At 41.8% G+C, this 71493-nt stretch overlaps 1 long non-coding RNA gene across 1 annotated transcript; it reads left to right on the top strand.

The window, feature by feature from the left end:
* The first annotated feature begins 23599 nt into the window (after positions 1 to 23599).
* Positions 23600 to 66424, top strand: LOC117520545. Its single transcript, XR_004563682.1, has 6 exons — positions 23600 to 23611; positions 35567 to 35573; positions 42272 to 42406; positions 49575 to 49577; positions 50240 to 50244; positions 66410 to 66424. It is a non-coding gene; the product is annotated as an uncharacterized LOC117520545 (long non-coding RNA).
* The last annotated feature ends 5069 nt before the right edge of the window (positions 66425 to 71493 follow it).

The raw sequence follows: 71493 nt of genomic DNA, 5'->3' as shown, positions 1-71493 counted from the left end.
AAAAAAGCCTGAAAAGACCACAAAAAACTTTGATTGAAGTGCATGAACTAAATATGTACTTCTTGCATTTGATCACATCTAATGTAGCTTATGAAAGATCACTTCTAACAAGACTTTGACCTTGAAATTTTTTTCCAAGGTAAAATTTTGTGGAATTGGAAACTAATGTTGGCAGAGGTTTGCATTTTGTATCACCAGTCATGATGAAGTGGTTTAGACGAGGATTTTCTTGAAAAGAAGACCTTAAAGTTTAGCTACAAATTGCCGGAGCAGATATGTGGATGTATTGTGACGTTGATGATAAAAGGATGAAATTTAGCATAATGTTCGAGCATACCCTAAAGATAATTTTTGGCAATAGGGGCATCACAGATGCAGCCATTTTCCAAGCTGCCATGCATTGTTGTTTTATTGGCAGCTTAGTCTATAGACCACCAAGGGTCTTGATTCTGGTGCCTAATCCTACATTTTTAAGGATGGGGAATGCAGTGGTAGTTAGTTCCCCTCCGGCAGATCCTGAGCAGCCGGGAAAGCAGGCCGACTGGGTGACTGTGAGGAGGAAGCGTAGTCCTAAACAGAAGCCCAGTGTACACCGCCAACCCGTTCACATCTCTAACCATTTTTCCCCACTCGGCGACACACCCGCTGAAGAACAAACTCTGGTTATTGGCGACTCTGTTTTGAGAAATGTGAAGTTAGCGACACCAGCAACCATAGTCAATTGTCTTCCGGGGGCCAGAGCAGGCAACATTGAAGGAAATTTGAAACTGCTGGCTAAGGCTAAGCGTAAATTTGGTAAGATTGTAATTCACGTCGGCAGTAATGACACCCGGTTACGTCAGTCGGTCACTAAAATTAACATTGAATCGGTGTGTAACTTTGCAAAAACAATGTCGGACTCTGTAGTTTTCTCTGGGCCCCTCCCCAATCGGACCGGGAGTGATATGTTTAGCCGCATGTTCTCCTTGAATTGCTGGCTGTCTGAGTGGTGTCCAAAAAATGAGGTGGGCTTCATAGATAATTGGCAAAGCTTCTGGGGAAAACCTGGTCTTGTTAGGAGAGACGGCATCCATCCCACTTTGGATGGAGCAGCTCTCATTTCTAGAAATCTGGCCAATTTTATTAAACCCTCCACACTGTGACTATCTAGGGTTGGGACCAGGAAGCAGAGCTGTAGGCTTACACACCTCTCTGCAGCTTCTCTCTCTCTGCCATCCCCTCATTACCCCATCCCCGTAGAGACGGTGCCTGCTTCCAGACCACCAATAACCAGCAAAAATCTATTTAAGCATAAAAATTCAAAAAGAAAAAATAATATAGCACCTTCAACTGCACCACAGACTAAAACAGTTAAATGTGGTCTATTAAACATTAGATCTCTCTCTTCTAAGTCCCTGTTAGTAAATGATATAATAACTGATCAACATATTGATTTATTCTGCCTTACAGAAACCTGGTTACAGCAGGATGAATATGTTAGTTTAAATGAGTCAACACCCCCAAGTCACACTAACTGCCAGAACGCTCGTAGCACGGGCCGAGGCGGAGGATTAGCAGCAATCTTCCACTCCAGCTTATTAATTAATCAAAAACCCAGACAGAGCTTTAATTCATTTGAAAGCTTGTCTCTTAGTCTTGTCAATCCAAATTGGAAGTCCCAAAAACCAGTTTTATTTGTTATTATCTATCGTCCACCTGGTCGTTACTGTGAGTTTCTCTGTGAATTTTCGGACCTTTTATCTGACTTAGTGCTTAGCTCAGATAAGATAATTATAGTGGACGATTTTAACATCCACACAGATGCTGAGAATGACAGCCTCAACACTGCATTTAATCTATTGTTAGACTCGATTGGCTTTGCTCAAAATGTAAATGAGTCCACCCACCACTTTAATCATACCTTAGATCAGGGGTAGGCAACCTGTTCCAGAAAGAGCCATGAGGGTGCAGGTTTTCTTTGCAGCCACTGACTCCACCAGGTGATTTTACTGATTAATATCACTTTGAGCAGATGGAATCAGTTAATCAGTGAAATCACCTGGTGGAGTCAGTGGCTGCAAAGAAAACCTGCACCCTCATGGCTCTTTCTGGAACAGGTTGCCTACCCCTGCCTTAGATCTTGTTCTGACTTATGGTATGGAAATTAAAGACTTAACAGTATTCCCTGAAAACCCCCTTCTGTCTCATCATTTCTTAATAACATTTACATTTACTCTGATGGACTACCCAGCAGTGGGGAATAAGTTTCATTACAGTAGAAGTCTTTCAGAAAGCGCTGTAACTAGGTTTAAGGATATGATTCCTTCTTTATGTTCTCCAATGCCATATACCAACACAGGGCAGAGTAGCTACCTAAACTCTGTGAGTGAGATAGATTATCTCATCAATAGTTTTATATCCTCATTGAGGATAACTTTGGATGCTGTAGCTCCTCTGAAAAAGAGAGCCTTAAATCAGATGTGCCTGACTCCGTGGTATAACTCACAAACTCGCAGCTTAAAGCAGATAACCCGTAAGTTGGAGAGGAAATGGCATCTCACTAATTTAGAAGATCTTCACTTAGCCTGGAAAAAGAGTCTGTTGCTCTATAAAAAAGCCCTCCATAAAGCTAGGACATCTTACTACTCATCACTAATTGAAGAAAATAAGAACAACCCCAGGTTTCTTTTCAGCACTGTAGCCAGGCTGACAAAGAGTCAGAGCTCTATTGAGCCGAGTATTCCTTTAACTTTAACTAGTAATGACTTCATGACTTTCTTTGCTAATAAAATTTTAACTATTAGAGAAAAAATTACTCATAACATCCCAAAGACATATCATTCTCTTTGGCTGCTTTCAGTGATGCCAGTATTTGGTTAGACTCTTTCTCTCCAATTGTTCTGTCTGAGTTATTTTCATTAGTTACTTCCTCCAAACCATCAACATGTCTATTAGACCCCATTCCTACCAAGCTGCTCAAGGAAGCCCTACCATTAATTAATGCTTCGATCTTAAATATGATCAATCTGTCTTTATTAGTTGGCTATGTACCACAGGCTTTTAAGGTGGCAGTAATTAAACCATTACTTAAAAAGGCCACCACTTGACCCAGCTATCTTAGCTAATTATAGGCCAATCTCAAACCTTCCTTTTCTCTCAAAAATTCTTAAAAGGGTAGTTGTAAAACAACTAACTGATCATCTGCAGAGGAATGGTCTATTTGAAGAGTTTCAGTCAGGGTTTAGAATTCATCATAGTACAGAAACAGCATTAGTGAAGGTTAAAAATGATCTTCTTATGGCCTCAGACAGTGGACTCATCTCTGTGCTTGTTCTGTTAGACCTCAGTGCTGCTTTTGATACTGTTGACCATAAAAATGTATTACAGAGATTAGAGCATGCCATAGGTATTCAAGGCACTGCGCTGCGGTGGTTTGAATCATATTTATCTAATAGATTACAATTTGTTCATGTAAATGGGGAATCTTCTTCACAGACTAAGGTTAATTATGGAGTTCCACAAGGTTCTGTGCTAGGACCAATTTTATTCACTTTATACATGCTTCCCTTAGGCAGTATTATTAGACAGCGTTGCTTAAATTTGCATTGTTACGCAGATGATCCTCAGCTTTATCTATCCATGAAGCCAGAGTACACACACCAATTAGCTAAACTGCAGGATTGTCTTACAGACATAAAGACATGGATGACCTCTAATTTCCTGCTTTTAAACTCAGATAAAACTGAAGTTATTGTACTTGGCCCCACAAATCTTAGAAACATGGTGTCTAACCAGATCCTTACTCTGGATGGCATTACCCTGACCTCTAGTAATACTGTGAGAAATCTTGGAGTCATTTTTGATCAGGATATGTCATTCAATGCGCATATTAAACAAATATGTAGGACTGCTTTTTTGCATTTGCGCAATATCTCTAAAATTAGAAAGGTCTTGTCTCAGAGTGATGTTGAAAAACTAATTCATGCATTTATTTCCTCTAGGCTGGACTATTGTAATTCATTATTATCAGGCTGTCCTAAAAGTTCCCTGAAAAGCCTTCAGTTAATTCAAAATGCTGCAGCTAGAGTACTGACAGGGACTAGAAGGAGAGAGCATATCTCACCCATATTGGCCTCTCTTCATTGGCTTCCTGTTAATTCTAGAATAGAATTTAAAATTCTTATTCTTACTTATTTTGAATAATCAGGTCCCATCTTATCTTAGGGACCTCATAGTACCATATCACCCCAATAGAGCGCTTCGCTCTCAGACTGCAGGCTTACTATTAGTTCCTAGGGTTTGTAAGAGTAGAATGGGGGGCAGAGCCTTCAGCTTTCAGGCTCCTCTCCTGTGGAACCAGCTCCCAATTCGGATCAGGGAGACAGACACCCTCTCTACTTTTAAGATTAGGCTTAAAACTTTCCTTTTTGCTAAAGCTTATAGTTAGGGCTGGATCAGGTGACCCTGAACCATCCCTTAGTTATGCTGCTATAGACTTAGACTGCTGGGGGGTTCCCATGATGCACTGAGTGTTTCTTTCTCTTTTTTGCTCTGTATGCACCACTCTGCATTTAATCATTAGTGATTGATCTCTGCTCTCCTCCACAGCATGTCTTTTTCCTGGTTCTCTCCCTCAGCCCCAACCAGTCCCAGCAGAAGACTGCCCCTCCCTGAGCCTGGTTCTGCTGGAGGTTTCTTCCTGTTAAAAGGGAGTTTTTCCTTCCCACTGTCACCAAGTGCTTGCTCACAGGGGGTCGTTTTGACCGTTGGGGTTTTTCCGTAATTATTGTATGGCTTTGCCTTACAATATAAAGCACCTTGGGGCAACTGTTTGTTGTGATTTGGCGCTATATAAATAAAATTGATTTGATTTGATTTGATTTGGTACTATTTATATCCCAAAACAATTAGTAAGGGTGGGATATTATGGTTTTCCGTGGACCGCCACCGTGTCTGCCACTGCAGAGTTTTCACATTAGTGCATTAACTCCAAAAGCTGTCATCTGATTCTTTTCAAATTATCTGGAACCATTCACTGATTAACTGATTCCATCTGCTCAAAGTGATAGTAATCAGTGAAATCCCCTGGTGGAGTCAACGGCTGCAAAGAAAACCTCCACCCTCTTGGCCCTTTCTGGAACAAGTTGCCCACCCTTGTCCTAGGACCAGGCAGGTCTTTGTTTTGTTTGTTTTTAATTATGACAACTAAAGAGGTCACACAGTTACAGTGAATGCTGAAATGCAATGCTAGCTCTGAAAACACAACTGCAATGGCATAGTAACAACAAAAAAGAGGTCACAGTTATTGTTAAATGCAACATTAGTTCTGAAAATGCAAGCCACCATAGTGGCAAAGTGCAGTGCACTTGAGCTCTGCCTTGAAACATTTGCACTTTTAATCCCTTCTTGCTTCCACAGCCGAGGAGTTCAGGACAGGCTCTGGTAGCTTCTGGTGATACAAGATGTTCAGCTATGGTCTTGTATCCTGCTCCATCTCTGCCACGTGTTGAATTAGCTGGACATTTCAGTATATCACCTCTGTCTTTCTGACACAGAACACATTTATTCCAGTCTGTGGTCAGGCACTGTGTATCTGACATTCCTGCCTCAGCAGGGTTCACTAACTTGAATAGTTTGGCCATTGTCTCACAATTCACTATGCTACTTAAAGAACAGTATGTAGTAGCTCTAGCACCACCAATCCAACATCAGCTGAAACCACCAGGAAGGTATGTCAGCTGTCAACACAGTCACATGGAAGAGTACAGTAAAGGCCACCTCACACTTGCGTGACTCTGATCCGCACACTTGCACACACTCTGCGTGCAAGAGAGTAAACTCATCTCACACTCATTGTAAATAGTTGTAAACTGTGTGCGGCTTCATGCAAGTGTGCAAAGAAAATTTTGAAATGTTCAAAATCATCATCACACATTAATAACATGAACTTCACATGAACATTGCGCAAACAATTAAAAAACTCGTGTGAGTGCGAGTGACTGCTTCAGCGCACGCAGCGCAGCTCATCTGAACAATTATAATGAGATGTTAAATCTATCATAAACAGAATTTTACAGCTACTCATGAGAAGGAAATAACATGCAAATGTTTTACTAAGTCATTACAATATAAATATTACCTTTTATTACCTTTTACACAATTCTGATATGTTCTCCACCTCATGGAGCAGATGAGAGTGAGAGAGAGAAAAAGGTCCAGCTGCAACAGTCCAATATGATTCCGGAAGTGATTAGAGGCATTTTCAACAGCCAACTCTAACAGAAAATGATTAATCCACCACAAAATAATTATTTTATATAAGCAGCGTCAAGCCTACTAAAGCACAGTGCCCAGCGGAACAAAGCATGGTATCCAGTTGGGACCACAGCAGGTGGGATTTTCATGAAGAAGTGTGTGCAAGTGCATGGATCCAAGTTTTGAAAGTGTCAGGACACTTTTAGCTGCAACAGGCCAATCAAGGTCATGCACATTAGTCCCAAAAAGTGAGATAGGCATCGGACCCAAACGAACTAAATACCGATCTTTTGACCAATGAAATAACATTTTCAAATCAGTTTGAAATATGCTGCGTGTGTACTTACAGTCCCTTCATAAATGCTTGCTACTCAGCTCGATTGCTGATGTTAGCCAAATATGTTATCTAGGTAGCTTCTTAATAAGGATTAATTAACATAGTGCTCGTATAAATGCATTTAATTAAAAACTTTCACATGTTCATTGTTGAGTAAAAACTGCTCATACATTTCTTGCAGCAATCAAATCTGCACCAACAAGTCTTACTGCAGAGAATAGTGTATGACAAAAAGATGCTGCAGGTAAGACTATTTTTAGAGCCCCTTCTACTGGATAATTCTTGTAAACATCAATTAATGAAACATTGGGAAGTACTGTGTTGCACTCTCATTCGTCACATTTCGAAAACATGTATAATATTGCCAATATTACATATATTAATGGTTTTACAATTATTTAATTACTTGAATGCTAGCCATATAATGTTTGCTAGCATGATGTAAATAGTACTATTGCATTCCTCATCCTTGAATATGTAGGATTAGCCAAATAAATCAAGACCCGTGATCATCTAGAGCCTGAGCAACTGATAAAATCAATCAATCAATCAATCAATTTTATTTATATAGCGCCAAATCACAACAAACAGTTGCCCCAAGGCGCTTTATATTGTAAGGCAAGGCCATACAATAATTACGTAAAAACCCCAATGGTCAAAACGACCCCCTGTGAGCAAGCACTTGGCGACAGTAGGAAGGAAAAACTCCCTTTTAACATGAAGAAACCTTCAGCAGAACCAGGCTCAGGGAGGGGCAGTCTTCTGCTGGGACTGGTTGGGGCTGAGCATAAAACAACAAACTGTGGCAGCCATCTTGGAAAATGGCTGCCTCTGCGTTGCCCCTATAGCCAAAAATGATCTGTTTGGCATGCTCTAACTGTGTGCCAAATTTCATGCTTTTTTCGTCAAAGTCACGATTCACCTGAAATATTGTGCATATTTGCTCCACTAGAAGGCCCATCTGACATGTTTTGGTGAAAGAATATCATTCTCCACTCTACTCCACTATGACGCTAAGAGTGGTGATGCAAAATGCAAAATTTGCACTGTGCACAATTTGTCCAATCACACCCATATAAGCATATAAATTCCTCTGGGTTGTCTGAGTGTCCTGGTGGCTTTCTCTTCTCTTCTTCTTTTTTGCACAGTCACTCAGGTTTTGAGAACTGTCTCCTCCATACAGATTTACCATAGAGTGCTATACTATTTGTATTTCTTCATAATTGTTGTAAATATAGTTCAATACATATTCAACAGCAGCTTTACCATCAGAGAGCTTCATCCACAACTACCACAAACTTTGCTCAGAGTCATTTGAGTAGATTCTGTTGTCATATTTTAAAAGCGTAAACATTGTTGTTTGACAATAAATGCTTCACCAAACCACTAACCATGAGTGAAAGAAAAAAAATTGTGTTATCATTCATATTTTCTGAGTTATGTCAAACAAATCAAGAATTCTGCCAGGGTATGTAAACCTTTGAGTACAACTGTATATTTGGAGACCAATTTCCACACTGACCAATAAGGACCTGGTAGCTCAGTGTTCTAACATCAATAGAAGAAAGCTACTATCAAACTGGAGATCCAGAGGCTTCAGCAGCACAGTACAGAGCAGTATGAACAAAAAGAGAATAGCCTGGTAGGAGACAGTAGTGTTAAGGAAGTGGATGATACCCAAATACCTCTGATGACAGGTGCATCTATAGAGCTGACAATGAAGATTTGTGGCCAGACTAATGTAATAGGATACGACTCACCCGGCTCACTGAAAAAGTCCTGTCATGAGACATGCTTGCAAACATTTAACACAGCTCTACTCACCATCTCACCACCTCCATTATCAGCATTTCAGAAGCCATAGCTCATATATGCCACTGCCACAGTAATCCTAGACACATGGGTATGCTTATTTAGACATACTTATTTACACATGCTTATTTAGGGTATGTTCTTTTATTTGCCACTGACCAAGGCAGCTTCTACATCTGGAGTTGGTCCCCAGTTGCCAAACTGTTGCTGCCCACTGCTCCTAGTGTTTGGATTGCATCTAACTGCAATTAGGATGGGTTAAATGCAGAGGTCAAATTTCGTTGAATGTATGCATATACAGTAGTGTTCAGAATAATAGTAGTGCTATGTGACTAAAAAGATTAATCCAGGTTTTGAGTATATTTCTTATTGTTACATGGGAAACAAGGTACCAGTAGATTCAGTAGATTCTCACAAATTCAACAAGACCAAGCATTCATGATATGTACACTCTTAAGGCTATGAAATTGGGCTGTTAGTAAAAAAAAAGTAGAAAAGGGGGTGTTCACAATAATAGTAGCATCATTCACATCTGTGAGGCATTCATTTTGTTGGTTTGGAACCAAGATTTTGCTCATTTACTAGTGTGATTGGGGTCATTGTCTTGTTGAAACACTCATTTCAAGGGCATGTCCTCTTCAGCATAAGGCAACATGACCTCTTCAAGTATTTTGACATATCCAAACTGATCCATGATACCTGGTATGCGATATATAGGCCCAACACCATAGTAGGAGAAACATGCCCATTTCATGATGCAAGCATCATGATATGAACACCATACTAGGAGAAACATGCCCATATCATGATGATATGGGCATGTTTCTCCTACTATGGTGTTCTCCTACTATGGTCACAGAATTTTCCTCCATTTCTCTTTAGGCCAGTTGATGTGTTCTTTGGCAAATTGTAACCTCTTCTGCACATGTCTTTTATTTAACAGAGGGACTTTGCGGGGGATTCTTGCAAATAAATTAGCTTCACACAGGCGTCTTCTAACTGTCACAGCACTTACAGGTAAATCCAGACTGTCTTTGATCATCCTGGAGCTGATCAATGGGTGAGCCTTTGCCATTCTGGTTATTCTTCTATCCATTTCAATGGTTGTTTTCCGTCTTCTTCCATGGGTCTCTGTTTTTTTTTTTTTGTCCATTTTAAAGCATTAGAGATCATTGTAGATGAACAGCCTATAATTTTTTGCACCTGCGTATAAGTTTCCCCTCTCCAATCAACGTTTTAATGAAACTACGCTGTTCTTCTGAACAATGTCTTGAACATTCCATTTTCCTCAGGCTTTCAAAGAGAAAACCATGTTCAACAGGTGCTGGCTTCATCCGTAAATAGGGGACACCTGATTCACACCTGTTTGTTCCAAAAAATTGACGAACTCACTGACCAAATGCCACACTACTAGTATTATTGTGAACACCCCTTTTTCTACTTTTTTTTTTTACTAATAGCCCAATTTCATAGCCTTAAGAGTGTGCATATCATGAATGCTTGGTCTTGTTGAATTTATGAGAATCTACTGAATCTACTGGTACCTTGTTTCCCATGTAACAATTAGAAATATACTCAAAACCTGGATTAATCTTTTTAGTCACATAGCACTACTACTATTCTGAACACTACTGTATGTGCAATGACAATAATGTTTCTCTTCTCTTCTCTTCTATTCTATTCTATTCTATTCTATTCTACAACCCCTGGCAAAAATTATGGAATCACCGGCCTCGGAGGATGTTCATTCAGTTGTTTAATTTTGTAGAAAAAAAGCAGATCACAGACATGACACAAAACTAAAGTCATTTCAAATGGCAACTTTCTGGCTTTAAGAAACACTATAAGAAATCAAGAAAAAAAGATTGTGGCAGTCAGTAACGGTTACTTTTTTAGACCAAGCAGAGGAAAAAAATATGGAATCACTCAATTCTGAGGAAAAAATTATGGAATCACCCTGTAAATTTTCAACCCCAAAACTAACACCTGCATCATATCAGATCTGCTCGTTAGTCTGCATCTAAAAGGAGTGAACACACCTTGGAGAGCTGTTGCACCAAGTGGACTGACATGAATCATGGCTCCAACACGAGAGATGTCAACTGAAACAAAGGAGAGGATTATCAAACTCTTAAAAGAGAGTAAATCATCATGCAATGTTGCAAAAGATGTTGGTTGTTCACAGTCAGCTGTGTCTAAACTCTGGACCAAATACAAACAACATGGGAAGGTTGTTAAAGGCAAACATACTGGTAGACCAAGGAAGACATCAAAGCGTCAAGACAGAAAACTTAAAGCAATATGTCTCAAAAATCGAAAAATGTACAACAAAACAAATGAGGAACGAATGGGAGGAAACTGGAGTCAACGTCTGTGACCGAACTGTAAGAAACCGCCTAAAGGAAATGGGATTTACATACAGAAAAGCTAAACGAAAGGCATCATTAACACCTAAACAGAAAAAAACAATGTTACAATGGGCTAAGGAAAAGCAATTGTGGACTGTGGATGACTGGATGAAAGTCATATTCAGTGATGAATCTCGAATCTGCATTGGGCAAGGTGATGATGCTGGAACTTTTCTTTGGTGCCTTTCCAATGAGATTTATAAAGATGACTGCCTGAAGAGAACATGTAAATTTCCACAGTCATTGATGATATGGGGCTGCATGTCAGGTAAAGGCACTGGGGAGATGGCTGTCATTACATCATCAATAAATGCACAAGTTTATGTTGATATTTTGGACAATTGAAAGGATGTTTGGGGATGATGAAATCATTTTTCAAGATGATAATGCATCTTGCCATAGAGCAAAAACTGCAAAAACATTCCTTGCAAAAAGACACATAGGGTCAATGTCATGGCATAGGGTCAATGTCAATGAGCAGATCTGATTTGATGCAGGTGTTAATTTGGAGGATGAAAATTTACAGGGTGATTCCATAATTTTTTCCTCAGAATTGAGTGATTCCATATTTTTTTCCTCTGCTTGGTCTAAAAAAGTAACCGTTACTGACTGCCACAATCTTTTTTTCTTGATTTCTTATAGTGTTTCTTAAAGCCAGAAAGTTGCCATTTGAAATGACTTTAGTTTTGTGTCATGTCTGTGATCTGCTTTTTTTCTACAAAATTAAACAACTGAATGAACATCCTCTGAGGCCGGTGATTCCATAATTTTTGCCAGGGGTTGTATAAGATCAAGAAAATGACCAAAAGAGAGAATCCTCTAAGGAGAAGCATATGGGAGGCTCAAATCCAGAAAGCTCAGAAGGATGTTAGCCAACTAACAGAGATCCAAAATAGTGCAGTAGATAACTGAAACAATCATGCAAATGGTGATAAAAGCATAAAATTCAGCAGAAATACTTCTTAGACACTCCTCTTTTGAAAAAAAAAAAAATGACTGACCACTTGACTTTTCAATCAGTGGTCAGGTAGGGGTCAATTGAAGAATTACACAGAGGTCAAAATTAAAAGATTCTCCAATCATATTGAAAAATATTCCACATTATTTGCCTGATCGTAAATATTCCAAAAAGGTATAGTTTGGACTATCTATGACTGAATTCGATGGAGTTACGGGATAAAAACAGCAAGAATGGTGACAAAGGTCAGTTTCATTTTGTACAGGGGTCAAAAGTTAAAGTTGCTCCAATTTTGGTAAAAAAAAGTGATGCAAATTATTGGTTGAGCTAATAGGAATATATATATATAATAAATGGAATAGTTTTGACAGTGTTGAATGCTTGGTCTCCAAAGTAAAGGTTGAACAAGGTCTACGTCTGTTGGATTCTATGACATGTGACATATGTTACCCCGTAACGTGATAAGTAAGGATGATGCATGGGCCAAACTATTCCTTTTAAAACCGTGTTAACTCAACTAGTAATTTGAATCACTTTTTAACAAAATTGGAGCAACTTTAACTTTAGACCCCTGTACAAACCGACACTGACCTTTGTCACCATTCTTGCTGTTTTTATCCCATAACTCCATAGAATTCAATTACAGACCATCCAAACCGTACCTTTTTGGAATCTTTATGATCAGGCAACTAATGTGGCATAGGTTCCAATATGATTGGAGCATCTTTTAATTTTGTCTCCTATGTAATTCTTCAATTGACCTCTACCTGATCGTCAACTGAAAATTCAAGTGGCCAATTGTTTTTTTTTCAAAAGAGGATTGTCTGAGGAGTATTTCTGCCCAATTTGAAGCTTTTATCACCATTTGCAGAATTCCGCTCTAAATTCCGCTCTGATGATTTGATTTCATCACGAGACGCAGGTCATGGATAGATAAGAATTACAACATGCCAAACAAAACTGCCAAACAAAAGCTTACAGGTTTGGCTCCTCAGTTGAAGAGATTCATCAGAGAAGCAGAGGCCAAGAAAATTAATGGCCTGTTCTCCAGTGACCCATTCAGGGTGTGCTTCCAACTGGTAAGGAGAAAAACAGTAACATGTCTATCTCGGCTTTCAATGCTTACCAGTCCAGTAAGTATCAGTGAAATTGTGGAGAGCTGGACATGTCCAAACTTGTCCTCTGACACGCCGAAACGGAGGTGTTCCTTTGTCTCACTTCCAAAGCGAATCGGTCGTGACGCGCGAAGCCTCTGCGCGGCTTTCCATGACAAAATCTCTTGTTAAAAGTGAAATCTGCCGGAAAATGGCTGATGTCCAGCTCTTGTGATAACTAGAGAAAGAGCACACGACGGTCTCGTATCCACAGAGCCATCCGTTTAGAAATGGTCCGGTGGCTTGTGCCACGTCGTCGCAGCTCGGAGCGTGGTGCGCCGAGCGTCCTTAAAGGGGTCTTTAAAGCTGTACTAACAGACTTTACTCTCTGTGAAGCCCGTAAAATTTTCACCGAAAGCCAGATAAATTTTTCGAATGGTTTCCAGGTGCCAGTCTCTAACAGCTTCTGAAAAAATTCTGATGGAAAAAAAAGTCCTTTTCATTCCGCCATTTCCAGACAATGAAAATCCGATGAGGGGGCGGGACCACTCCTTCCCAAGGCTTGCTCACAGGCGAATGATGTCACCGACAGGCGTGGAAAAACTCACGCATGCGCACGAGGGTTCAAGCATGTCTGACGTAAAAACATATGAATGAAATCCATATAGTTTAAAAAAAAATTAAAAGGTACGATACTTTATTGACAGACCTCGTATATATATATATATATATATATATATATATATATATATATATATATATATATATATATATATATATATGGATGATATTAAGCTGTATGCCACGAGTGAGAGAGACATTGACTCACTGATACACCTCACCAGGATCTATGGTGAGGATATTGGATGACATTTGGATAGGATATGTGTGGCCACATGGTGGCAAAGAGAGGGAAGGTGAGCCAGACTGAGGAGGTGGAGTTGCCAGAAGGCAGGAAAGCGGAAATACAGGACAAGTACATACATACAGCATATGGGAATCCCACAAGCCAATGGGCGCCATGATGAGATGCAAGAAGGTCAGCCACAGCAACATACCTCCAGAAGGTAAGATAGGTGCTGAGAAGCAAGCTAAATGGTAGAAATAAGATCCACGCCATCAATACATACACCATACCCATCATTCGATACTTGGTGGAGAAAAAAGTTGGCCACAGGAGGAGACAGGTGTCACTGTTGTCAATACGTGAAACGTCCTCACAGTACACAGAGGTTTTCACTCAAAGTTCAGTAACCTGAGGCTCTATTAGCAATGAAAGGAGAGAGAGCGAGGGTTAGTGAGTGTCAGAGCCACAGTCCAGGATGAGATGAAGAGCGTCCATGAATACATCACAAAGATTGCTCACTAAGATCAGCTGCTAGAAGAATGCATCAGGTAGCTGAAGACAGATGATGATAAGTAAGAGGAAGAGGAGCTATCATGGCAGACCAAGCCCCTCCATGTGATGTACCATCAATAGATAGAGGAAGGCGCTGACATCAAGAAGCCCTGCCAGTACCGATGAGGAAAATGATAGTTTTTTGTCCAGCAAGACATCTGCATCAGTTTTATGAGCTAATGCTTAACCTATGCTTATCTATCATACATCACACTGACAAAGTAAGGAACTTTGGAGTGATTTTTGATCCCACACTGTCCTTTGACCTACACATTAGAGATATTATGAGGACTACTGTTTTCCAGCTGTGAAACATAATGAAGATTCGTCCCATCATGTTTATGGCAGATGCAGAGACCCTGATCCATGCATTTGTCTCTTCTAGACTGGGGCTACTGAATGCTCTCTTTTCTGGTTTACTGCAGTCCAGCATAAGGGGTCTCCATTTGGTTCAACATGCTACTGGCAGAATCTTGACAGGAAGCAGAAAGTCTGACCATATAACACTCATTTTGGTGTATCTTCACTGGCTTCCTGTCTCTTTGAGGTCAGATTTTAAGGTTCTGTGATTAACCTATAAAATTATTCACGGACTAGTACCTCCCTACTTAGCTGAGCTAATTAAACCCTATGTACCGGCCCGGGCCCTGCTTTCTCAGAGTGGAGGACTACTTTGTGTCCCAAGGGTGAAAAAAAGTCTGTGGGCCACAGAGCATTCCATATTTTGTGGAATGATCTCACTACAGAGATAAAACAGTGAGATTCTCTATAGATATTGGAGTCCAGACTTAAGATGCATTTATTCTCCCTCTTATATGGTTGTATGGTACTAACATACTTTGGGCCTATGCTTCCTATCCTTTTAAATTCATTTTATTGGTAATGAAACAGGTTCCAGCCTCACTTCATCTAAATTCTGGGTCTGTTAGTGAAGCTTAGGGTAAGTGGCCAGTGACCACCTTAGCATTCTCTCTGCCATCCTGTGGATTTACTGCTGGTGAACTGTACCTTGGGTGTAGTTTTTCCAGCCAAATGATTCTGCTCTTTTTTCTCTGTCAAAGGAATTGATGATGTCACTCAAGACTGACAACTGCACACCACAGGGCACTGGACTGACCAGAAGATGCTGTTGGAGGTGGCGTCCATCTGGTTGTTTCGAGCTGAAAACATCCTAATTTAAGGCTCTGTTCACCCAGGTCATCGTCATAGAACAGAGAAGTTTCAGAAGAAGTCGGCATGAGGAGTTTATGCGGACATTCCACTGTTAAAGGAGATTTTGTAATGAAAGAACATGCGGGCAAATTCGCCAAGTCGGTTCCGTGACGACAACGCAAATCCGTCTGAGCCGCGACAGGAAAAACACCTCCGTGTTGAAAACCATTTGTAAAATTCAGGCGGCTTTTGATGGCTTTCAACAAGTGAGTATCTGTGAAATTGTTTAACAGCTGGGCGTGTTCCAACTTGTCCGTTAAGGTTTCCAATGGAGGTGTTTTTCCTGTCGCGACCCCCCGCGGTCGGGTCCGGCCCGACATGCGAATCTGCCCGCAAATTCTTTCATTACAAAATCTCCTTTAACAGTGGAATGTCCAAATAAACTCCTCATGCCGACCTCTTCTGAAACTTCTCTGTTCTCTCACGATGACCTGGGTGAACAGAGCCTGAAATGTGGAAGTTTTCAGCTTGAAACAGCGAGACGACGCCGCCTCGGAGCGCAGATTGCCATCAGGCGCCGTGGGCCGTCCTTAAAGCGACACTTAAAGACCAAAATCTCTCATCAGTCGTTAAAATTTTTACCGAAAACCAGCTGAATTTATCGAATGCTGTCCACTCAGTTGTGCCTTACAGTTTTTGAAAAAAAATTTTATCAACCTGAGCCATTCCTAAACAATGAAAAAAACGATGAGAGGGTGGGCCACTCCTCACTCAAAGACTGCCCACAGGCGAATGACGTAACCAACAGGCGTGAAAAAACTCTTGCATTCACGTGATTCAAATCCATATGGTTTTTGAAAAAAATAATAGGGTCAGATACTTTTCTAACAGACCTCGTATATATATATATATATATATAGAGAGAGAGAGAGAGAGAGACATATATATTAAAATACAAATGCAGAGGGTACAATATATATATGAAAATACAAACGCAGGGGGTACAATACCTTGTTATGCATTGCTGAATCCTGCGAAGATCAAAGGAAACCCTTCATGTGACTGACAAGTGGTTCATGAAATGCAGTGTGGTGCAAAATGTCATGTAGCGGAGGGAATAAACTAAACTGCAGGCCAGTGACCTGCGAGTCTGCAGGTCACGCTCTGAACAAAAGTGTTGTAATCAGCAAAATCGCTGTACCTGCATACTGAGGAACATACTGATAGGACAAGGGTGCAAAATAACTGTTTTACATTTTAAATGCTGTAAAATAATGCAATAGTATAATATGCAATTAAAACAAATCAGAAATAGGACATTGTTTGTACTCGTTCATGCCTAGAGGTTTACATTTTCACATTTTCTTGCAAGTGATAGTGGCATTAAACCTTTCTTAATTAGCCATCTGGGGGTCAGTGGAAAAACAACATTCAGACTGTAATCATGATTCCCCTCCATTATTTGCCAAATCCTCACTAACTGCCTGTGCGCTCTAGTTCCCTGCTTTCAAACATCCTTATGTGCTTGACAATTACGCTCCAGAAATGTCCACAAATCTGTCCATGCAAATGTATCACAGTTAATCTTCGATTATGAATGACGGCCCATGTGTCGTTGTGAGGTTCGGTCTCATCTGCCGTGCAGTTGATGATCGCCAAATGAAAACATTTAGATTGCCTGTTTCTTGGTGCCAGTCTGGATTAGGCTGCTGATGAGGCCATTCCACTTTGATTATGGTTTTGGCATTTAACAAGCACATGTAACAGGCACTATCAGCCAGAAAAAAACATAGATGAGGCGCTCTGCTTGCAGAGATACCAACACTTGTGTAAAGTTCAGTTAATTGACTCATCATACCATTTGCCAACAACCCTGCATTTCTCTCTCACTTTAGATGTCACTCTATTGCTTTCACTTTCATGCACTTGGGGCACAGAGAAGCTATTTGGATTCAAAGTGTCCGTCATATGTGATGCAAAAAATTATCTCTCTCCTTGCCTCTACTTCTCTCCATATTTATGCTGAATGGCACCTCTGCATCTTGCTGCTTGATCAGCCAAGGTATACACATCAAGCCGTTATCTCACCTTCACCCTGCCAATCCCATGTCTTTCATAAAGTCTTTTATCATGTTTATCTGCATGAATCGCATGGATATTTAGAGGAAGTAACACTGCCTCTAACCTTAGTGACATGAAATTTGGGGTTCCACAGGGGTCCATCGTAGGCCACCTGCTTTTCTCCCTTTACATAGCACCTCTTGGGCACATATTGCGGCGTTTTGGGATTACCTTTCACTGCTATGCTGATGATACTCAGTTATACATGCCGATAACTGCTGGTAATTTCGTTCACATAAAATCCGTAGAAGATTGCCTTGCATCAGTGAGAAGTTGGATGTCTAGAAACTTACTGCTTTTAAACTCTGATAAGATTGAAATGATGGTTTTTGGTCCAGTGAGACATCAGCATTAATTTGACCAATTAACGCTTAGCCTAGGCTCATGTATTATACATCACACTGACAAAGTGAGGAACCTTGGGGTAATTTTTGATCCAACATTATCCTTTGACCTCCACATTAGAAATACTATGAGGACTGCTTTCTTCCACCTGCGAAATATAGTGAAGATTCATCCCATCCTGTCTATGGCTGATACTGAGACTCTGATCCATGCATTTATTTCTTCTAGATTGGACTATTGCAATGTTCTATTTTCTGGTTTACTGCAGTCAAGTATTAGGGCTCTCCAATTAGATCAAAATGCTGCAGCCAGACTTTTGACAGGAAACAGAAAGTTCAACGACATTACACCTATTTTGGAATTCCTTCACTGGCTTCCTGTACCAGTGAGATCAGATTTTAAAGTTCTGCTACTAGTCTATAAAATTGTTCACGGACTGGCACCTCCCTACTTAGCTGACCTAATTGAACCTTACCTACCGGCCCAGGCTTTGTGTTCTCAGGGTGCAGGACTACTTTGTGTCCCTAGAGTGAATAAGAAGTCTGTGGGCCATAGGGCTTTCTCTTATTGTGCCCATGTTCTGTTGAATGATCTCCCTGCGTCAATAAAACAGTCAGATTCTGTGGAGACTTCTAAGTCCAGACTTAAGACACACTTATTTTCACTTGACCCAGCTATCTTAGCTAATTATAGGCCAATCTCCAATCTTCCTTTTCTCTCAAAAATTCTTGAAAGGGTAGTTGTAAAACAGCTAACTGATCATCTGCAGAGGAATGGTCTATTTGAAGAGTTTCAGTCAGGGTTTAGAATTCATCATAGTACAGAAACAGCATTAGTGAAGGTTACAAATGATCTTCTTATGGCCTCAGACAGTGGACTCATCTCTGTGCTTGTTCTGTTAGACCTCAGTGCTGGTTTTGATACTGTTGACCATAAAATTTTATTACAGAGATTAGAGCATGCCATAGGTATTAAAGGCACTGCGCTGCGGTGGTTTGAATCATATTTATCTAATAGATTACAATTTGTTCATGTAAATGGGGAATCTTCTTCACAGACTAAGGTTAATTATGGAGTTCCACAAGGTTCTGTGCTAGGACCAATTTTATTCACTTTATACATGCTTCCCTTAGGCAGTATTATTAGACGGCATTCTTAAATTTTCATTGTTACGCAGATGATACCCAGCTTTATCTATCCATGAAGCCAGAGGACACACACCAATTAGCTAAACTGCAGGATTGTCTTACAGACATAAAGACATGGATGACCTCTAATTTCCTGCTTTTAAACTCAGATAAGACTGAAGTTATTGTACTTGGCCCCACAAATCTTAGAAACATGGTGTCTAACCAGATCCTTACTCTGGATGGCATTACCCTGACCTCTAGTAATACTGTGAGAAATCTTGGAGTCATTTTTGATCAGGATATGTCATTCAATGCGCATATTAAACAAATATGTAGGACTGCTTTTTTGCATTTGCGCAATATCTCTAAAATTAGAAAGGTCTTGTCTCAGAGTGATGCTGAAAAACTAATTCATGCATTTATTTCCTCTAGGCTGGACTATTGTAATTCATTATTATCAGGTTGTCCTAAAAGTTCCCTGAAAAGCCTTCAGTTAATTCAAAATGCTGCAGCTAGAGTACTAACAGGGACTAGAAGGAGAGAGCATATCTCACCCATATTGGCCTCTCTTCATTGGCTTCCTGTTAATTCTAGAATAGAATTTAAAATTCTTCTTCTTACTTATAAGGTTTTGAATAATCAGGTCCCATCTTATCTTAGGGACCTCATAGTACCATATCACCCCAATAGAGCGCTTCACTCTCAGACTGCAGGCTTACTTGTAGTTCCTAGGGTTTGTAAGAGTAGAATGGGAGGCAGAGCCTTCAGCTTTCAGGCTCCTCTCCTGTGGAACCAGCTCCCAGTTCAGATCAGGGAGACAGACACCCTCTCTACTTTTAAGATTAGGCTTAAAACTTTCCTTTTTGCTAAAGCTTATAGTTAGGGCTGGATCAGGTGACCCTGAACCATCCCTTAGTTATGCTTCTATAGACTTAGACTGCTGGGGGGTTGCCATGATGCACTGAGTGTTTCTTTGTCTTTTTGCTCTGTATGCACCACTCTGCATTTAATCATTAGTGATTGATCTCTGCTCCCCTCCACAGCATGTCTTTTTCCTGGTTCTCTCCCTCAGCCCCAACCAGTCCCAGCAGAAGACTGCCCCTCCCTGAGCCTGGTTCTGCTGGAGGTTTCTTCCTGTTAAAAGGGAGATTTCCTTCCCACTGTCGCCAAGTGCTTGCTCACAGGGGGTCGTTTTGACCGTTGGTGTTTTTACGTAATTATTGTATGGCCTTGCCTTACAATATAAAGCGCCTTGGGGCAACTGTTTGTTTTGTTTTGGCGCTATATAAATAGCTGTGTGGGGTTTGCATGTTCTCCCTGTGTTTATGTAGGTTTCTTTGAGGTGCTCTGGGTTTCTCCTACTTCAAAAAATTGCAGGTTATGCAAACTGGTGACCATAGGTGTAAATGAGTGTGTGAATGTGTTTGTTTACCTGTGTCAGTGCTGGTATAGATTGGCAGCCTAGTCATTGGTGGTCATAGTGCTCAATCAATGAATTCCAACAGATCATGTGTTAATCTTATAATTCCCTGATTGGGCGAGTGGGGTAGCTCATTTTCTTTCCTTGTGTTACTGTTGAGGGTTGATAAATAATGCTCTAAAAATAAAAGCTATCAAGGGCTGAGACAAATGTATACAAGTAAAAATACATATGTCTATAATGGTGTTTCTGACAATGTTTATGGGTGACTTAATTATGAAGTAATTTATTCCAATTGTAATTTCTTCTGGCTCTTTATGTAATTTACTGCCCCTTCCCAAGAACCAAACCATTGTATTCCTCACTTTGGACTGAGTAAAGGTCACAAAGAAAATCAGACCGGGACCCTCACAGACAGTGTCCATCTTGTGAAAGGCACAAAAAATGGGTCATACAACACTTTTTTATACAATGTGGGCATTTACAATGGGTGCAGTTTAGTCTCACATTTCTAATGTTACTGGCTCTCACCAACAGGGGGAGATCTCCCTGTATCTGACACTTGCACATGCCTGTTGAAAGTGAAACTTAACTCATGTTAAGTACCAGATCCGACAGTCGGAGACGGTGATCACCTGGGAATTCGGGACTTGGCGGCTCCAGTATTCACCAGGTTCTGTGGCTGCGGAAATCGTGTGGTTCCGGCTCTTCTCAGGACAGATGTCTTCTATCCTCGAGCCTGCCCACACGTCACCTTTGTGATTGGACTGTAATTATATTCTGAGATTGTCTGTATGTTCGTTGTGCACATTTCACAACATTAAATTGTTACCTTTTTGGCTCATCTATTGGCCGGTCATTTGCGCCCCCTGTTGTGGGTCCGTGTCACTACACTTTCACAACAGTTTCTCTGTACATGGCTTTGTCATAAACTAGCAGGCTGGCCAGGGTATCCACGGTGTTGGTATTCATTAAAGGTTGATGACATAGTCATTGACCTGGAAATGTTCATGTATCCATCCTCAAACTTGTCTCAAGAAAACTGGCTGTAAAAGTGATGTCTTTATGTAAAACTATATAGTCTATGCAATTACTTATGGCCTTTGAATGCATACACGTTCCTGTAATTCTTCAGGATTTAATCACATTTTTTTTATGTGTGTGTGTTTTGTAAAATACCCTGAATAATGGCAACAGCACTATAAGATAGGGGTGTCATAGTACACAGACGTTGAGGTCTGGTTTACACCTTGGTTTAAACATCATGGCTTTGTATGAGTTTGGGTTTTGAAAATTCTTCAAATCTTTCTTCAAAAGACACCCTTACTCATGTGGATGAGCTGTTTGGGTGCTAGAAATGTGTTTACCAATGTAAAGAAATGTAAAACTAGAAGCACTCAGAGAGTGCAAACCTCCGCCAAGGCCATGGGGTCACTGACGCCATAACATCTACACGCCATGGAATCATCGAACCTAAAAAAGTCTAACAATGATGATTGCTAGTAAAAAAAAGTTTCTTCTGCTGTGACTGGATAGCATGTATCCTTAGCGCTTGGCATCACAGTTTATTGCAACTTGCACCTTTCCCAGAAGCTACTGTCATCTGAGCACTGATATTGATATTGCATGTGCTTATACACAAAAACAAGTAAGAGACAAAATTCAATTTATTATTCAACTAAACTGCAAATATATGAATTTTTTAACATTTATGAAACACTCTAAATAAATAACAGTAAATTCTGAAATAGAACTATTTTTTAAGTGTTGCATGTGCTACACAAGGCCATAGGGTCACTGACCCTAAAGAGATTCCCTCCTTGGCACAGTGATCTATTCAACAATTCAGTGTTACAACCAAAACTATGAAACATACACTTTTCTTCCCTTTATATTTGATATCCTTGACCATGAAAACATACCACTAGAACTTGGAATCACTTTTATGTCTTTATTAGTTCAAAAGTTATTGTATAAAAACGATTTTTCTGTAATGGCGGTTTTCTTCTGGATCTAGCTCCATAACATGTGAAGCTACATCAAATCTGATGACACCTTACTGAATCAGTACAGATTCAGCTACAATTTGGTGTTAGTTGTGCATCTCTAGCTTCATTTGTCACCTCACACTGACACATTTTCTATTTTCCCTATATTTTTGCATATTCTGGATCACCAGATCCGGAATCCGAATCCGATCATCACCAAACTTTGTTGTTTGATAGAACATTTGACTATGTTACACCCTAATTTTTTTCAAGCCTTTCTGCCTTGTTTTTGTGGAGTTAGAAACTAGAATGTCAAAATTCCCCCTATCACGCAATGGTGAAGAATCCTTTAAAAAATTCCTGGATCCGGATCATGATCCGGATCACCACTAAAATTTAAATTTAAATTTAATCACTTGTTCCTCTTGTCATTTCCAACCACTCCACAAAATGCCATCAAAATCCGTTCAAAACTTTTTGCGTTATCCTGCTGACAAACAGACAGACAGACAGACAAACAAACAAACTCGACCGAAAACATAACCTCCTTGGCGGAGGTAATAAAATAATTCACCATTTACATTTTGATTAAATGCATGTCTTTGTGTCCACCAATATCGGTCACTGGATGAGACATTTCATACAATTTGTTGCCATGCATACATCATAAATATTTTTAAAAGGTTTTAAAAGGTTGAATTCAATTTTTTGGTTACTTTTTGTGTCGAGTAAGGTCAACTGCCTTCAGAATTTTGTCTTGTCCATTTGTTTGATTTTTGCACAAATGACAGCACCGTTTGTAGGCAGTGTCATTATTTGGAGGCCATCTAATCCATGAAAGTTTACACTAATACTCATAAAATGTCAGCTTTTTAAAAACATTGGTGGTATTGTCTGCCAATACTTTCATGCGGCAGACTGATCTCATCCGGGGCCAGTGATTCAACAAAAATGTAGATCGGTACAATTTTGCTCTTTGATTCATATCTTTAAAGATGGTAAATTAACTAATTCCATTTATGCCAACAATCTTTTTGCCTGGATTGATGTTGTCAGTTGTGACAGCCATGTTGTTCCATCTGATCACATCACACAAAGAGTTAACTGACCTCACCTGCTCTACTGTTGTGTGTGTCTGTATGGGTCAGTAAAACTGATGTACTGTGACACTCCTACTATAAGCACACATTAGAGGTTTTTGCTGAACTCCATTGTGGTTGGTAGTGTTATTTGTCCAAAATATTACTGAGATAACATTATCCATTAAAGCAACAGTGGCTCATCGTGAAGTTTTCTTTTGTTAATGTTTAATTGGTTATCAAAATATACTTGCATGTGCCACGATAGTTTGAAGGCAAATGTTACTGTGTTGTGTCACTGACACTATTTTGCTATACCTGTTGTCAGCAGAAGTAATGTTGTGGCGTGGTTAAGAATATGAACATGATTTAGTCCTAGACGAATGGAAAATTACCTACAATAGTCTGCCTAGTATCATGCTTTTGCTGTCGCACCTGCTACATTTATTTAATCTTTGCGCACAATGATCTTGGACAAGAAATTTGTGCTATATGCACAAGTGCATGAACAGACATTTGAGTTATGAATTTCATATTCAATATGGATGTCCATTCATTAACTGTCCAGGAGATCCCAGTATTCAACATGTCTTCCTCTTGATACAGACTCCACGACAGTGGTACCAAACACACGTGTTGCAACATTGCGCCATTTTGGGTTCAGCCGCCATGCTGTTTTCTACAGGTGTCTCTTTGTCCATTTGTGTGACTTTTCCCAAACTTTATCACCTACCTTGTCACCATTTCTTTTCTGTCGTGTCCAGAAAAGGGTTAGGGTTACTCAGAAAAAGACTGCACATTGGCAGCACTGTTGCCTCACAACAAGGAGGTTATGGGTTTGATTCCCACCTGTGGCCTTTCTGTGTGGACTTTGCATGTTCTCCCTGTGTTTGCGTGGATGTGCTCTGGTTTCCTCCCACATTTAAAGACATGCAGGTTAAGTGAATTTTAAACTTTATAATTGCATAGGAGTTCTCCCTTGCAAAGGAGATCTAGATTTCACTCAATTAACCTGGTTAAATAAAGATTAAATTAACAGTTTCAAAATATTGCAAAAAAAAAAAAAAAAGTTTGCTATGCAAAATCGGGGAAACATTCTAGTGTCATTGCCAGTGATATTTTCTGTCTGTCATTTAATTCCAGTTTTACATTCCATTTCTGTTGCAATTTTTTGTTTTTTAATTTTTATTTTTGCCCATGCAGTGAGTGCCATGATTGTCTCCCTGATAACTCACTTTACTTGATAGCACATACTCAGGTGAAGGCAAGGATTGCAACGTTATGCTTTTTTTTTTTTTTTAACTTGTTATAACAAGTTATACCTTACTGAAAATTCAGTAAGGTATATATTCTATTATACATTACAGTTCTAAGGTGAAACTCTACTCGTGTATACTAAGGTACTCCTAAATATAAAAAAAAAAGAGAAAAAAGACAAAGAAAGAAGTGACAGAACCAGCTAGGTGCCTGGTCTTGAGAACCAGGGATGGATCATATCATAGGCACAGACACATAAGGAAATGCTTCATGATGCCTCATACAGCCATCAGAAGGTCAAGGAGGAACAAGTGACAGACACCTCTAATGGATATGAGATGCTTTTTTGATTGAGTGCAGGAGTAGGTAACTACAATTTAATCACTTCATCCTCATTATATGATCCTTTAATTTGGTAAATTACATGATGATAGTGTTTATTATTTATGTGTTATTGTCTATAGTGGCTTGCACTTAATAGCTCACTCACTCACCCATACATTCATCTACATTTCTGCTGTATGAGCCCTGCAATGGTAATAGCGTAGTGATACATTTTCACCACTTCCCCCACAGTAAGCATTGCCCTAAGGAAAAGACCTGCCGTAAAACACTATGTACATGGATTGTAAGCTAAAGCCTTGAAGCGTGAATGTATTATGTTAAAACAATTGTGAAGGAACCTAATTGAAGAATTTAGCCCCAGGAAAAAAATTGTACTCAAAGCCAATTAATGTTCCCCTCAGTCTATAAGTGACATTTGTATATATTTCTGGCCTCGATGCCTGATGATTATTACCGTCTGGAGCTTACACAGTACTTTATTTACTGCTACATCACTAGTCGTATGCATGCATTCACTTTGGCGATCATTCTCAGCAATAAATCTTTGAGGGCTTGTGTGTCTGTATATGTGTTGCCTATAGTTCAAGAGTAACTCTTGCTTTAGCACTGAGATCAGATTCAGGAAGTGGGGACGGGGGGCATAAATCTGAACCTGCCACCCTTAGAGAAATTCATTAGTCAGCTGTCGCCAACCCTGGCCCTTTGTCACACTGTGAAATCTACCTCTTCTTCTTGCTCCTTATCACTCTGCAGCTACAGCATTGCTTTCATGTCTTTCTTTCTGCCAGTTTTTCATTACATCTGCTGACACATCTTTCGGTTTCTCTGCTGGCTATTTCCTAGGCTAATTCCTTTAATGGAGCCAACAAAGTCAAGGATCTGGCCTGTTCGGAGGCGTTAAAACTGTATATACTGCAAGACAGACAGCCCTCTGCTAAATGGATATTAAGTTGGTTATTCATATGAACTGTTTTTTTGTTTTTTTTTCAGTATGGAGGATGTAAACTGATTTGTAGAGATCCACAGGCTCTTGATTGGGTAGTTTTTATAAAATAAGGTGATATTTTTCAAGGGTGGTAATACATTATGCCATTGCTATAATGAGTTGGAATGGCGTGTCAGTCCAGAATGTTTTTAGAACAGGTCTGTACTGTTGAGGTCTATAGACCTCTACAGTTTTTAGGAGAAGAACTCAACCCTTTTATTTTGTGTTAATTACATATTTTTTTATGATTATTTACTGTCTTAATGTATTTATACAATGTTTAGGTTCTTCTTATACACATTATTATTATTATTATTATTATTATTATTATTATTATTATTATTATTACTTACTCCCCTCTAGCTGCCACCTTATCATGGTGGGGGAGTTTGCGTACGCGGATGATCCTAGGAGCTATGTTGTCAGGGGCTTTGTGCTCCCTGTAGGGTCTCCCAAGGCAAACAGGTCCTAGGTGACGGGTCAGACTAAGGGCAGCTCAGAACCTCCATGACCAGTGAAAGATCAAGGACTGAGACGTCACCCGGTATGGCGGAGCCGGGGTCCCACCCTGGAGGCAGGCCTGGGGTTGGGGCTCGCGCGCGAGCGCCTGGCGGTCGGGCCTTAGCCCATGGGGCCTGGCCGGGCTCAGCCCGAAGGAGCAATGTGGGCCCGCCCTACTGTGGGTTAACCACCTGCAGAGGGGGCCATGGGGGTCGGGTGCAGAGAGGATTGGGTGGCGGTCGAGGGCGGGTGGCCCGGCGCCCGGTCCATGCTCACAGCCCCTGGCTGTTGGGACGTGGAATGTCACCTCGCTGGGGGGCAAGGAGCCTGAGCTTGTGCAGGAGGTTGAGAGATACCGACTAGAGATAGTCGGGCTCACCTCCATGCACAGCATGGGCTCTGGTACCCGACTCCTGGAGAGGGGCTGGACGCTTCATTTTTCTGGCGTTCTGGCAGAGCTGTCGACCAATCACCACCTGGTGGTGAGTTGGATCTGCTGGGAGGGGAGGAAGCCGGTCAGACCTGGCAGGCCCAAACGTATTGTGAGGGTCTGCTGAGAACGACTGGCGGAACCCTCTGTCAGGGAGGTCTTCAACTCCCACCTCCGGGGGAGCTTCTCCCAGATCCCGGGGGAGGTTGGAGACATGGAGTCCGAGTGGACCATGTTCTCCACCTCCATTGTTGATGCGGCCGCTCATAGCTGTGGTCGCAAGGTCTCTGGTGCCTTTCGTGGCGGCAATCCCCGAACCTGGTGGTGGACACCGGAAGTAAGGGATGCCGTCAAGCTGAAGAAGGAGTCCTATTTATCTTTGTTGGTAGGTGGGACCCCAGAGGCAGCTGACAGGTACCGGCAGGCCAAGCGTGCCGCAGCCCGTGTGGTCGCAGAGGCAAAAACTCGGGTCTGGAAGGAGTTCGGGGAGGCTATGGAGGAGGACTATCGGTCGGCCTCGAAGAGATTCTGGCAAACTGTCCGACGCCTCAGGAGGTGGAAGCGGCTCTCCACCGGCACTGTTTACGGTGCGGGTGGGGAGCTGTTGACCCTGACTGGGGATGTTGTTGCGCCGTGAAAGAAATACTTTGAGGATCTCCTCAATCCCATCGTCACGTCTTCCGAAGAGGAAGCAGAGACTGGGGAGCCAGAGGCGGACTCATCCATTACCCAGGCAGAAGTCACCGAGGTGGTTAGAAAGCTCCTGGGTGGCAAGGCTCCTGGGGTGGATGAAATCCGTCCTGAGTACCTTAAGTCTCTGGATGTTGTGGGACTGTCTTGGCTGACACGCCTCTGCAACATCGCGTGGCAATCGGGGACAGTGCCTCTGGATTGGCAGACCGGGGTGGTGGTCCCTCTGTTTAAGAAGGGGGACCGGAGGGTGTGTTCCAACTATAGGGGGATCACATTCCTCAGCCTCCCCGGTAAGGTCTATTCCAGAGTACTGGAGAGGAGACTTCGACCGATGGTCGAACCTCGGATTCAGGAGGAGCAGTGTGGTTTTTGGCCTAGTCACAGCACACTGGACCAGCTCTACATGCTCCATCGGGTGCTCGAGGGTTCATGGGAGTTCGCCCAACCAGTCCACATGTGTTTTGTGGATCTGGAGAAGGCGTTCGACCTTGTCCTTCGGGGCACCCTGTGGGGAGTGCTCTGGGAGTACGAGGTCCGGGGTCCTTTGCTAAGGGCTATCCGGTCCCTGTACGACCGCAGCAGGAGCTTGGTTCGCATTGCCGGTAGTAAGTCAAACCTGTTTCCAGTGCACGTTGGCCTCCGCCAGGGCTGCCCTTTGTCACCGGTTCTGTTCATTATTTTTATGGACAGAATTTCTAGGCGCAGCCAGGGTGTAGATGGGGTCTGGTTTGGGAACCACAGAATCTCGTCTCTGCTGTTTGCGGACGTTGTGGTTCTGTTGGCTTCGTCAAATCAGGACCTTCAGCGTGCACTGGGGCAGTTTGCAGCCAAGTGTGAGGTGTCCGGGATGAAAATCAGCACCTCCAAATCCGAGGCCATGGTTCTCGACCGGAAAAAGGTGCTTTGCCCTCTTCAGGTCGGTGGAGTGTCCTTGCCTCAAGTGGAAGGGTTTAAGTATCTCGGGGTCTGGTTCATTAGTGAGGGACAGACGGAGCGTGAGATCGATAGACGGATCGGTGCAGTGTCTGCAGTGATGCGGTTGCTGTATCGGACCGTCGTGGTGAAGAGAGAGCTGAGTAGGGGGGTAAAGCTCTCGATTTACCGATCGATCTACGTTCCGATCCTCACCTATGGTCATGAGATTTGGCTCATGACCGAAAGAACGAGATCGTGGGTACAAACGGCCGAGATGAGTTTCCTCTGCAGGGTGGCTGGGCGCTCCCTTTGAGATAGGGTGAGGAGCTCGGTCACTCGGGAGGAGCTCGGAGTCGAGCCGTTGCTCCTCCACATTGAAAAGGAGTCAGTTAAGGTGGCTTGGGCATCTTTTCCGGATGCCCCCTGGACGCCTCGCTGGAGAGGTGTTCCGGGCATGTCCCATTGGGAGGAGGCCCCGGGGAAGACCCAGGACACGCTGGAAGGATTACATCTCTCGGCTGGCTTGGGAACGCCTTGGGGTTCCCCCGGAGGAGCTGGGGGAGGTGTGTGTGTGGATCGGGAGGTCTGGGCGGCTTTGCTTGAGCTGCTGCCCCCGCGACTTGACTCCGGATAAAGTGGAACAAAATGGATGGATGGATGGATTATTACTTATATTTTCTCATTTGATTTTTAAATGGGCCAAAATGGAAATACGTGTTTTCACTTTCATGTATTTTTACAAATACACATTTTTAACATATTTACAATTATATTATGTACTTACATTGAACCTACTAAATAAAATCACACACACCTGCATGGATGCCCACACACATGCACTGTTTTAATATATAGATAATTTACCACCCCCTGCTGGAATGGTGTGTGAGTCCAGAATGTAATTATCAATGTCCATTGCTCATTGTTATTAGCTAATATCCGTACTTTCTCCAAAAATATTAGGCCTATCAATGTTCCGTTTTAGAAGCATTCATTCTTGACCGAAAATACATATGCATACCAAATGGTAAAAGTCCCCAGTTTGTCCGTAAACAAATTTTTCGCATGCACGCTCGTACGCACACAGAGCTTTTAGTCTTTTCTGCATTCTGACACAAGCAGGTGTTTTTATTTTTATACACCCACAAACAAAGATAGTGGCAGAAGACATCAAATGCAGAATACTTTTCACTCATGGTTACAGCAATACAACAGTTAAAGAGAACTTTATGCCAAAAATGTGACCTCCAACACTCTGGATCAGTTTGCAGCCAAGTGTGAAGCAGCTGAAATGAGGAGCAGCATCTCTAAATCTGAGGCCATGGTTCTCAGCAGGAAACCGTTGGATTGCCTACTCCGGGTAGGGAATACGGCCTTGCCCGAAGTGAAGGAGTTCAAGTACCTCGGGGTCTTGTTCAGGAGTGAGGGGACGATAGAGCGTGAGATTGGCCAGAGAATCAGCGCAGCAGGGGCGGTATTGCGTTCGCTCTACCGTACTGTTGTGACGAAAAGGGAACTGACCCAAAAGGCGAAGCTCTCGATCTACTGGTCAGTTTTTGTTCCTACTCTCACCTATGGTCATGAGGGTTGGGTCATGACCACAAGAACTAGATTGCAGGTACAAGTGGCTGAAATGGCCTAATCGTTAATGCAACCAAAACCAAAGAACTCATAGTTGACTGTAGGAAAAAGCCAGGCCAGTACGTTCCCATCTCCATTAACGACCAAGTAGTGGATTGGGTCCCCTCCTTCCCTTTCTTAGTCACCACCATCCATCAGTCTTTATCATGGAATCTGAATACCAGTCTCATTATTTCCAAAGCCCATCAGAGACTGCACTTCCTCCGTCAGCTGAGGAAATTTGGGGTCAGTCAAGCAGGCATGACCCACTTCTATCGTGCTACCATCGAAAATGTGCTTACCTTCTCTATCTTGGTCTGGTATGGTAGTGCTACCAGCCAGGACAAACAAGAGCTTGAGAAGGTAGTACGTAGGGCCTCTAAAATCATTGGGTGTAGTCTACCTTCCATAGCCTCACATTATAACACCATGATTTCCAGGAAAGCTAGTAACATCACCTCTGACCCCTCCAAACCAGCACACCATCTATTCACCCTCTTGCCATCAGTAGAAAAAGCTTGAATCTTCGACTGGACTGGGTTGCTTGACACAAGGACGTTTCGCTTCAAATCACAGAAGCTTCCTCAGCTAAAATTCTTGCTCTGGTTGTCTGACTTCTGTCTTGACTCTTGTAGAGAAGAATAATCAAGAAGTCACAAAAGCTGGAGTTTTAAACCTAACCAGACCCCTCCTACCGAGAGGCAGACTGCTATAGGCCAGTGACTAAACAATAGCTCTAATTAGCACCTATTGTGCTCTAGTTAGCACCCTCCTAATGACAGAGCAGCTGTCCCTCCTAATGATGGGAGGGACCCTCTCCTGATGGCTCCCTTGATGACTCTGCTGATGACGTGAATGACTCATTACCATGAACAAAAGACTGAAACTGCTTTGACCTGAGTCAGTGGGGCTTACAATGGGGTACTCAGAGATGGAGACAAGAAGAAGAGGAGTGTCTCTCCCTTATTTAGCAGAAGTAGGGGAAAAACTACAGAGGATCTTCAGACAGCACAAAATCCCAGTTTACTTTAAACCGGTTAACACCTTGAGACAGAAATTAGTTCACCCTAAGGACAGGATCCCTAGTTACAAACAGAGCAATGTAGTGTATTCTATCAGATGTCAGGAAAACTGTAACAAACACTACATAGGTGAGACTAAGCAACCTTTACACAAAAGGCTATACCAGCACCGCAGTGAGGGCGCCAGTGGACCTCAGTCTGCAGTTCATCTCCACCTTAAAGATACTACCCACACGTTTGAGGACAAGGAAATTAAAATATTAACCAGAGAGAAGAAATGGTTTGAGAGAGGGGTCAAGGAGGCATTCTTTGTGAAACTGTTGAAACCCAGCCTTAACCGGGGAGGGGGTCTGAGACACGCTTTGTCACCTGTTTACAATGGGGTACTCAGGTCAAAGCAGTTTCAGTCTTTTGTTCATGGTAATGTGTCATTCACATCATCAGGAGAGTTGTCAGGGGAGGCGTCATGAGAGGCGGCCATCCCATCATTAGGAGGGACAGCTGCCCTGTCATTAGGAGGGTGCTAACTAGTGCACAATAGGTGCTAATTAGAGCTATTGTTTAGTCACTAGCCTATAGCAGTCTGCCTCTCGGTAGGAGGGGTCTAGTTAGGTTTAAAACCCCAGCTTTTGCGGCTTCTATTTATCCCTCTCTACAAGAGTCAAGACAGAAGTCAGACTACCAGAGCAAGAATTTTAGCTGAGGAAGCTTCTGCGATTTGAAGCAAAATGTCCTCGCGTCAAGCAACCCAGTCCAGTCAAAGATTCAAGCTTTTTCTACTATGGAAACCATCTGGACAACTGAGAGCCTACACAGAAACTCTTGCCATCAGGGAAGAGGTACAGAATCATCACATGTCAAACATCATGCTTTTGGGATCGTACCTATCCACAAGCTATTCTTCACCTGAACATGCACTAACCACTTTATTATTTTACCTCATTACCATGGTCTACATCTCTTTGCACTTTTGGCACCACTGAACCTTACTGCTGCTATTTTCTGTAACCATGCACTTTTCTGTGTATATTAGTGTTGTACTCCCTGTTATTTGAATGTGCCTTTTGGCTTCTTATCTTGTGTATATTGTGTTGTTATTGTGGTGTGGGTTTTTAAGAATACCAAAGCATATTCCTATCAACTGTATTTTATTGTTGAAAATGGCTATAATAATAAACTTGAACTTGATCACTTATTTGTGCGACTGATTCCTTTGTAGGTGTGCTGCCTGGTACATGACAAGATAAAGACAAATTTTAATCACTCAAAAGAAGAACAACCTTGCATTTTCTGAAATTGAAATCATAATGACAACTGAAACTACCCAAATGTCCCTGATCAAAACTTTACATACCCCTGTTCTTAATACAGTGTATTTCCCCTTTAACATCAATGACAGCTTGGAGTCTTTTGTGGTAGTTGTGGATGAGGCTCTCAGACTCCGAATATGCCTTGGACTTTATTTACATCAGTTACCATAGAGTGCTATTCTGTTTGTTTTTCTTCATAATTGATGTCATTATGATTTAAAGAAGAGTAAACACAGTTGTTTGACAATAAATGGCTTCACCCAACCACTAAACATGAGTTATATATATATATATATATTATAATTCATATTCTCTGAAAAAATGTCCAAAAAACTAAAATTCTGCCAGGGTATGTAACCTTTTGTGCACAACTGAATGTCTGCTCTAACACACATTGGCATCTGTGAATGAGCACAGTATGCAGGTAAATTAGAGACAAAATATACAACAAAACAACAAAGTAAAAACTGAAATAAAAAGTAGACAGGACTTCGGGCTCGAGACTGTGCCAAAACATTTTGTCATGGCTATCAGAAAACTTGAAACAGTGATTTTATTTATTTATTTATTTTAATAACACATCTGTCAAACATAGTTTTGGAGGTGAATGAAAGGACGACACCATGAGATCAGAAAAAAAATGCAGCAAAGGGGGACAGTAAATCCAGAATAAAATCATTGATGAAACATGTGGCTAGAGATGTTTCCAAAATCCTTGTGATGCAGCAAAGACACGCGCATTCAAAACACATAAAAGGCGTGCTGGATCAAAAAAAAAGTTATACCAAAAATAGAAACAGAATGATGTGCACAACCACAGCACTCCCATACAAAAAAAAAAAGAAGCTTTATTTAACAAAACACAACATTTCAGGCAATATTATGTTTTGTTAAATGAAGGGCAGTTTGCCCAAAATGTTCCTTTTTGTTAAATAAAGCTTTTTTTTTCTTTTTTTTTTTTTGTATGGGAGCGCTGTGGTTGTGCAGATCATTGTGTTTCTATTTTTGGTCCAACATCCTTAAGACCATGCAACATTTAAAATCCTCTTTTTCTTGTAGTTAACTGACAGATTCCAACTAATATTAGATGTATACCACCTAGAGTACAGGACTATGAGAATGGACTGAGCAAAAAATGAGTTTTAACTCAAAAGAAAAAATAAAAATCAATTCAATTCTTCGTGGTAAAGCAGTGTATTTAAAGAAGCTAAATAGTGCCATACTGTCGTCCCTTTATATCGATACTGCCATGGCTAATGTGAAACACTGCTTGAAAATATTTTGAATATTTCTTTTTGCAGTTAACAGGTGTTTTTTCAACTGATATTATATGTATACCACAACCTACTGTAAAATCATGCTGGATATCTTTCCTGATATGGAGTGCGAATTGTCAACCTAAAGATGGCTAAATTCAAAGACACCCCAAAAATTAAAGTGAAAAAAAAAATGATACAGCAGCCTTGTTTATTTTGCTAATTTGTCATTGGAACAACTCAAAATGGTACTCAGTAGTTTGCATGGCCTCCACTTTGCTTATATGCATGCCTAACAATGTCAAGGCATGCTCTTATTGAAACAAAGGGTGGTGTCTGGGGGATCCCCTCCCAGATCTGGACCAGGGCATCATTTATCCCATAAACAGTCTGAGGTGCAACCTTGTGGCATCGGATGGACTGATACATAATGTCCCATAGGTGTTCTGTTGCATTTAGGTCAGGTGAATGTGGGGCACAGTCAATGGAATAAATTATTTTATACTCCAATAACTGTCTGCATACTCTCATCACATAAGTCTAGGCATTTCCGTGAACCAGGAGGAACCCAGGACCCACTGCACCACCGCAGCATCTGACAATGGGTCCAAGGATTTCATCCTAATACCTAATAGCAATCAGGGTGCCATTGTCTAGCCTGTAGAGGTCTGTGCATCCTTTAAGGTTTATGCCCCCGGGACCCTCACTGATCCACCACCAAACTTGTAATGTTGAATGATGTTGCAGGTAGCATATTGTTCTCCATGGTGTCTGCAGACCTTTTCATGTCTTTTACATGTGCAAAAGGTTGAACCTGCTCTCATCTGTGAAAAGCACATGGTGCCAGTGGTGAACCTGCCACTTCTGGTGCTCTATGGCCAATTTCAATCAAGATCCACTGTGCCAGCCAGTGAGCACAGGGACAGCACATTGGGCCCTCAGGCCCCCCTGTCTCTGTCTGATTGCTTGGTCAGAGACATTCACACCAGTGACCTGCTGGAGGTCATTTTGCAGTGCTCTGGCAGTGCTCATCCTGTTCCTCGTTGCACAAAGGAGCAGATACAGATCCTACTGATGGGTTATGGACCTCCTACAGCCCTGTCCAGCTCTTGTAGAAAAACTGCCTGCCTCTTGGAATCTCTTCCATCCTCTTGAGATGGTGCTGGGAGACACAACAAAGCTTCTGGTAATGGCACATACCGATGTGCCATCCTGGAATTGAACCAACTGTGTAACCTGTGTATGGTCCAGGAACCAAAGTCTGCTACCAGTGGTTACATTGAGCCTAGCATAATACAAAAGAAAATCTGTCAGCTTTCACTCCATCTTCTCTGCCTGCAACTGTTTCTTGACACAGAAGCTGAACATTGGCAAATTTTAATTTTAAAGTGTCGACTCAGTGCAGGGTCTACATGTGCATGAGGCTCATACATTGCTTGCTCTGAGCAAAGGTTAATCATTTTCATTGGCCATGTGCACAATATTTGCCTCACCCCATGCCCCATTCCCCAGTAGACCCCCTGTCTTCCATATGTATAGACACAAATGGGTGAAAACTCCAGAAATCAATAGACTGGAGGAAGAAATCGGTGTTCAAAGTAAGAGCAGGAAATATGTTTACCAAAGCACAAGCCAATTCATTTTGACACGGCACAGAAGAGAAGGTAACAGCGTGTGCTGCAGCAAAGTTCGGAAGATTTTAAAAGGTTCTTTTGTGCCATCGCTGAATGTGATTGATGTTGGGCAGGCCCTGAGAAAGCAGGTGGCTCATACATTGCTATTTTCAGAAGAGAGGTGAGGAAGGCTTTTCATGATTCACTTTCAAGTGAAACTGATAAAGATGCATGCTCTTGGGAGATGGAGATTTCCTGGGGGAGGAACGTGAAAGATGATCTACAAATGCACGCTTGATTTCTCTGCACAGCAATGCAGGATTTTATGCCTAATTTATGCCGCATATGTGTAAATGGAGATTGCAGAGGTCAGCCTGAATGAATCAAAGCCCAGATCAATTTGGAATGCATTTCATTTAGCGACAGAAATGCTGTGCTCTCATTGTCTGTCCAGTGGCCTTTTATTAAGATGAAGTTTAATCAACGCATTCAGGCCTTATCAACAGCTGCAAGGCAAGGGTATTAAGTGCTTAGATATATTAGTCATCTTTGTCACACTGAGTACAACTTAATTTTCTTCTAATCCTTCTTTGGCATTTTTCTTGTTGACACAACAGCAACCAATAAGTGGTGAAGCTAAACAAGCCCAGAGCAATGCAAACTTGCATACATCTATAATGCTCAGTGGTATTACTTCCTCGTCATCTGTGCTTTTTTGGAGATTTTCTGAGCTGCAGGTTTTTTGTTCTTGCTGCACAAAGAGAAATGTTACTGAAAAGGGTAAAAGTGATACCCTTTTTGCAGACAAATTGTATAACAGTTTGTGGAACCCCCCTCCAAACACACACGCACACTTCCCAGTCTGGATGCTAGGACAAGCCCCATCACAGATCAAGAGAAATGTGAGTACATAACTGGATTTGCAGAAGCTCAGCAAGCAACATACAGTGCATCCAGTCCTTCACTGTATCCACATTACTGTATGTTATGTCACAACCTTTTTCCAAAATGGATGACATTTATTTATTTTTGTTCCTAACAGTTCTTCACACAATGACCCATAATGATCATGTGAAAAAAAAGTTTTCTTTTTTTTAATATTTTTTGCTAATTTGTTAAATAAATAAACAAATAAATAAATACTGTTATGTGTCGGACGCAGCTCGGAGAACCGACCAGCGTTTGAAGGACCCAGTATGAAATAAGCAGAGCACAGTACAAAGGCTAACTGAATTTAATACATAACAGTGATACAAAATACAACAAAAGAAAGTGCGGTCTGGCGTGGTGCACTCCCAGCAGCGCTAACGGTCCGGAGCCAGAAGCTGTTCGGACCCAAGGACCCCGCCGACACCCCCCAGGTGGCCGCAACAAACCGAGTCTGTGAAAGAAGGAACCATTATGTGAGTCCACACTCTACACACAGAGAGAACACTCAAAGGTGTACATAAACAGCAAACACTTCCTGGCTTGATTACTAATCAGCTTCCCAACCTGCAGGCATGGAACATCCAGTTCACAAAACTCCACTGCAGTGGAAGCCGATACATGACTAACATACAGCTCAATATAAAAAGGTGTGAGGGACACCACATTTACTGACTGTATAAATGTTAGTCATAAAATCTAACGTACCTCAGGAAGTGTGCTGAGGAGCGTGAGACCTCACCCCCTCCTCTTTCACAGACCGTGCATCAAACCCTGGACGTTCTCTGCATCCACTGATGATGAGATGGCTCCCGAGATGACGATCTCACCCGTCTGGTCACAAGGTCGAGTCTCTGGCAAATACACACTGTATACTCCAGTCTTAAATGCCACCATGTTCCAATCCATATAGATGCACCTCAGCTGTGAGTCCTGACGAGCCGCAGGTGATCAGGGTGAGGTCCTGATAACCTCAGCAACACAGCCACTCAGTCCCAAATGCAAGCCACCTGGAAGGAAAAACAAAAGACAGAAACAAAAAGGCAGCCAGGCCCCCCAGCCATACAACAAAATACATTTGGAATTATATTTATATAAGTATTCACAGCATTTGCAATGAAGCTCAACATTGAGCTCAGGCATATCTTGTTTCCTCTGATCATCCTTGCAATGTTTCTACAGCTTAACTGGAGTCCGCATGAGGTAAATTCAGTTGATTGGACATGATTTGGAAAGGCACACACCTGTCTACATACTGTATAAGGTAAGTGCATTTCAGAGCACAAACCAAGCATGAAGTCACATTAATCTTCTGTAGACTTCCAACACAGGATTGTCATGAGACAGAATTCTGGGGAAAGGTACAGAACCATTGCTGCTGCTTTGAAGGACTGAAGTTTACCAAAAGGCGCCTGAAGGACTCTCAGACCATGAGAAACAAAATTCAAGTTTGGAGGAAACAAGGCACCATCCCTACAGTGAAGCATGGTGGTGGCAGCATCATGCTGTAAGGATGTTTCCCAGCAGCAGGAACTGGGATAGTAGTCAGGATTGAGGGAAAGATGAATGCAATGTACAGAGACATCCTGTATGAAAATCTTGACCAGACTGGTTATTGACCTCAGACTGGGGTGATCGTTCATCTGTCAGCAGGGCAGTGATCATATAAGCACATTGTTGTGTTTTGCCACTCTGACCTAGGATTGGATTGCAAGATGCTAGGCAACAGGACACAAACAGTAAGTGCAAATAACCAAGGTGCTTTAATTGCCCAACATGATATTGAAAACAATAGTGACTGAAGAATCCAACGTGGCAGAATAAAAAAAAAAACACACACAAAAGACTTGTTGACAAACAAACAATGTGATAACGAAAAACAACTGTCACAAAACTAAAGCAAGACATTCACTTATGAATGAGGATGGACAGAATGCAAGGCAAGAACATGGAACCAAAAGTAATCGAATGGCAGAGAGGAAAGAAAAAAGTGTGACTTAAATACCAAACTAACTAATGAATAACAAGTGTAACACATCAGGGGAAGGATGAACACAACATGTGAGAACTGGATGAACACAATGTGACTAAAATGATATTTAAGGGAAAATAGAAAATAAAGCCATGATAACAAAATTACAAAGAGGAAGTAGCAAAACCAATATAAGATCTGAGTGCTGAAAAAAAAGTGGAAATGAACCTGTATACAAACCAGAATGCAGAAAACATTACAGTCATAATAAGTACCAGAACAGGAACACAATAATCACAGTGTGGAAATAAATAACAAAGAGCACAATTGAGAAACATAAACATGATCGCAAGGAGCAGGACCCTCGGACATGGAGGAGCTGACAACTGCCATGTACAGCTGACAGGCATAACCATGACAACTGCATGTGGCAGAGGGACAGGAACATGAAACAGGGAAAAACACACACACACACACACATACACAAACACACACAGACAACAAAAGAACAGATGCACACACACACATAAACACACATATACGAGGTCTGTCCAAAAAGTATTGGACCTTTTTATTTTTTGCAAAAACCATATGGATTTGAATCACGTGTGATTGCATCAGCCAAGCTTGAACCTTCGTGCATATGTGTGAGTTTTTTCACGCCTGTCGGTTGCGTCATTCACCTGTGAGCAGGCTTTGTGTGAGCAGTGGTCCACCCCTCTCGTCGGATTTTTATTGCGAATAAATGTCTGAACGATTTGGAGCTTTGCTGCATCAAATTTTTCCAGAAACTGTGAGAGACCTGCAGCTGGACACCATTCAGAAAATTTAGATGGCTTTCAGTGACAATTTTATGGGGATTACACAGATTAAGGAGTGCTCCAGCCGGTTTAAAGACCGCCCACAGCTGTTGAGAGCGCGGCGTGCTCCGAGCGCCGATCGACAGGCTCAAACCCTGCTGAAACAACCAGATCATTGCCAACGTGAAGGCTTTGTTGATCCTGGACGTCGTCTGAAAAAGGCAGAAGGCGTGGACATCAGCACTTTTTCAGCACATTCTACTGTTTCAGGAGTTTTTTTCATGGAAAGAGAAGCGGAGGATTGTGCCACCGTGCTGCTCATGGCGCGGAACAAAACCACCTCCATGTTGGTCTCTCAGGACAGCTTTAAGGTGGCTTTCAGATGGCTTCTGGTTGCTTTTCAGTCGTGTGAGTATCCGAGAAATTGTGCATGAGCTGGACATGCCCCAACATGTCCTGTGAGGCTTCATCACGGCGTTGCTTTGCGCCGTGCGGCTCCTCCGCTCCTCTTTCCATGAAAAAACTCCTGTAACAGTGGAATGTGCCGTTCATTTCTAAACTGGATGCTGTCTTGATCCGGTATGTCATCTGACTAGCGCAGGACTTGCGGAAGACGTGGACATCAGCACTTTTTCGGCACATTGAGACAGACGTGCGGAGGAATTCCGCGCGTCGCATTTTGATCTGGTTGTTTCAGTGGGGTGTCAGCCTGTCGATCGGCGCTCGGAGCGCGCTGCGCTCTCAGACACTGTGGGCGTTCTTTAAACCAGCTGGAGCACTCCTTAATCTGTGTAATCCCCATAAAATCATCGCTGAAAGCCATCTAAATTTTTCGAATGGTGTCCAGCTGGAGGTCTCTCACAGTTTCTGGAAAAATTTGATGCAGCAAAGCTCCAAATCATTCAGACATTTATTCGCAATATAAATCCGACGAGAGGGGTGGACCACTGCTCATACAAAGCCTGCTCACAGGTGAATGACGCAACCGACAGGCATGAAAAAACTCATGCATGCGCACGAAGGTTCAAGCTTGGCTGATGCAATCACACGTGATTCAAATCCATATGGTTTTTGCAAAAAATAAAAAGATCCGATACATTTTGGACAGACCTCGTATACACACAAACCCATGCAGACAACAGGACGATGGGTACAGATGCAGACAACTGAAGGAAGATGCACAAATGCCCCCCCAAACACACACACACACACACGTACACCATGGGAGACAGACATGACAGCAGATGTGAACACACACACGACAGGGGGGCATGCCCACACACACCAGGTGCAGGGGGCACACCCACACACACCAAATGAGTGGCTTCAGGCCAACTATGTGAATGTCCTTGAGTGTCCCAGCAAGAGCCCAGACATGAATTCAATTAAACATCTCTGGAGAGATCTGAAAATGACTGTGCACCAACGCTCCCCATCCAACCTGATGGAGCTTGAGAGGTGCTGCAAAGAGAAATGGGCAAAACTGCCCAAAGACAGGTGCATCAAGCTTGTGACATCATATTCAAGACTTGAGGCTGTAATTGCTGATAAAAGTGCATCAACAAAGTATAGAGCACAGGGTGTAAATACTTATCTACATTTGATGTCTTTGTATTTTATTTCATTAAATTTGCAAAGATTTCAAAACTTTTTTCATGTTTAATTCAATTTCAATTATTTCATTTATATAGCACAGAATCACAACAAGCTGCCTCAAGGTGCTTCACACGAGTAAAGTCTAACCTTACCAACGCCTAGAGCAAGAACATTGGCGTCAGTGGTAAGAAAAAAACCCTCAGATGATGTTGAGGGAGAAACCTCAAGTAGACCAGACTCAGTGGTTGTCATTATGGAGTGTTGTGAGTACAACTTTCAGGGAAAAAATAAAATAAAATTACTCCATTTTGTCAAAAGGCAGTAACATAAAATGTCAAAAAAGTGAAGTGCTGTGAATATTTTCTGGATGCACTGTTTCACTGTGTTGTTTTATAAAAGAAAATTCTCAGAACATTGCAATGGCTTTTCAAAGACAACCACTCTGGATATTTGAAGTATTGCAGTCGCTTATACATAGCAGCACCCTCTCATTTGAATTACGTTTTGAGTGGAACCAAGGACATATATTCAGACAATTGGCCTCATTCATTAATATGTGTGTAGACATCTGCTTTTCTCCACACAAAACAAGTGTATGCATCACAAATCCCGCAGTGATTTGTGATGTGTGTTTGCCAGCCAGTTTTGTTCTCACCACCTTGAGTATGTTGACTCAAAATCGTTCTGAATGGACAAGCGCGTGTCCATGAGCTACAATTTGCATACTGCTACTTGTCTATTCATCTTTACAAGGACATTCATCTGGTGTTTTCTTGATGAGAGTGCTGTGTGGTACAAAGGTGAAAGAAGTTATGAACAAAAGATTAGTAGTACAAAAGCTGGAAAAAAAAAACTGAAGAACTTCACGAAAAGCAAAAATTGAAGTACCTGTATTAAGCCAAAACTTTTTTGTAATGTGTCCTCTGTTGGGACGATCCTAAAAAACAACAAAAAACAAAAACAAAAATTAAACCAGCAGCTGCAATAAGTGACATTATGAACGATAAATACTTTGCAGCCGGTCTGCTCTGTGTAAGCCTGATCCCCTCAGATCTCAGAAGCTAAGCAGTGTGGCATCTGGTTAGTACTTGGATGGGAGACCTCTTTGGAACACCAGCAGCTGTGTGTGTTTCTCCAATTAAAACTGGAGTTGCGCCAGGAAGGGCATCCAGCGTAGAACTTGTGCCAATTACCAATGCAGATCTGGCTATATCTGCTGTGGTGACCCCGGACAAAATGGGAGCAGCCAAATGGACAACATCATGAATGATAAGTGCTTTGTCCCCTGAAGTTCAAATGGGTTTCACATCAAAGTTGCTGCCAAAAAAAAAAAAAAAAAATCTCAAAACACAGACTGGAATAAACATAGAGCCAGTCAGATCTAATTTATTTCAGAATTATGTCTTCTGTAATTATTAAGAGCAAAATTTCAATCTGAATATAATTTTCTGAAAACAGCATTGCTGCTTGCAAGGGTAAAATAGTTAGGCTTATACCACCATCACAGTCCGAAGGCCAACCTAATGAAAATTTGACTTCTATTCGGGCAAAGTCGAGGCACATTCGAAAACCTCTGACAGCTATCTGAGTGCATTCCAAGCAGTCAACATTCATGTGGCCAGCCCGAATGTAGAGCACATGCACGAAACTCTCAAGGTGTGTTTGAGGTGTAAAAGCTTGAAAGGTAGTCAAAGTGCAGTCTGACTACATTCCACAAGCATTGGAAAAGGCAACTCAACATCATTTGGAGCATTCTGATCCATCTGAGGGAACCTCAAAATGGTCCAGGGAAGCCAAATACTGCTGGCGCGTCCCAATTTTATTTCGAATGAGCCGGACTCACCCTGTTGCTTCCTGTTGCATCATGTATGTGCACCAGATATGAACATTGCGCAATCACACTGAAAGCACTGTGCTTCACTGTGAGTCAAAGCGTCTCAAAGCTGCAGAGATACACACGCTGCTGATTGGGTTGTTACATCTATAAAGGACCTGTCACGCCTTGATGATTTAGCCTGCGTATGTCGACCATATTAAAAATGCTGGCATATGCTATACAGCTAATAAATTAATGCAGCTGCCACACCTTGACGATTAGCCAGTGTATGCTGACTGCCTTCTTTCCAGTTGTTCCGGTCAGTACTGCGTGGTATGGTGAGGGTCAGAAACAGCATAATTAGCAATACCTGTTTGTCAGACTATGATGAATCCCACTAAAATGAACAGGTATGATTAGATTTCTCTGTATGTGAAGGAAACAGTCTCTTCACATAAGGACTGCAGCTTTCAGCCAATCAACATACAGCGTTAATGGACATATTTAGACTTATGAGTAAATTACAAGACACATGTATCAGCAACCGCATAACTTACCTACAACTTATATCCCACATATGGCAGTGTCACAGAGCCATGCTGTGAGCTGTCATGTCAGCTGAATGATTGGCCGAACTGTGAGCCGTCACATCAGCTGGTTTATTGGCCGCACTGTGTATGAGCACATAACAGCTGATCACACTGCTGCACATGCGTGTGGCTGGATCAAATGAATGCTTAGCTGCATGTGTGTGCTCATATCAGCTGATCGCTTTGCTCTGTGTGTAAGCCTGTCTGGACAGCGCATCCTGCTGTCCGCTAAACAGCTGATTTCCTGGTGGATAAGAAAGAGAGAGAGAGAGCGCACATGCAGACGCTGTGTGATGCATTAATATCCGGACCTCCCTCATCTTTCCTCTGGTTTCTGTATTTTATCCAATATATGGACTGATGTATGTAATACAGGGTCCCCTGATCATGGGTTTACTGCAGTGCACTGCGTACTGGTGGCTATTATCAGTAACAATGGCTGTGGGTGTGCACGTCAGTGATTTGATATCTGTAATAATCTGATCACATGCATCACATGCACTACAGTGATATGATAGTCAGGGGACCCTGGTTTATATGTAATCAGTCCATGGGATAGATGTCATTCAGAATCCAGCAGTGGGACATAGCAGGTCTTCAAAACATCGGTCCTCAGTGCTTGCTCTGGCACACCCCTCCCCTTGCTTGCCTTACACCCAGATCTCATGAGACCTCATGAGAGAGACAGGTTGTTCGACTGACCAATTTATTTTTATGAACTGCAGTGAGAAAGTGTCAGATACTGCATGCAGCCATATTCAATAGAAAAAAAAATATTAATATAGGCTACTTTGCGTGTTTAGCTATATGACTGTATATGTGTGTGTAAGTGGTCTGTAAGACTGTAATTTTTTAATGATCTGTGTGAACTTGGTGATTCAGGCAAACATCCAGTGATGGCAAACAGGGAAATAATGTCAGCCTTGTTCACTGTATTCTTCTCAAAAGCACTGCATTTCAGTAGGAGCAAAGTTTTCCAACTGACTTTATATCACCCAACCCAAACAGAGAGCAAACAAATGGTTAAAAATAAATAAATAAATTTAAAAGCCCCGACCAGAGTGAAGGCAGTGACCGATGCGACACAAGACATTTTCAGCTCTGTCTTGTCAAAAGCAGCGTATACGGTATTAAACAAGTTCACCAAGTAACTTTAAATATCATACAAACCAAAAAAGAGGCGAGCTGAAGAAAACTTAAGGAGTACTGAGAGAGCAACATGAGGCAGAATCAAGCCAAGCACAGAGAGAGAGATCATATCTGTGTGTGCGAGAAGCTGCAGACAGACGTGTCTGTTGGGGGGGCGCTGTATGTGACTGGCCAATCACAGAGCGTGAAGACAATCAGTGTTATATCCATACCGGATACTAGTCTGAAAGGACTATCCAGCTCAACCCTACAGCATGCAGATGTATTTGCAAGTGATTTGGTGGTTAAGCCCCTTCCACACTGGCACAAACATAGAGCTGCATATTGCAGCATTGTGTTTCATTTAAGTATGCCCAAAATGTGCGCATACTCAGCCTTTTTTCGTGTTTGTTGCATTCATAGATTTGTTTGCAGCTGAGTGTGTTTGCTTTTTAATGTGTGCAGACAGTGTAGCTCTTGCTGCTATTTAAAATCAATTCAAATCTTTTTCACTTCACCCTTGCCGGTTACTGGCAAATCAGACATGCAACCATCTGTAGCTTAACTGTGGAGGCACCAGTGGAGTTTTTTTTTTAGTTATATGTACACAATGTCCTTGTGTACTTTATGTTATTAAACGGTTTAGAGGTCTTTACACAATAAACTTGTGTATGACACCCTGTGCAATATTTACACTTGTGCACGTGCAAATGAGTGTATTGGGCAACGTGCAGTACAACCCAGTACTGTAATACGCAATTCAACCAGGCACTGAAGCACTTTGCACGTAGCATTTGTCACTTTAATGCAGTACTTTTGCACCTCGATCACCCATCATCATAAAACTCTTTTGGTTCCTCCACCTGCCGGCTGCTTATTAACGATCAACTGGTTCTACTTAGAATTTGTAAATATTTGTATGTATATTCTGTTTTAATTGTTTCTGTCATGAAGAAAAAAGTTGATTGATTGATTGATTTGTTTTGGTATGTTGTGTCTTCTTAGTCTGTTTCTATGTTACTGGGACTACGGATGGAAATTAGCATCCTGCTATAATCTGGCATATTTACATGTAACTATGTTCATTAATATGCATTATCCCATTTCAAATAAACGTGACTTACTTACTTACATACATCGGTGTGCTTGGAAAACAGTGGACTGTATCATGAGGTTTTTACATTTGCATACTGCCACGTATGTAGCCATAGCTGCTATTTTCTGCCTCTGTGGAAGTGCGCTCTTTTCCTCTCCTGCACGGTGTGGTGCACATCAGAAACAGAGTAATGTAACATATTTTTATTTATTTATTTATTTATTTATTTTTTTTGTCTTTGTGGATCATTTTCATTGTGTACAGATGCTGCTGAGTCTGGCTGTGGTAAAGGCTGCCGTGAATGAAGTGCTGTGACTCTTTAAACTTTTAAATCTCCGGTTGCTCTGATCAGGTCCGCTGATTTGATCATACGTGATCGATCAGGTCATCTGATAATCGCACTGACATGCAGCAACTGCGCTTTTATTTTAAAGAGTCACAGCGCTTATTCAGGTTTGATCAGACCTGATCAATCAGGGCGTCTGATGAGTGGACCGACATGCAGCGACTGCACTTTTATTTTAAAGAGTCACAGTGCTTATTCAGGTTTGATCAGACCTGATCAATCAGGGCATCTGATGATAATAATAATAATAATAATAATAATAATAATAATACATTTTATTTGTATAGCGCTTTTCTAGATACTCAAAGACGCTTCACAGACACATTAATAAATAATATATATAGGGTTAAAATGAAAAAAAAAAATGAGTGCACCGACATGCAGTGACTGTGCTTTTATTTTGAAGAGTCACAGGTTTGATCAGACCTGAGAGAGCGCGACAGCGGGAGAGAGCAAGTGAGCGAGCGACCTGCTGTTTCTGTTCTGTTTCTGGATTTCTGAGTTGATGTTCAATTCCGTGTTCTGAGCACACACATGTCCATCAGTTAGATCAGCTGTTCTGAGCACACAGTGGTGCTGTGGCTGTGTGATCATGTTCTCCAGCTGATTCACTGTGGATGCACACACAGTTTTTGGATGTGTACAGGAGCACCGTGTTGCACAGACTTGCATGCAGTAATGTGCTGTGCAGACCTGCTTATTTTCTGTGTCCAGTGCTCTACGCCGAAAAAAAAATTAAACATGTTTAATTTCTTCCATCCTACGCACATAGCGCTCAACATACTGCTGCGTAGGGAGCAAAATCTTGGCTTAGAGCTACTAAAAGTGGGTGTAGCCCTGCTCAACTCAGTGTAGGCGGTACGCCACAATAAGCAGCTCTACATGTGCGCCAGTGTGAAAGGGGCTTTACACTTCCAAGCCGTTAGGAAATCAGGCATTTAATCTGCATTGTCCTAGTCCACCTAGCTATAAAGCGCTAGGCTAGGGATGCAACCTGTATCGAACTGGTGTTCTGTCGAGGGGAGTCATCAAATCTCATCCACTTCATACTTTGAAATCTAGTAATGAGGTCTGGCCCCAACAGGTCTCAGGGCCTATACCGGACTTATTTCTTTTTCTTCTGGCCACATAGTAGCATCTGAGAAAGCAACACATAGCGAGCATTTGTTCTGAAATTTTTTACCTTTTGCATGGATGGGTTCATTTGACAAGCAAAGGCCAGTAAGCCCATTTCTGTATTTTTAAAAAGAAGCATAGATAAACATATATGAAATGTGGTCATTTTTGACCACTGCAGCAACCACATGTCAAATGAGCAGCATGAAAAGAAAGTTCCAAAAAAGGAAAACTCAGAAAAAATACAGACAAGGTAATCTCTCTTAGCCTTCCTTCTTTAATCCTTAAATCCAGTTCACGGCTGCGGAACAGTCAACCTACACTGAATCAAGTTGACGTAAAGCAGATGAAATGCTCATCAAATAGGGATTTGTGGTTAGATTTTATTGTCCAGCTCAGCTGTTTCCTTTTCTCACTGTCTCGAGTACAGACGACCTCCCTTGTTCTAGTTTTGTCCCCATCAATCATTTATCACCCATACTGATTTGGAATTCAGCAAACCCTGCACCATGGAAATCTCACTGAAGTGGCTGTGCAATGATTTAATTAGCATTTTCCCTTACAAACACATGCATTTTATCTGGGAGGGAGCACACCAATTTAGACCATATTTCAAAGTACTAAAACAGCTTGGGAAGCAAAACAAAAGCTGCAGGTTTTCTCAACTGGTCCTTTACCACTTGAGGATTTTATTTTATTTATTTATTGAACTTAGCAAAGGAATCTTTTGAAAGCATGCCTCTGTATCCAAAATGCAGTGCTCACTTGTCTTTTGTTTATTTTGTTTATTTTATTCATCTATTTTGCAACCGTTGTTGCCGTGATTTAGAGGAACAGTTATCTGAGATTAATGAGCAAGCTCAGGAGCATATTGCCTTTTGATTGTTGGCCCTGCTATCCTCTCTCACCAGCTGGAATATTTCCACTTTGATGCTGCTAGTGTCTTCATTTATCCAAGAATATCCACAAATGGGTACAATCACTTCCCTGAACAAGAAAAAGTCAAACTACTGAAAAAAAATAACACTGACTGTAATGAATACCTCTACCAACATACACAGAGTACTTGTTTTCTGTCAAAATGCCTCAGATCTTGCATACATTTGCCAATACCACAGTGGTGGTGAAGAAAGCCCAGCAGCGACTCCACTTCCTGAGGGTCCTCAGGAGAAACAATCTGGAGGAGAAGCTGCTGGTGTTGTTCTACAAAGCCACCATCGAGAGCATCCTGACATACTGCATCACAATGTGGTACAGGGGGTGCACAGCAGCAGACAGGAGAGCGCTGCAGAGGGTGATCAAAACGGCCCAGGGGATCACTGGTTGCTCTCTGCCCAGCCTGGAGGACATTGCCAGCTCTCGCTACCTCAGCAGAGCTGCCAGCATCTGCAAAGACACATCCCACCTCAGCAACCACCTGTTTGACCTACTACCCTCGGGCCGATGGTATAGGTCAATCAAAACTAGGACAAACACACTCAGGAACAGCTTTCTCCCCAGAGTAATCACTGCACTGAACAATAACAAATCACTCTAATCTGCACCTTTCAAGTTTCTTGTGCAATATCTGTAAACCATGTGCAATATTCCCGTGCAATGTGATTCCACAATAGTATATAATTCTCATTTTACATTTTACTTGGTCCACATGTTGTGTGTGGTCCGCCAGAAGAGGAGGTACTGCTGGCCCACCACCAGTGGGCGCCCTGCCTGAAGTGCAGGCTTCAGGCACGAGAGGGCGCTGCCGCCATGGACACAGCCGGGGGTGACAGCTGTCGCTCATTACCTCTTGACAGCTGTCACCCATCTACTCAACATCATCTCACTCCATAAAGACCAGACGTCATCTCCACCTCGTTGCCGAGATATCATACTTCATTGGAGGTAATATCCTCAGCCGTTTTGCAATATTGTTTGTATATTGTGAGTGTTTGCAGGAGTACCGGTACCGCTGTCAGTGGAAGCTGAGAGAGCGCTAGAAGGCACTCTTTTCCCTGAGGAATCTTCAGTACTCTGCAAGTTATTGAGTGAGAGGTGGAGGTGGCATTCCCACCGTTGTTGTTACTGGGTGTACACACACCCACACTTGACTGTCTTTGTTCTTCGCCAGCAGTACCAGATCCGACAGTCGGGGACGGTGATCACCTGGGAATTCGGGACTTGGTGGCTCCAGTATTCACCAGGCTCTGGGGCGGCGGAAATCGTATGGTTCCGGCTCTTCTCAGGACAGACGTCTTCTATCCTCGAGCCTGCCCACACGTCACCTTTGTGTATTGACTGTTATGATATTCTGAGATTGTCTGTATGTTCGTTGTGCACATTCACAACATTAAATTGTTATATTTTGGCTCATCTATTGACCGTTCATTTGCGCCCCCTGTTGTGGGTCCGTGTCACTACACTTTCCCAACACCACATCTTATTTTACCATATGTTTATATTAGTCACACATATACTCTGAATAATTTACCATTAAATTTCACTATCTTTATATTGGCTAAAAATTACTCGCACCATGGAAAGCACCTTTTTGGAGTTGCACGTAAATTTCGTTGTCATGCAAATTACAATGACAATAAAGGCGATTCTGATTCTGACATTTTCAATGTATGTGTTGTAGATGATGCTCCATGATTTCATCAAGTATCACAAAAATCATCCATCCATCTACTATGTGAACCTATTTATCCCAGTTAAGGGTAGTGAAGCCTTTCCAAGCACTCACTGGGTGAGAAGTGGGGTACACCCTGGAAAAGCTGCCAGGCTGTCGCATGGCTGACACATTGACAAATACACTCACACTGAGTGACAATTCAGAGTCACTAATTCATCATGCATTTAACTTTGTAACTCTTCCTGGGGAATTGCAATGTTTTCTCAAGCCAGCTGGGAAAAAAAAAAATCATCCCTCCAGCACGTCCTATGTCTTCCCTGGGACCTGATTTCATTTAAAAGTGCCTTTAAGACCACCTCATTGAGACAACCAGGAGACATCTCCTCCAGATATCCCAACCACCTCAGCCGGCTCCTTTGAATGCAAAGAAGCAGCAGCGTTACTTTGAATCCCTCTTGGATATTTGAGGTTATCACCCTGAGCCTGTCCTTGAGAGCAAATGAGGCTTCTTTGTCAGGTATCTGGGCTTACAAAGCTTGTATCCACAACCTTGTACTTCTTGTTGACTCATAAATTAATAGCTTGACATTGAGTTCTACAATGGTCTGATACAGCATCCACAGAACCTCAGAGGCAGCCCCAGTATGTCTCTTTATCTCACCCCCATCTTACCTCCATTTGTGAACAACTACCCAAGATGCTTGAACTCCCTCACTTGGGCAGTAACTCTGCTCTGGCCCAGAGGAGACAGTCCAAAGCACCAGGAGAGAACCCACACAAACACAAGGAGAACATGCAAGTTCCACACAGAAAGGACCAGTTGGGATGCATCCCCAGGACTCTCTTGCTGTTAGGCAACAGTGCAAAATACTAAGCCAATGTGCAGTTGTTTCCAGAGTAGAGATTTCCCATTTCAACACCACCCTTACCCATTCACCATAGCATGTGGTATTGTATCAGGAATGCCATCTGGTGTAAATCAACATGTAGATTCATGCTGGATCTGCTGTGATGACCCAAAGTTAAAAGAGAAGAAGCTGAAAGATCTTCCTTTTGGATCTCTACAAGCCAAGTTCCTCAAGCTATCTGAAAAGATTCATTTTGCAGCAACAACTGTCAAATTTATTCCATAATATGAGAAACCTGATGATGACAACTATGGAAGACATGAGTGAGTCAAAGGCATCAGACAGAAAAGTGTCACCTACGATATATTTGAAGTGTTCAGAGGCAAAATCCAGAATCTCCAAAATTACATTTTTAGTTGAGACCATCATACACATGGTGGCTTTAATTGAAAGTGAGAAAAATATGAAAGAATTTTAAACATACCATTTACATTCCATGTAATGAAATTTGTGCATTATGGAATGCACTTTCCTTTAAACCTACATTTTCTACTGTATTTTTCACCGTAAACAACAAAAAAAGTTATGTTGTTTTACACCTGCTTAGTACTCAATCACCACAGCCTAAAAGGTTGCAAGACAAATGTTTACATTGGATCACCAGTACAAATTCCAGCCTTTCTTTTTTCTATTTGTCAGTGTTGAATTTTGAGTAATCCAGCCAGCAATGTAGCCAGTAAGCAAGTATGAAAAAAATTTCAGTTGCTGACATAACAATTGACCCAGACATAGAACACAGCAAGTTCTGCATGATGACACATTCCATTGACGCAAAAGTCTATGGTGGCCATCAAACGTTTCCTAGATTTTGACATTCAAAGTGTTGACAATCGTTGTGCAGTCAGCCACCACTTCCATGTTACATTTTACCAAATGCATTGCAAAATAAAGCTGGGGGGAAAAAAGTGTGGACTAAGCTTGAAATATTTTGACATGTATATTCACAAATTAAATCTCAGGTTAACTAGCCCTTGTCACATTGCAACCCTGTTACCAGTAAAAAAATCACTTTATTGTATAATTAATGATTCAGTGGACAGCAGTCACATAGCAAAAAGCAAACAAATGATCAAAACCTACTTTGTAATCAATGGCATATTTCAACTTCAATGACGTGAATAAGTATGGCCAACTGCTACACATTAATTTTAGTGTTTTATATTATTATAATTATTTTATTGTTTTGTAACACACCAGACTAAAGGCCCCTTCACACATCGTGCAAAGTTTGGTTGAAAATGGCGAAACAGTTCAAATTAGTGCACCACGAAACATCGCACCAACTGGCAAGCGTGCACAATCCCGGTGCGAGGGTTTGTGCACATGACAGTGTCTTTCAAGCAGGAACATAGTGTGAGGTGCACCACATCACGCCACTGCTGTGGAATAAATAAAACATATAAACCAGCTGGTACCTGTGGAACCACATTGTGCCGCTTATGTGGATTAAATAAAACATAAAAACCAGTGGCTTGCAAAAGTATTCAGCCCCTTGGTATTTCACACATTTTAATTTGTTTATGGTGTTTCAAATACAAAAAGTAAATCAGGCTTCTCAATATAAAAATTTCTAAAATTATCTTCCTTAGACTCAAACTGAAAACAAATCTCTCCAACTTGATATAAATTAATTAAAAAATATAAAACCCAAGATGATGTTTTGCATAAGTAATCAGCCCCTTTGGTATAATACCTGTAAATAATCAGTTTAATTGCCAGTTTTCTTTAGACAAGTCAGGGGATGGATACATGAACATTTCCAAGTCACTGAATATGTCTTGGACTTTATTTGCATCAGTTATGAAGAAATACAAACAATATGGCACTCTGTGGTAAATCTGTGTGGAGTGGGCAGTTCTCAAAAACTGAGTGACTGTGCAAGAAGGAGAACAGTGAGGAAAGCCACCAAGACACCCTTCCTCTACTCTACAATCTTCCTCTACTCCACTTCACCATGAAGCTGTATAACTGGAGATACAAAATGCAAAACTTGCACTGTGCACCATTTCTCCAGTCACAGCCACAGAAGCCCATAACTTCTTCTGGGTTGTCTGGGTGTCTTTGCTCACTCTTTTCCTTCTTGCACAGTCACTCAGTTTTTGAGAATTGTCTCCTCCACACAGATTTACCATAGAGCGCCATACTGTTTGTATTTCTTCATAACTGATGTAAATAAAGTTCAAGACATATTCAGTGACTTGGAAATGTTCACGTATCCATCCACTGACTCGTCTGAAGAAAACTGGCAATAAAACTGATTATTTACGGGTATTTTACCAAAGGGGCCCATTACTTATGCAACCCATCATCTTGGCTTTTATATTGCGAATTAATTTATATCAGGTTGTAGAGATTTACTTTCAGTTTGAGTTTAAGAAAGATAATTTTAGAAATTTTTACATTGACAAGCCTGGTTTACGTCTTGTATTAGAAATGCCATAAACAAATTAAAATGTGTGAAATACAAAGGGACTGAATACTTTTGCAAGCCACTGTAGTTTCCACCTCCATCACAAAAGTCCAAGGGGGTTCTGACTTCTTAGTTTAAGACATTTTAAGCCAAAAAAAATCTGTATAATTGTGGGTGTAAGTGCTTTGGGTGACAGTTGTCAAGCCCAGCGACTCTACCTGTCATAGTGTCTGACTGCCAGTCACTGTTGTGGAGGTTGTGTGTTTGTTTGAAGTATTTTATCACAAACATCTCAAATAATATGGCGTGTTGTGTGGTAAAATGCCCAAACTGATCATCTAAGATGTCTCTGTGGCAATATTTATGCTGACTGAAACTCTCATTTTATTTAATGTTGTATGCTAAGGGTGTTAGTACTTTTAGCAGCTTTATTTAACCTCATCCGTTAGGTCCTCTTAATGCCCAATTACTGAGAAAATAAGCAGCTCATGACTTTTAATGTCCACACCAAAGCATTTGTTATGAGAACCATCACACATTCCCCAAAAATATGATTTAATAATGACTCGAAACAAAGCTAACCAGTTAGCTGGTGGTTCACACTCAAAGAGTTGGGTTTCCACTCTGGAAACCCCACTCTCCACCCCTTTTCTTATTATTAATGAGTTGATAGTAAACCATGAGGGGCTCTCAACATGGGGATGTCCAGACACAGACTTCATTTCAGTTGTTCCGTGTCTATAATATATATGTATATATATATATATATATATATAAACTACCTGTGGTTCCACAGGCTGAATCCTGTGAGGCTTCATCATGGCGTTGCTTTGCGCCATGCGGCTCCGCGGCGACACGCGGAATTCCTCCACTTCTCTTTCCATGACAAAACTCCTGTAACAGTGGAATGTGCCGTTCATTTCTAAACTGGACGCTGTGTTGATCCGGGACGTCGTCTGACTAGCACATAAATTGCGGAAGACGTGGACATCAGCACTTTTTCGGCACATTGAGACAGACGTGCGGAGGAATTCCGCGCGTCGGGATGTTTCCGCATGGCACAAAGCAACGCTGTGATGAAGCATCACAGGACATGTTGGGGCATGTCCAGCTCATGCACAATTTCTCGGACATTCACATGACTGAAAAGCAACCGAAAGCCGTCTGAGCCATCTGAAAGCCGTCCTGTGAGACCAACACGGAGGTGGTTTTGTGCCGCGCCATGAGCGGCACGGTGGCGCATCCCCCCGCTCCTCTTTCCATGAAAAAAACTCCTGTAACAGTGGAATGTGCCGAAAAAGTGCTGATGTCCACGCCTTCTGCCTTTTTTTGTGGAAGTCAGACGACGTCCCGGATCAACAAAGCCTTCACGTTGGAAATGATCTGGTTGTTTCAGCGGGGTGTCAGCCTGTCGATTGGCGCTCGGAGTGCGCCGCGCTCTCAGACGCTGTGCGCGGTCTTTAAACCGGCTGGAGCACTCCTTAATCTCTGTAATCCCCATAAAATCGTCGCTGAAAGCCATATGAATTTTCCGAATGGTGTCCACCTGGAGGTCTCTCACAGTTTCTGGAAAAATTTGATGCAGCAAAGCTCCAAATCGTTCAGACATTTATTTGCAATAAAAATCCGACGAGAGGGGTGGACCACTGCTCACACAAAGCCTGCTCACAGGCGAATGACGCAACCGACAGGCGTGAAAAAACTCACGCATGCGCACGAAGGTTCAAGCTTGGCTGATGCAATCACACGTGATTCAAATCCATATGGTTTTTGCAAAAAATAAAAAGGTTGGATACTTTTCTAACAGACCTCGTATAGTGCTTCACTTTTTGCACATTTTGTTATGTTAAAGCCTTATTCCAAAATGAAGTAAATTAAGTTTTCCCTCCAAATTTTATGCACATCACCCCCTATTGACATCTCTCCAGAGATGTTCAATTGGATTCAGGTCTGGGCTCTGGCTGAGCCACTCAAGGACATTCATTGTCCACAAACCACTCCTTTGACAGTTTGGCTGTGTGCTTGGATCATTGTAACTGCTGAAAGATGAACCAATGCCCCAGTCTGAGGGCAACAGCACTCTGGAGCAGGTTTTCATCCAGAATGTCTCTGCAAATTGTTGCATTCATCTTTCTCTCAAGCCTGAAGAGTCTCCCAGTTACTGCAACTGAAAACCATCACCACATAATGATGCTGTCACCACCATGCTTACTTGTGGGGATGGTACCTGGTTTCCTCCAAACATGACACCTGGCATTCATGCAAAGACTTCAAGCTCATCAGACCAGAGACTTGTGTTTCTTGTGGACTGAGAGTCCTTCAGGTGCCTTTTGACAGGTGGTCTGTCATGTGCCTTTTACTAAGGAGTGGCTTCCATCTGGCCACTCTGCCATGCAGGGCTGATTGGTAGATTGCTGTAGAGATGATTGCTCTTCTGGAAGGTTCTCTTCTTTCAAAGCTCCAGCATTCCTCTGAGGAGTAACCATCAGGTTCTTGGTCACCTCCCTGACTAAGGCCCGTCTCCCCTGATTACTGAGTTTAGATGGGCGGTCAGCTCTAGGAAGATTTCTAGTGGATCCCAACTTCTTCCATTTACAGATGATGGAGGCCACTGTGCTCATCAGGAATACTTTCTGGATTCACTGTATGTACTGTATGTATGTACTACAGCATACACTGTAGTGTGTACTGGTTATGCACTGATATAATACTCTTTTAAAAACGTTTTATTTTTGCACTATACCCAGACCCACCACCATGTTTCTGGATTTATTCAGCAAGGAAAGCCTTTTGAAAATGCTCCCAATTTAAATGGGATTAGATTGGCTGCAAGCCCAAATGGAAAGATTAGTGTGCATTTTTGTCACTGTCCTGTGTTAGTAGTGTCTATTTGTTACCAAATTGCCACAATGTGAAATAACTCGTTTAGGTAACTGATGCATTGAAGCTGTATTTCTATGGTCACGGTCACGTATTACCACAGTTTTGCAATCCCCTCTCTGCTAAATTCAACTATCTTTTCAGATTCTTTTTAGTGCCAGCCCACTGCTTTAATTTGGCTGAGTCTAACTGTGATATATATGAGAAGGGGCTGGTTGAAAAGTTTAATGACCTCTACATCAAGAGTCTAGTTACTAAGGAGACACATTTATTTGAACATTCTCGACCATCAATTCATTAAACGCCATCTCTCGATGCCATATTTACACACATCATTTGTGTACCAAGCAGGCACAAGGAAAATTAAGAATTTAGAATAGCCTATTTGAGGCTGAGATTGTGGAAGATGGATGATGTTTGCCTCCATGAGAGTGTAAAGCATTTGGAAACAGGCAAAGTATGATTTAACTCAACAGGAGAAGCAGTTTGGGGAACTTGTAATGGAGTTGGAATTTTTGCTAAGCACTTCTTGGCATAAGTGATGCCAAGTGAATTGTATGTTCCCATCATCACTGTCAAAACTAAAGCTAAAAACCATCTTTCAATAAGGTCAGGTCCTTAAGTAAGTAAGTAAGTAAGTACATTTTATTTGTATAGCACCTTTCACAGACAAGAGCCACAAGGTGCTTCACAACATAAAAAGCACAATACACCACACAATACACCACACAGTGGCCAAGACATTTAAAAACATAGCATAGCAGCCCAAAACCTAAGCAAAAGCTTGTGTAAAAAAGAAGGTCTTAAATTGGCTTTTAAAAGTGTCAACAGAGTCCAGTGAGCGCAGAGAGAGTGGGAGACCATTCCAAAGACTGGGAGCAACAGCCTGGAAGGATCGCTCTCCTCTGGTTGAAAAACAGGTGCGTGGAACCATCAACAAATTTTGATCCACAGACCTCAACGCCCTGGCAGGGGCATAAGGCTGGATGAGGTCACAGATATAGGAAGGCGCCTGACTATGTAGAGCTCTAAAGGTTAAAACCAAAATTTTAAAATTGATCCTGTAGGACACTGGCAGCCAACGAAGCTCTTTTAAAATTGAGGAAATGTGAGTCCTCCTGTTGGCTTGTGTCAGAATTCTCGCTGCAGAGTTCTGTACCAACTGCAGTTGGCGCAACTCCTTCTTGTTTAGACATGAAAACAAACTGTTACAATAGTCTAAAAGTGTTGACACAAAAGCATGAATAATAAGCTCTAAATCATTTCGTGACACCATTTTCTTGAGCTTAGAGATGTTTCTTAGTTGAAAGAAGCAGTTCCTCGTCAGCTGTTTACAGTGCTGTACTAAAGACATCTTTTTGTCAAAGATGACACCCAAGTTTCGAAGACTTGATTTTGCAGACTGGCCCAGATCACCCAAGTACTGTTGAATACCTGGAATATGGGCATCAGGGGAAATAACCAATGTTTCTGTTTTGTCTGCATTGTGCTGAAGAAAGTTATTCCTTAGCCATTGTTTTATTTCCACTAAACAATGGAGGAAGGAATCGAGCTTCTTAATCTCAGATGGCTTAAAGGAGCAGTAAAGCTGGATGTCATCCGCATATAACTGGTAAGAAACATCAGTGAATCTTTGAATGATCTTACCTAAAGGGATCAAATACAATAAAAACAAAATGGGGCCCAAAACAGAACCTTGAGGGACTAACAGGTCCGCAGACTCTGACCTTATCTGGTTAGCAGAAACGCTAAAGCTATGCCCGGACAGATATGAGAAAAACCACCGAAGAACTGACCCCGACAGTCCGACATGATCCCTCAATCTACTCAGCAGGACCCGGTGGTCAACAGTATCAAAGGCAGAGGACAAATCCAAGAGTACTAACACAGTGCATTTCCCAGCATCAGCAGACATCATAATGTCGCTGGACACTTTCAGAAGAGCCGTTTCCATAGAGTGTTGTCTACGAAAACCGGACTGAAACCTGTCGTGAATGTTATTCTGATCCAGGAAGAGTGTCAGTTGGTCTGAAACCACCCTCTCGAGGATCTTAGACAGGAATGGGAGCTTAGAAATAGGTCTAAAACTACTTAGCTCCATTTGATTTAAACCTGATTTTTTTCAGTAGAGGCAACACTATGGCATGCTTGAAAGCACTGGGAAACACACCGGTGGACAGAGAAAGATTTACCATTTTAGTAACACATGGACCGATTACCTCAAATAATTTAGAGAAGAACCTGTAGGGAAGGATGTCCAATGAGCAAGAGGAAGGTTTCATCTTGTTCACCAATGCCGAAATATCAGCAAGTGTCACAGCCCTAAATGAAGACCAAATGCTGGAGACAGGCTCAACAACAGTAGAAGTACCACACAGGGAGGGTGGAATTTTATCCTTGATCAACTTGATTTTGTCAATGAAAAAAACTCAAAAAGGCATTGCTGTCAGCTTCAGAAAAACACAGGAGTAACTGAAGCAGCAGGACATACAAGAGAGTTGATTGTATAAAACAACACTCTGGGATTCTTCTTATTAACAGACACCAGCTGATGTATGTAGACAGAACGGGCACTCTCAGCCATATTGTTATATGATGAAACTAGCAACCTGAGCTGAAGCCTGTGAACCTCAAGTTTAGAGGATTTCCACAGGCGTTCAGTCCTTCGACACAGTCTCTTAAGACTTAAGAGCTCTTCATTTATCCAAGGGCACTCATTTTTCTGTAAAGACACATTGTATTTAACAGGAGCCAACTGATCAAGAATAGTTTCACAGTGTTGGTTAAAACACTGAATTAAATTGTCCACATCAAGGAAATCAGTAAACATACAAGGATTAAACATAGAAGAAAATCTTTCTGCAGTATCAGCAGTGATGATACGCCTCCGAGACTTAACTTCTAAGGGCTTCTGATCAGAGCTGAAATGCAGGTCAAACAAAACGAGACTATGATCATTCAAGTGGACGTCATTTATAGACATGTTTAAAATGTCTAGGCCAAGCGTAAAAACTAAATCTAAAATGTGACCCTTTTGGTGAGTGGGCTCAGAAACGTTGCACAAAATTAAAAGCTTCAGTCAATGATAAAAGCTCCATAGCAGAGCAAGATAACTTGTCATCAACATGAAGGTTAAAATCCCCAAGTATTAAAACAGATTCCAACGTTATAATAGAGGATAAAAAGTCACTGAAATCCTTAAGAAAGGCAGTAGCAGGGCCAGGAGGGCGATAAACCAACACACAGAAGAACGGATTTGAAAAACCCACCTTGACCAACTTTGATTCAAAGGAGGGAAAATCCTGTGACTGTGACAAGTGACAAATGTGACAAAGTTTTTTTATTCGGCACACAAAGTATTCAAATAGAAAAAAAATGAACAATTCCACAAACAAACACAGACAAAACTAGTGAGTCTGAAAGGGTGTAGGCTGAAGCAAAGCTTATTAGCGCCCACCCCTGCTAGTACAAGTCCAACAATTCTAATCAGTCATTTTTACATAAATACAAATTCACTACTACATGTTGACACACAGACATACACATCAATATACTATTCACTTATAATTCTATTTATATAGTACCAGATCACAAGAAAGTCGAATCAAGCACTTTACGCCAGTAAGGACTAACCTTACCAACTGTACCCCTTTACAAACATAATCCTCTTTATAAATGATGGCAAGGCCCCCACCATGGCGACAGGGGCGGGGCTTCCCAAGGACACAGAACCCAACAGGGCAGAGCTCATTTAAATGAAGAAATTCCTCTTCTCTCTGCCAAGTCTCCGAAAAGCACATTAAGTCCAACATTTCCTTTGATATAAGATCATTCAGGGAAAATGATTTATTGGCGATTGAACGCGCATTCAATAAACCAAGGCGCAAGGTGGAAGACGTCACGTAGGTGCTGTCTGAGGCTCGCAATGGGATAGGACGAAGACAGCGGTCACGTGGACTCCAGCTGGTCCGTGCAGGCGGAGACGTAAACACAGAAGTGCACAGTGGCGATGGAACTACGCCACCAGGATACCACCAGGATACCATATTCTCCTCACCTGGACACCGGCCCGCGAGCCTCTTCTCCTCTTGTCCAAAAAGCCTCTTTTCCTCAGTCTCCTGCGGATCTTGCACGGCGCCCGCAACAGCAGCAGATAATCAGGTGAGTTGGAGCCGATAGTTAGGGGCGGAGGAAACGCCTGATTGTACCTGTCTCGTGTAACAAACAGGCTCTCCATCATCTCTTTGATATGAAACAAAGAGTCCTGATCGTAAGCCGTAAAGCCAAGACACCTCCATCTGTTAGTCGGGCTGCTAAAATAACATATGTTGTAAAAGTGGCCATTAGTAACCAACACAACAGGAGCCGAGCAATGGCCACGCCAGTCACAGGCGCCATCTTTGCACCCAAGAACTTTGGCGCCATCTTTGCACCAAAACCAAGAACTTACGTTCTTGGTTTTGGTGCACCATCCAACTATGTACTTAAGTACATAGTTGGATGGTGACACAATTTGCTACAATGTTACCTAGACTTGAAATGAAACAATCAGTATATTCTAGTTGCATCAACTTCAAGCTTTAACCCCTTCTAATCCTGTATTTCCCATCGATGGGAACTTTCACTTTTTATTTGTGAGATACTGACAAGCCAAAATGAGGCAGGTGGTAGGGGGCTAAATCAAGGAGTTGAACCAAAATATTGCCCTAGCCACTTAGAAAATTAAGCAGTTGTTATGCACAGTTGTTCCATTTTCCAAGTTAGTAATTATTTTAACAACTTAAACATAAGGGTTATTGTTAGGACAAATAACCAACTTTACAGGGAAGTAAAAACAAGTATTTCCAAGTCACTGAATATGCCCTGGATCATTAATAAAATCTAATCAGTATGGTACTGCATTGGAAATTGTGCTGGTCTAGCAGGCAGATCTTTAAAACTGCGACAGTGTGAGAAGAATACTAGTGAAGGAAGCCACCAACATTTTCAGACAGAGAATTATAAAGGCTTAATAGGCTATTGTAGCTGTGATAAGATTAACTTTGGATTGTGCAACATTGTGTGCTTCATCGCCAGAGAGGGCACCAAGAAGGATTTTCTTAAGATGTGAAATTTCAACTATACTTTGCCAGTAAGCATATGGGAGAGTCAAGTCTATATTTGATCTGTTTTCATTTATCACAATCCTTCTCTGGACCATTCCACCATAAAGCTGTCACCGGTGTTGGAACAGGTAAGTTGTGAGATGAAGGAGAAAGAGGATTTCTGGAGTGAGTTACATGAGGTGGTGGAAAGTGTGCCCAAGCGCAAAAGAGTGGTGATAGGAGTGGACTTCAATGACTTCAATGGGCATGTTGACAAAGGGAACAGAGGTAATTAGTAAGTAATGGGTAGAAATGGTATCAAGGACAGGAATGTGGAAGGACAGATGGTAACTGATTTTGCAAAATGGATGGAAATGGCTGTGGTGAACACCTGCTTTGTAGGTGATGCAAGATTAAAGAAATTGGATAGTGTAAGGTGGTGGCAGGAGATTGAAACTAGACAGCATAGGATGGTGGTTTGTAGGATGACTTTTAGACAAAAAGAAGATAAAGAGAGTGAGAGCTCAACAAAGGATGAGACGGTGGAAGCTGAAGGAGGAAGACTGTTGTGTGAAATTCATTGACCAAGTGGCAGAGGCACTGGATGGAGGGGAAGAAATGTACTGCAGATGTAGTGAGGGAGACAGCAAGGAAGATATTGGGTGTGACAACTCGACAGTGGAAGAAGACAAGGAGACTTGTTGGTAGAATGAAGATGTCCTGGAAAGAATAAGGAGAAAGAGGATGCAAAAAAAGATTTGGGATAGTCAGAGACTTAAAGAAAGTAGACAGAAGTACAAGAAGATGTGGTTTAAGGCAAAACGAAACTGGCAAAAGCTAAGGAAAAGGCATATTGTGAGCTGTAGAAGATGTTGAATAGTAAGGAAGGAGAAACGTTCTTGTACTGACTGGCCAGACAATGGGACAGAGCTGGAAAAGATGTATGGCAGATGAGGGTGGTAAAAGATTCAGATGGTAATGTGCTGACAAGTGAGGTGAGTGTCTGAAGAAGGTGGAGGGAATATTTTAAGGAGCTGATGAATGAAGAAAATGAGACAGCAAAGAGGCTGTATGATGCAGAGATAGTAAATCAGGAGGTGCAAGAGATTTGTAAGGATGAAGTGAAGAGATGAAGTGTGCTTGTTCCTATTTTTAAGAACAAGGGTGATCTGCAGAGCTGCAGTAACTACAGAGGCATAAAATTAATCAGCCACAGCATGAAGTTATGGGAAAGAGTAGTAAAAGCTAGGTTTAGAAAAAACAGGTGAAGCTCTTAGAGCAGCAATATGGTTTTGTGTGGAGAAAGCACTACAGATGCAATGTTTGCTCTGAGAATACTGTAATAAATAATAACTGTAGAGAAGGCCAGAAGCAGTTACACTGTGTGTTTGTGAATTTAGAGAAAGCTTATGACAGGATGTCAAGAAATGAGTACACACACACAGACACACACAAATCACACATTTCAGGCTGAAAAACTTCTATTGTGAGTACACATTTCATTACTGTGTTTATGTGCCAAGCCTCCCATGTTAACCGCCTTCCTGATGAAACAATGTATCATATCATCACACAGACATAATGAGATGGTGGAGGCAGAAGGTATATGTTAACTACAGAACCCAGAGAGGAGTGAACTTACTTAAGGGCCACTTCACACATAGCACAAATAAGTAGGAATCAGGGCGAATTGTGACAAGACAGGCAGAATGAGCGAACCACGAAAACACTGAGCTGACGTCGGGTAGGCATGAATGATGCATGCTTGTTTGCACAAACACAGTGCAAGCAGCTGGAGTGTCTGGAACCACATTACGCACTAATGTGAAGATGAAAAAAAAAAAAAAAAAAAAAACAGCTGGAACATGTGGAGCCACATCATATGCAGCTGATGTGGATGAAAAAAAAAAAAACAGCTGGAGTGTATGGATCCACACTGCGCCTCTGATGTGGACAAAAACAAAAATAAAAACTGCACACCATAAAAAAAACACTGCAATGTCCAATATTTAATCCTTCTTATTGAGCAGACAATACAAGTATGATCCCTCTCTGCCTCTGTATATGACCCATGGTCAAAGACTAGAGACGGGCGATACCAGGAATTTTGGTATTGATCCGATACCAAGTAAATACAGGCCCAGTATCGCCGATATCGATACCGATACCTTTTCATATTTCATAGATCCAAAGGATCCAAAAGACCTAGGATAGAATTTCACCAAACATTGTATGTGACAACAAAATACTTTATTATCACAATCAACATTTTTTGTTTAAAAAAATATCACTCAACACAACTTAAAACAAAATCTCCTGAGGTAGAGTGCTGACAAACCACAATACAAGGCTGCGCTGTGTGACAGCGCAGCACTGCTCTTACAGAGTAGACTTTGATGAATCTGCGTGCACAGCAGTCAGTGCAGTGCAATACCAGTGTTGGTATTGATATTATCAATATTAGGATCGATCCGCCCACCTCTATCACCAATGTACAGTCATGAGATGACATGAATGAAGCAGGGCATTCTCATTATGTCTTATTATGTCCAGCCGGTATATAAATATTGAGGTGATGGTCTAGTGGTTAAGGTGTTGGGCTTGAGACCAGAAGGTCCTTGGTTCAATCTCAGCCTGACTGGAAAATCACTATGGGCCCTTGGGCAAGGTCTTTAATCCCCTATTGCTCCTGGTGCGTAGTGAGCGCCTTGTATGGCAGCATCCTCACATCAGGGTGAATGTGAGGCATTATTTGTAAAGCACTTTGAGCGTCTGGATGCAAATGGAAAAGCACTATATAAATGTAGTCCATTTACCATTTATCTGCAAATCCTCTTCAACCTATATTCAATTGAATACAGCACCAAAACAAGAAATTTAATGTTCAAACTGCTAAACTTTATTGTTTTAGTGCAAATATTTGCTCATCTTGAAATGGATGCCTGCAACACATTGCAAAAAAGCTGGGACAGTGGTATGTTTACCACTGTGTTACATCACCTTTCTTTCTAACAACACTCAATAAGTGTTTGGGAACTGAAGACACTAATTGTGAGTGTCATGATTGGGTATAAAATGAGCATCCCCAAAAGACTCACCACTTTGTGAACAACTGCATGAAAAAAATAGTCCAACAGTTTAAGAACAGTGTTTCTCAATGTTTGATTGCAAGGAATTTAGGGATTACATCATATACAGTCCATAATGTAATCAGAAGATTCAGAGAATCTGGAGAACTTTCTACACGTAAGTGGCAAGGTCAAAAACCAACATTGGATGCCTGTGACCTTTGATCCCTCAGGTGGCACTGCATTAAAAACATGCATCATTGTGTAAAGGATCTTACCGCATGGGCTCAGTAACACCAGAAAACCATTGTCAGTTAACACAGTTCGTCACTACATCTACAAGTGCAAGTTAAAACTCTACCATGCAAAGCGAAAGCCATACATCAACAACATCCAGAAACACCGCCGCCTTCTCTGGGCCCGAGCTCATTTGAAATGAGCTCGGGCCTCACTCTGCATTTAATCATTAGTGATCGATCTCTGCTGCCCTCCACAGCATGTCTTTTTCCTGGTTCTCTCCCTCAGCCCCAACCAGTCCCAGCAGAAGACTGCCCCTCCCTGAGCCTGGTTCTGCTGGAGGTTTCTTCCTGTTAAAAGGGAGTTTTTCCTTCCCACTGTAGCCAAGTGCTTGCTCACAGGGGGGTCGTTTTGACCGTTGGGGTTTTACATAATTATTGTATGGCCTTGCCTTACAATATAAAGCGCCTTGGGGCAACTGTTTGTTGTGATTTGGCGCTATATAAAAAAATTGATTGATTGATTGAAATGGACAGACGCAAAGTGGAAAAGTGTGCTGTGGTCTGATGAGTCCACATTTCAATTTGTTTTTGGAATCATGGACATTGTGTCCTCTGGACAAAAGAGGAAAAGACCATCCAGATTATTGCCAGCACAAAGTTCCAAAGCCAGCATCTGTGAAGGTATGGGGGTGTTTTAGTGCCCATGGCATGAGCAACTTACACATCTGTGATGGCACCATCAAATGCTGAAAGGTACATCCAAGTTTTGGAGCAACACATGCTGCCATCCAAGCAACGTCTTTTTCAGGGACATCCCTGCTTATTTCAGCAAGACAATGCCAAGCCACATTCTGAACATGTTACAACAGCGCGGCTTTGTAGTAAATGAGTGCGGGTGCTAGACTGGCCTGCCTGCAGTCCAGACCTGTCTCCCATTGAAAATGTGTGGCACATTATGAAGCACAGAATATGACACTGGAGACCCCGGACAGTTGAACATCTGAAGTCGTACATCAAGCAAGAATGGCAAAGAATTCCATCTACAAAGCTTCAACAATTAGTGTCCTCAGTTCCCAAATGCTTATTTAGTGTTGTTAGAAGGAAATGTGATGTAGCACAATGGTAAACATACCACTGTCTGAGCTTTTTCTGAAATGTGTTGCAGCCATCCACTTCAAAATGAGCAAATATTTGCACAAAAACAATAAAGTTTATCAGTTTGAACATTAAATATCTTGTCTTTGTGGTATATTCAGTTGAATATAGGTTAAAGAGGATTTGCAAATCATTGTATTCTGTTTTTATTTACATGTTGCACAACATCCCAACTTCAATGGAAATGGGGATGTAGATTTTGGTGTATAATTAGTGAAAATCACTGGGCTGATTTGAAATTAAATAAAAGAGGACCAATACAGACCCCATGTGGTTAAATAAAAAATAAATGCCACTTGTAGGATTCAAACCTGCAATTTACAAAAGCTGACTAACAGACGGAAACCTTACCAATGCACTACAATCGCTGTCTTACAACAGGAGCATAAAATGCCTAAAATCAACAAGAAAAATGTATTTTAAAAAAGAAACACGATGTATAGAAAAGGAAGTTTTATCTTTAATTATGGCAAAAAAAAACAACAACAAAAAAAAGCTTCCGTAATAACTGATAAAACATTTGTCAGGGCGTATTTTTGGTGATACGTGACTGAAAGTGGCATATTTGTCTCACTATTGGCTTGTCATATAGTCCTGCTGTGCGCCGCTGACAGGACACGCATGTCCTATCAGACAGACGTGGCATTCAGATCACCTGCTGTGTGTGCTGCTGTAGCCCATTGCAAAAGTGATATATGTTTTATGTATTTCCACGTCATGAAAGCAAGCATGCACATGCACATCACGTTGGACAGTTGTTTGGTCATATCCTTCAAAACATGGTACGTGTTCTACAGCTGTGACATTCAGGACCGGAGATCTCAACAGCTGCTGCTGTTGGCAGCCAGCCACGCCCCCCTGTCCATTCAGCGCACACACCAAAGTGTCACTCTCTGTTTCTGTGTTATGTGATCTTTTTTTTTTTTTTAGTTATTTTGACATGTAACTGTGTATGTAATTATTGTATTAATTATTTCTATACCTGTCCTAGCAGTGATCTCTGTGTTTTTAATGTGACACGTCGCATGCACTGAGCCATCATTTACATCTGTCAGTGAGTCTCTGTGGCCAGTGATCAGCTGACAGGCACCTCACCATGCTGTGTGCGCTCTGGCTGGCCGCTCCCCATCTGTACATGCATATCATAATTTCACAGGTGAACTGTTTACATATTATTTTTGTCTGCAGTGGCTCCAAAAGCCATTGTGTTGCTTCAAAAACAACATCTTACCAGTGTCAGCAGTTTGATTGTATGCATCAACCTGTGAACCGATGTAACAGTTTATCTTCCCCCCCGGATAACTTCAACCAAAGGGGTAAGATATCCCAGGATATCTCAACTCCCCATCCCCAGGGGGAGTTGTCCTAGAATACCTTACCCCCCACCCTAGATACCCCCCCCCCCCAATATCTTGTCAAAACAAAGTTTTGCAAGATATATTTGTTAGTACGTATGTTTGTTTTTTTTCTTGTTTTTGTTTTGTTTGTAATCATTGCATTTTTCACCTTTAACTCACTGTGCAACACACAGTTTACATTACAGACTCTTGCAACCTCACAGATAGCAGCCCTAGCAAGGTACCTTTCAGTACACAAAAGGATCAAACTCAAGGTCAAAGGTCAAGGTAACAGGAAGGTCACACACTAAAATCAACTAAACAAACGCTCCTGGTCGCAATTTTTAATTTAATCATTTTATTAATTTCATTATGTTTCTTAAACATATGTTTCTTTGCATACTATTGTGTCTGTGTGTATGCGTGTGTGTGTGTTTGTGTGTGTGTGTGTGCACTATATTTGTTTATTAACTTGTTTAGATGTATGTCTTAATGTTTTAACTGTATGTTTTAGTGTACAGCACTTTCGGTCAGCTTTGGTTGTAGTAAAGTGCTTCATAAAAAAGATGGTATGGTACTGTGTTCTATATATACACTGTGGATATTTTATACAAAACTAAATTGGAGTATTTTCAATCAGGTCCATATATTTGGAAGGGGGATTTAAAGATACTTCAGAACAGGAAATATTACTATTGTAGATAGCTATAGATACATACAGAAAGAATACCAATATCGTTCACCATCAATCAAACTACTTTATCTGCAACCATAAAACATCCATGAAATATAGAGTTTAAAGATTGCTCTATCCTGATTGGGCCCTATCGAGGTTTGGGTTAATCAGTGCTGCCCTGTTGGAATGCTGCCTGTCGGGGGGGGTCTCCTAGGATATCCTAGGATGAGATATCCAGGGGGGGAAGCTATACTGTTACACCGGAAGTGTTAGCTAGCTGTCCGTGCATGCACACTGATAAACTCAAAACTGGCTTATAGAACGTGCCATGGCAGAACAGGATTGGTAAATGTCCGATTCAACCAGAAAGTCCATGGGGTCGTCGATGCATGGAGAAATGACTGTCATATGTATGTCATATGTATGAAATTTGCATTGTTGATTTAAACCAGACCAAAATGAAACACAATAACATAGGTTGATCATCAAGTGACTGCAGAAAAGTATAACTTCAATACATTTTGTTTATTACGTTTGAGGTGCTTTGTTCAGAGAGAACTGATGCAGAGCTCTTCCACACAGGAATTAAAAATAAAAAAAAGTCATGACTAAAATGGCTATTTATCGGCATTTTGGCTCACATTTTGAATTTCAAACATCAAATCATTTGGTCTGAGGAAATAATTTTCACCACATTTTCATTTGTGTTTTCAACTAGAACTCCATATTGCCAGTTCTAGTTCTAGAGCACATCTTAGGGCTAAAGCTTATTTTTAATAAATAAATAAAAACCAACAATGAGGAGCAACAAGAGGCTATGTGTGGCTGAATGGTCAATGATGAAATGCTGACAATAATAATTTTGTTGCTCAACAACACCACCCAGGGAATTTCACCCAGGGAACTCTTCAATTCAAACAGGTCCGTGGCAACACCCTTATCAGAGATGACATCCCCCAAGCAACGTGCATCTGGAAAAAGGCACACATCTTGAGTTTCACCTTTAGCCCTTCTTGTTGCAAATGCCCAGGTACCACCCTTAACCTCTCCAGATATTACTCAATAGTAGAGGAAAAAAAAACACAATATCATCCAAATACAGTAGCTGCTGATCACCAAAAATCCTCTGCATCAACCTGTGGAAGGTGCTGTGGAAGGTGAGTCCAAAGGGCATATGGTTCCACTTGAAAAGACCAAAACGTGTACAAAAGGTTGTCTTGGTATAATCAACCCCTGCCACAGAGACCTAGTTGTACCCACTCACCAGGTCCACAGTGGTGAATGAACGAACCCCAGTGAAGGTATCCAAGGACTCATCAATATGGGGCATGCGAAAGGCATCCTTCCTTGTTTTACCATTCAGGAGCCTATAATCAACACACACAACACTTTTAACCAAAACACTTGGAGAGGCATAATGACTGCTACTCTCCCTAATGACTTGAACACCGAGCAGCTGATTAATGTGGTCTTTAATCACCTAATACTCATACATAATTCTGCAGTACCGCTGCCAAACCACATCATCTAAGAGCGGGATCTTGTGAGAAATTAGGTCAGTATAACCCAGGTCTGCATCTTGGGCTGAAGCGATGGAACTAAACCAACCCAAAAGAGCTTTCACCTTACATTGCGTCTCCTGAGGTAAGTGACACAACTCCAAGGCTACAGTCTTATTCTTTACTGATGGAGAAATGGACTGTGAAGCCACTATGGCCTCCAGAGACAACACCTCAATAACACGAGCGGGCAAACTCACCACACTACCTTCTTTAAAGTACCTACCGCAGCAAGGAGATAAAGCCACACATCTGAAGACTCCGCATTCACAATCAGAACGTAGACTGTACCCATAACACCCACATCAAGATAGGAGATGATAGCAGCCCGGCCCACAGGCTATCATCCACAGGCTCGAACAGTACCACACTACAGGAATATTGCTTTGAACATGTGGCCATGACAAACTTCATCACGCCACCTGGGATCCAATAAGCCTTTTTGGATGGATGGATGGATGGATGGATAGCTTTATTATCATTGACATTACAACAACGAGATTGCCACACCCACAGACAAACAGCAATTAATCCACAATTATTACTTGTTTACCGTAATAATGGCACACATCAGAATTAAGACAACACATATACATTTGAAATTGTTTATGTGCACTAAACTTGAAACAGTCTGTTTTCCAAATTGAGGCGATGTGAGTGTGTGGTAGCTGCTGCAACTGGAGTCACACCGCCGCTAGCTTGGGGGGAATGGGGATCTGCCACAGCTAAAAACCACACAGCCCACTCAGGGGAGAGGGGTGGCGTGGGTGGTGGCCGGGATGGGGTGTGTGATGGGGGGGGGGGGGGGGGGCAGGAAGGGAGGTGAAGGGAAAAGTGGAGCATGCTTCAGTTTTTGTCCATGTGTAAGTCTGTCAGTTTATTGTCTTTGTGGGTTGAGATAAGAAGGAGCCGAATAATCTCACCAAGGCCTGAATAAATTCCTCTGGAGAAAAACAGTGGCAATTTGTCCTTCAGGATTGATAAGCCTGGAGTGTTGTGGTTGAGCAGTGAAAAACACTTTTAACAGTTCCACTTGAACAACCAAATCCCAATTATGAATTAAGAATATTCCCAATTATGAATTAAGAATATTCACCGGCCTCCGAAACGTTTAACTTCAACTGCAAGGCACGCATCTGCTCCAAGATGTCATCCAATTTGCGTCTGAGTTCAAGAGTCATCGCAGTCTGAGAATGCACTGCCTTGCCAACCTCGTTAATCATGACGGACAAGCGAGGGGACGTGATTCTTGATGCCACCATCTTGCCAATTTTCCGGTAGATCAGGGCAGCACATAAGCCAAATGTACCAGCCCTGCTACCATAAGACCAAAAATGAATAAATCCTCGACATCCTCAATGGAGAAAGGCGCCAAGCATGCCACACGCCAAGAGCCCCAGGAGTCGAGAACATAGCTCGCAGGATATATTCCATCTGGGCAGGTAGGATCACCCGGTCCTGACCTTCTTGTAGAAAAAAATAGTGTCAATAGCGTTCAGAGACCAGCTGATCAATTCCATGGTGAATCCAATAGTAGTCCAATAGATCCAGTATCCAATATAATTTGAGAAATTCACAGTCTGGTGAAGTAGGGACTTGAAGGTTAAAGCAGAAAGCATAGATAAGGGAGAGTGGAGGAGATGCGACTGCCCTCATTGGAGTCCCAAGCTGTTATATCTGTTTTTACCACAAACGTTAACTTTTCCTGCACCTTGATCAGCAGTAACACTGGCTTCATGGCATTTCTGAAACACCTGATCAAATAAGCACAACCTGCTTATTTGATCCTATACCAACAAAACTGTTTATGGACCTATGGCCCATTCTCGGGCCGATTGTGCTGGAGATAGTTAATCTCTCATTAACTTCTGGATCTGTTCCTAAATGTTGCAAATCTGCAGTGATTAAACCATCAATTAAGAAATCTAATCTTGACCCGAAAAACTATAGGTCGATATTAAATCTATCATTTTGCTCTGAAATTCTGGAAAAAAAAAAAAAGTGGTTTCACAGCAGCTCGTGGATCACCTTACAGAGAATAATCTTTTTTGAGCCACGACAGTCTGCTTTTAGAAAATATCATTCCACAGAGACAGCTCTCACTAAAGTGGTGAACGACCTTCTTCTTGCAATGGATTCGGACACCACTACGGTTCTGGTGCTGTTAGATCTCAGTGCTGCATTTGATACCATGGATCATCATATTCTACTCAATAGGCTGGAGAATCATTTTGGGATTACTGGGAGTGCCCTTGCGTGGTTGACGTCACACCTGTCCAGTCATTCTCACTGTGTTTTGTACAATAACACTATCTCTATCCTTAGTGACATGGAATTTGGGGTTGCACAGGGGTCCGTCTTAGGCCCCCTGCTTTTCTCCCTTTATATGGCACCCCTTGGGCACATACTGCCGCGTTTTGGAATTACCTTTCACTGCTATACTGATGATACTCAGTTGTAACTGCTGGTAATCTCATCCCCATAAAATTCTCAGAAGATTGCCTTGCATCAATGAGAAGCTGGATGTATAGGAACATCTTACTTTTAAACTCTGATAAGACTGAAATGGTGGTTCTTGGTCCAGTAAGACAGCGGCATCAATTTGACCAGCTAACGCTTAGCCTAGGCTCATGCGTCATACATCACCCTGATGAAGTGAGTAACCTTGGGGTCATTTTTGATCCTACGTTGTCTTTTGTCCTCCACATTAGAAATATTACTAGGACTGCTTTCTTTCACCTGCGAAATATAG

This window comes from Thalassophryne amazonica, chromosome 1 (assembly GCF_902500255.1).
Source record: "Thalassophryne amazonica chromosome 1, fThaAma1.1, whole genome shotgun sequence".
NCBI classification, from domain to species: Eukaryota; Metazoa; Chordata; class Actinopteri; order Batrachoidiformes; family Batrachoididae; genus Thalassophryne; species Thalassophryne amazonica.
This window is presented reverse-complemented; position numbering and strand designations above follow the sequence as displayed.